Source organism: Mixophyes fleayi, chromosome 8 (assembly GCF_038048845.1).
Source record: "Mixophyes fleayi isolate aMixFle1 chromosome 8, aMixFle1.hap1, whole genome shotgun sequence".
NCBI lineage: Eukaryota > Metazoa > Chordata > Amphibia > Anura > Limnodynastidae > Mixophyes > Mixophyes fleayi.
Window position 1 is genome coordinate 53245410 of NC_134409.1, and position 72089 is coordinate 53317498.

Here is a 72089-nt window from a genome sequence, read left to right on the forward strand (position 1 = left end):
ACACACAGTATGGCAGGCCACCTCTTTCTCTCACACACACACAGTATGACAGCACCGCTTACTCTCTCACACACACACACACAAAACCACACACAGTATGGCAGCCCCCAATTCTCTCTCTCACACACACAGTGTGGCAGGCTCCCCCTTTCAGTCACAGACACACAGTATGGCAGCCACCTCTTGCTCTCTCTCACACACACACACACACAAACACACACACAGTATGGCAAGCCCTCCATACATTCTCACACACACTGTATGGCAGCCCCCCTTCTCTCACACAGATACAGTATGTCAGTGCCCCCCTTTCTCTCTCTCACACACACACACACACGGTATGGAAGGCCCCAATTCTCTCACACACACAGTATGGCAGGCTCCCCCTTTCAGTCACAGACACACAGTATGGCAGTCACCCCTTTCTCTCTCTCACAAACACACACACACACAAACACACAGTATGGCAGGTCCCCCCATCTCACACACACACAGTATAACAGTCCCCCCTTCTCTCACACACACATAGTATGGCAGGCCCCCCCCCTTTGCTCACAAACACAGTATTACAGGCCCCCTTCTCTCACACACAGACAGTGTAGCAGGCTCCCCTTTCTCTCTCACACACACACACACACACACACACACACACACACACACACACACATAGTATGGCAGCCCCCCCCCCTTCTCTCTCTCACAGTATGGCAGGCTTGCTCTTTTAGTCATACACACACAGTATGGCAACACCTCATCTCTCACACACTCACACACACAAACACACACACAGTATTGCAGGCTCCACTTCTCTCACACACAGACAGTGTAAACGCTTTTTCTTACATTTCTGTGTCTCTGACTTAAAACAATTATGCACTCGCGCATAGGCTTTAGCAGATGGTGTAGAGGGACTAGTATCATCATGACTGGTGACTGGAGCTGCTTGGTGCTACTGATCGGAGTCCATATCGATGGCACTCAACAATGTGATTGGAGACTGGAGAGTGACAAGAACACTGTCTGCTACCCCTGTTTTTGTGTGAGCAATGGTACTCAGCGATGTGATTGGAGAGTGACAAGGACATTGAAATCCCTTTTATTTTTGTGTGAACAATGGCACAATGCTATGTCATGGGAGACTGGCAAGAACGCTGCTAGCCCTTCTGTGTCTATCTGTGAAATGGTGTTGGATCTTCGTGGAGGGCTGTACTTATGGAACTCAGAACTCGCGAGATCCGACTACACACCAATGACATTTCAGTTCCGAGGGCACACAAAACTACTGAGCTGCCTTGGCTCGGTACTCGGATTGCCTAAATTTGGGGGGGGCTCGGTTTTCAAAAAACTAGTCTGAGCATCCCTAGTTAAAACTATAGAGATTATAATTGACTTTATTTTAACTAACTGTAATTTGACAATTTAACTTTTTATAACAAAAACTATTTTGGAATGTTTCATTAACATTAGGAAAATGCAGTGGAGAGTAAAGTTTATCTTTGGTACCATCCACTGAGTTACTGTGTCAGCCCAATAAAAGAACAGCAATAACAACATTGTAAAACTTCTCTAATGTAGAATGAGAAATGAAGAGGAAATAATAGAAAATGGCTGATTGATGAATGGTGCTGGACAGGTGGCAGTAGGAGGAAGAGTAGGGATATAATAAAGAGGGGCTGGGTAAAATTAAAGGAAAGAATAGAGGCTGGTAGGAGATGTTGAAAGGAAACAGCACAAAGGGGGTAATTAAAGCAATGGAATGCAGCTAAGACTGTGTGACCCAGAGAGATACTTTGCCTGAACTCATTGGTCTGCCCAGTATTCAGCACAGAAAAAGAAGACACCCAGCATCCACTGTGGGGATAGCTAAGCTTGGGACCTTCCATGCGGATCTTTTTGACTGGGTATGCAGGTGACTTAACCCCAAATGGGTAAGTGCATGCCATGAAACACACACACATGATTTCAAGTGGATTGGCTTGTGGCCTCTCTTGCCATAATTTTTATAAGCAAAAACAAATAAAGCAGGAGAGAGCAAAGTTGATCTTTTGGAACCATTCACAGTTTAACTTAGCCTGGACTGTAACAGCCCAACCTAGCCTAAACTGGAGGCAAGACAAGTGATAAACTTGGTGGTAACAGTGGAGATAAACTGGAGGTAATTCATAAACTGCAAGTAATAATGTGGTGATAAACTTAAGTTAAATCATAAGCTTTAAGTAATAGTGGATATAAACGAGGTAAAACTGGTGATAAATTGGAGTTAAAATATACAATGGTAGTAAAGCTGGAGATAAACTATACATAGTAGTGCTGATAAACGAGATTGTTAAAGTGGTGTAAACTAGTAAAATTGGCACTAATCTTGAGGTTAAAGAGGAGATAACCTTTTACCTCCAGTTTACCACCACTATGATCACCAATATCTTAACACATTTACCTTCCGATTATTAATAAAGTATCATGATCTAGTAGTTAAATCTACAGGGATTTTATTGTACTTTATGTTAACTTACTGTAATTTGACAATTTAACGTTTAATGCCAAAAACTATTTTAGATGGTTTAATTAACATTAGCAAAATGCAGTGGAGAGTAAAGTTAATCTTTGGTATCATCCACAGAGTTACTGTGTCAGCCCAATAAAAGAACTTCAGTAACAAAACTTCTCAAATGTAGTATGAGAAATGAAGGGGGAGTAATAGAAGCAGGCAGATTGACGAATTGGGGATGGGAGGGGTAAAGAACATAAAGTACTGTGTACCATCCACGCACCATTATATTACACTAATAGTGTATAAGGAATGATGTGCATCACACCCCAATTCTTTTTTTTTTTTTAAAACCTATTGCCAGATTTGACAGTTGAAACATACTGCTACTATAGACAGAGGTGGAGCTTGTGAATTATTTGATCTGATTTTTGTTTTTCAAACTATTTTTAATCGATTTATTTTTTAACTGGTTTGGGGTTGCAGTGGCCCAAGGCCCCGGTCTGGTCTTGCAGCAGGCCCCTGCTCTTGTGGGCTATGCTCATTGTCTGCCAACTGAGGGAATTGTGCCTAAGCTCACTTCAAGGGACTGATCAGGTCAGATCCACTTAGCTTGCTTGATGTCCATGTGGCTCCTAATACATTCCCTCATTTTCCTTTACTCCTACAATTCATCTGCTCCTCTCATTTCATCTGTCTCTCACTCTAGCCTCTCCTCCCCTTCAGTTCCTTCTCTTCCCTCCTTTTCACTCTCCCTCTTTCCCCTGATTTCTCCCTCTCTGTTCCTCCACCTCCCTTACCTTTACATAGTCTAGCCCCCATCACTCCTCAGCACATGCTCTGCCCTCCCCCCACCCCAGGTGTGCAGAGACCAATGGGAAGCAGACAGAGGAGTCTGCCACAGACATCATAGAAACCCTACTAAACAACTGAGCAAGTAAGTGTGGTGCTTATGTATTAATGTGATTTGGATGGGAGTATTAATGTAATTTCTTATGGGTATAAGAACACTCTTGTATGTTTTATTAGTAATGCAGTATCTTTGTTTTACCAGAGGTACTGCTCTTGTGAACTTTTTGACATTTACACCTCACCTGCCCTTGATTGATCACCTGTTTACTAACTTAAATTCCCAACCCAAACTCTGTACCTTGTTGGTCATTGATTATTGATGAACTTTGGCTTGGTATGCACCAGCTATTTTTATCCTATGGGTGTGCTGTGGACATCCTGCTAACCAATGTTCTGCAGGTATTCTTTTCCAATGTTCCAGTGTTTTGACAACCAGTGTTCTGTCCTTGTGTGTCCTTGGTCCTGTCTGATTACCATTACTTCAACTCAAAGTTTGTCTACATATAGCCCTTTGTTTCTTCAGTTCCCTGTTGTTCAGTGTATTTTTTAAATTGTGTTTTTGTATCCTGCTATCCTGAGCTAGAATTTGTGTCTCTGTTTTGCCGTGCTCCAATCTCCTATCACACAGAAACCATAATAACTGGGTATTAATGTAATGTATAGATTTTATAAATGTAATATGGGAGCTAGTGGTCCAACTGGATGGCTGGACACCACCCCAAGCTGAACATATCCAAAACTGAGCTTATAATCTTTCCACCACCTAATGTCCCATTCTCTCCTCCCATCTCTGTTAAGGTTGTTGGTGTTCCCCTGTCCCCTGCGTGTGCTGCCTGTGTCTTATCCTTTACTCCACCATTAGCTTCATTTCCTGCATCCAGTCCCTCACCCAATCCTATTGCCTCCAACTTTGCAACATTGCCAAGATTCACCCTTTCATCTCACTGGATGCCATCAATACCATCATCCATGCTCTTGTCATCTCATGCTTTGATTATTGCAATTTTCTCCTCTTTGGCCTGCCTATAAAAAATATCTTTCTCCACTGAAATTTGCCCTGAACGTGGTGTTGAGATTAATCTTCTCTACTGCTGTACCTCTCTGCAAAGCCCTTCTTTGGCTCCCCATTCCCTCCAGAATATAATTAAATTTGCTAAACCTCACTTATAAAACCCCATACTAGATATCTGACCTTGTTAAGAATATACATTCCTACTCACCCACTTCTGTCAATGATCTTTGCCTCGCCTCCTCCCCTGTCCCTACTTCACACTCCCACCTTCAGGACTTTGCCCATGCTGCATCCCACATTTGAAACTATGTGCCCCACCCAACCAGACTCTCTCTCAACCTCAAATATTTCAAGTGCTCCCTCAAAACTCACCTTTTCACACTTGACAACCTCGCCCCATCTAAAACATTTTCCTTCCCATGCTCCACCTGCCCCTTCCACTCCTTTCCATCCGCCCCTATCATCTCCATTTGCTATCAACATCATGCTAAACAGCACCCTTCTCTTGCTACATATACCTCCTCCTCTCGCTTCTCTCCACCCCTATAATCTCCATTTACTTTCCTAATGCTCTTGAATATTAACATCCACAAGTCTGACTCTCTCTACTGCCTATCTCCTAATCCTCATTGTAATGTTTCTTTTGTTGAAGTTGTGTCTTCCTATGTAGTTGCTCTCTGTATTTTCTCTTGTATTGATCTACTGATTCTATTGTTTCTCTTGCGCATTACTTATCTATATTTTGTCTATTTATTTTTTTGTTGATTGTGCGGCGCTGTGGATTCTGTGATTTCATATAAATGATATAAGATATGATGATGATGATGGAGGCTGTTGAAGTTATGTGGAGTCTATTCATTTAATATGCAGTCTTTTTACTTATTGTGGGACTATTAATGTATTGTAGGGGCTATTATATCAATGCAAAGTAAATATTAAATGTTGTGGATAATTTAACTGTGGGGCTCATTGATGGAAATAGGCCTTTTTATTACACTCGAATGCTATTAATTTGATATTGGGGTTGGGTAGGTGGTTCTAATTATTAATCAAGGGTGCTATTGAGTAATTGTCAGACTGGTTAAAGGGTAAATAGGCTTATCTATTACATGTAGGTAGTATTGATTTAATGCAAGATCTGGTTGTGGGAAAGGAAGTCTATATATTAAATGTGAGTTTTATTTATCAATTATTGATCTAATGACAGACTAGTTGGAGGGGAGGGAAGGAGGCTTATTTATGAAATGCAGTTGTTATTGGTTTAATGTCCAAGCTTGTTGGAGGGAAGCAGAAATATACTTTTTAATAGTTTCTTGTTTTTTTCAGATGGTGAATACCACTTATACCTTTCCTAAACAGACAGGGCCCTTGTGTTCCAAGCTGAGCTTAAGATACCAGCTCTATGAGTTATTCAAAGATGCAAGAACAGGCAAGAAAAATCAGCACATTCTGCAAACTGTCCTGATTATGATGGGTCAGTCCCAATTTTGTCACATATACTACCACACTATTCTCCGATTTTCACATATGACCTCCACTGTAACATATGACCCCCACCATACCTCCCATTCTCACATATGACTCCTACTCTCTCTCCTATTGTTACCTATGACCCCCAGTCTTCTTCCTATTGTCATATATATTATATCACAATGGGAGGGAGGTTGGTGATCATATGAGCAAGGTCGTAGCGGGGTAGAGGGTCATGTGTGGACAGGGGATGTAGGGCTGGGGCAAATGTAGGAAGTAGATGGAGGTTGGTGGAAAATGTGACAGAGGACATAATGTTTGACTAAGAGAAGTGTGTGGGGCATAATCTGACCCAGGACCAAAATAATATGTCAAAAGAATATTATGAGGTGCATGGTGTACCACATAATGTATGTTTAACATGTAGTGAAAATGTAATCTGGGGCCCATGGCATACTTAAAGGCCAGAGCCCAAAATCATTTTAATCCAATACAACACAGTACACAGGGAGTTGGAAATACACCCACATGATGGAGATGGTTTTAGCAAAAGCAAAAACGTTGTAGATGGGTTTGTAAAAATAACTATATGGAAGGGGCTGTAATGAGAACTATAGGGAAGGGGCTGCGATGAGAACCGTAGGGAGGGGCTGCAATGAGAGCTATATGGAGCTGGCTGTAATGAGAACTATAGGGAATGGGCAGCAATGAGAATTATATGGGGAGGGCAGCAATGAGAACTATAAGGAGGGGCCTACAATAAGAATTATAGGGAAGGGGCTGCAATGAGAACTATAGAGAGGAAGCTGCAATGAAAAATATAGAGAACAACTGAAGAAAGAATAATAGGAAAGGGGCTGCAAAAGCAACTATAGGAAATGGGCTGCAATGAGAACTATAGAAAAGGGGCTACATTGAGAACTTTAGGATGGGTGCTGCAATGATAGCTATGGGAAAGGGACTGCAATGAAAACTAAAGAGAGGTGACTGCAAAAAGAGCTAGAAGGTAGCTATGAAAGTTACATGGTGGGGGTAACAATGAGAGATGGAAGGGAAATAGGGAGAGATATGGAGGGGTTAATGGGATAGATATGGAAGGAACAATGAGTGAGATACGGAGGGGGCAATACGTGAGATTTTGAAGGGGCAATAAGAGAGATATGAAAGTAATAATAAAACAGTTTTTCCCTATCTTTTTTGTGAATGATGACACTGTGCCCTTAATTTAAGATCACAGGGACCCGTGTCTTAAGGACCCTGGGTCCCCCAAAGCCTTAATCCAGTCCTCTCAGTGCCCTTGCACAACTTCTCTATTATTCACTAACTGAAAATAAATAAATGTTTTAATTTTTAATAGAGTGTTTCCACTCTGAGTCTTTAAAAAAGAAAACTTTTTGGGGATTTTTTAAAATGATCAGAAGCAGTTATGTCTTCTTAGACTAGCTTGTCCACCACAATTATTCAGTCTGCTGTTACAGACTGATTTAAATGATGAACGAGAAGTATGATAACTATGTTCATCAAACCTGCATAATCGGGCTAAATCTTGTAAATAAATTCAAAACTGCTTGAACAGATTCAAGACTGCTTGAACCATGGTTGAATGTTTTAAGCTTGCACAAACTTTGAAACTGGTTTGACCATCACTAGTTGAAACACATTTCTCTTTTCACATGAAGTTTGAATTGTTTTAATCTCTGTGGGATAGACAAATGCATTCAGACTGGGGGACAGGCAGGGTCGGATTAACCATAGGGCTAACTGGGCTACAGCCTAGGGGCCTCGGGCTTCCAGGGGGCCCTTGAAAGTGCTCAGCAGCAGTATTGATCGGGCGGGGGCGCTCCCAGCGTGATCAATTCTGCTGAGCACTTTCACTGCGGTCCTTCCCCAGCGTGCTGTAGTCTCCTTACTGAGGAGATCTCGTGAGTCTCACTCTCACAAGATCTCCTCAGTAAAGAGCATACAGCGCGCCAGGGAAGGACTGCAATGCCAGGAGAAGGGGGTAAGTGCCTTGGGGGGGGGCGGCTCGGATCACCAGGGGGAGGGGGGGCGGCTCGGATCACCAAGGGGGGGTGCGGCTCAGATCACAGGGGGGGCCCTCACGGGGGAGTGGAGGCCCCTTAGCCCAGGGGCCTCCATTCCCTTTATCCGGCCCTGGGGACAGGCAGGGACAATGGGAAACTTATAGATATGCACACCTCTACTTACCACTCCTTCTCCAGCATATCATAGTCATATAACTGTGACTACTTCTTTGTATCCGTACTTGTGTGCATGTAGGAGCTAGGTTGCTGACTTGCTCATGCAGAAAGGAACTGAAAGCCCAGATTTCGGCTTTCAAAAAGACACACACACATTAAAACTTTATATATAATATAACTCATATATATCATTTTTTAAATAAATTAATATATATTATTTTAGTTAAAACAGTGGTGTCTTAAAAAATGCTTAATTCTAAGAATATAGCATTTTTAATGTTTTTGTTCTGTTTATTACTGCCTGAGATAGCATTACAGCTGGGGCTCTCGCACCCCCTGTCTAACTAACAGGGGCTTGTCCCCTTTATCAACAGTAATATGGCCTACTGGCCCACTAATTAGTAGGGGCCTAGTGCCCAAGTCCCTGGGCCTTGTGCCCCTAATTCACTATGCCAACGGGCCTTGTGCCAGACCGTGGCCCCGGGCCTAGTGCCCGAATTTAACGCTGAATCAACTTACCTGCTCTGCGCAGGAATCTCAGCTTGCCACGCCGTCTTCTTCCTTCTCCGGGTCTTCCAGACCCTCCAGCCGGCGGCGCCTCTTCTCCTCTTCGGCGCTGGATCTCCTGTTGCTGCTGGGGCGGGGGCGCTCTCAGCCCTTACAAGGGCTCCCCGCCGGCGATCACTGCTTGATTGTAGTCTTCGGGCGGCAGGGTAGCTCACGGCCCTTACAAGGGCCCCCTGCCGCTGATCCTGTTGCTGGACGTCTTGAAGAGACGTCCTCCCTCTTCTCCGCCGACGGACTTCTGACAAAATGGCGCCACCCGGCGACATCATCAGCCGGCGCGAGCGCTGATTGGCTCGCGTCGGCGCCAATCTTTTAAATGGCCGGGCGCGAGCCGCGATTGGCTCGCGCATCCGGCCGCTGATTGGCCAGCGGGGAAAGATGAGCCCTGATTGGCTCATCCTTCCCCCGCGCACAGGACCTGCAGGAAAGAACTCATACTTACTGCCGCTGGATCGATGGACGGGTGAGTAACCTTATTTCTTCACCCGCTTGCAGGGCTCAGCTACCAGGGGACTCTTCACCCCCTTCACGGGCACCAGGCACATCTTCAGCCCCTCCAGGGGAATAGCGATGACGGGCATCTTCGCCCACTTCTCGGGCACCATCTCCACATTAGTCCTACTGCTGTTCCTCAAATAGTGAGAGAGTACACTGCTGAAAGACCGACTGAAAGCTGCCACCAATAATAGTGTAAGTTTCCACCCTCCCAGTAGTGACAGTACAGTACATACTGTCACAGATCAATATTGTAGCCTATGCCTAGGGACCGAGAGACTGGAATGGATATCAGAATCTATGATACATATCAGGAGCATTTACATATCCAAATTAGTCTTTGAAGTGGAAATTTAGACCGCTGTATACAACTATAATTTTTTGACTGATGTCTAGTAATCTATCAACCCATCTGAAAATAGCTAAGTAGCTAAAAAAAACAATGAGCAGGATACTATCACTTCTAGGCAAGATCTGATACAAATAATTTAGAAAACATATTTATTACAGCTATAAGATGTCTTAACAGAAATGTATTTCATTAAAATTATATTGTTTTATATATAAAACTGAATGTTAATGAAAATATAATTGATAACAGCCCACATGTGTTACCCTTATAAATGAATGTTAAAGATTCATGTTGGTGAAAAGGATAACACTGTAATAGCACTCCTAATTAAATTCTGGTGGCAAATGAGTTAAACACTGTTGGAATACAAGTATGGAATTGAATATGAGACATGGACTCTGCAAACATAAGGAAAGAGTCAGCTCTGACAGGCAGAATAAATTACTCCATCTCTCCCACACATTCAGAGTTTCGCCATAGGCAGAAAGTGACATAAAACTCCAACTACTAAATAAAGAAATAAAACACTTCTAAAAAAACTTCATGGAAATTTATACTCAGAAAGTAGAATTGCTCAGACACTGATATATATACTCAGAGGTAAGCATTCGAAGACACTTTAATGGCTGGTGAACTATAACTCCCAATAATATTTTTGCATGCTACAATATGTATGTTTGTTGTATAGACAATTTACTCTGTACAGATGGAGTCGTGTTTATTGCAGTAAATGATGCTACTCAGCACAGAAAACTTTATGCAATAACCTTGAACATACTGAAATGAACATCGCTAAAAAGAACCTCAGATTAGTCACAAGATAACACAGATTCTTCAATTAGGGCTCTATTTGTTAAATGTGGCCAAAGTCTTGGTTTTCTAGCGCCACTTATCCCAGTCATAAAGAAAAAACACTAAGCGGGGGAATTCAATTCGGCCAGGAATAACACTAATAATATTACCATTAACACAGTAATTTTAACCCGGCGCGCAAGCAAAAATCCGCGTTAAAGATTACCGTACTAACTGTGCACTGAAAAAGCAGAATAGCCAAACACACTACAAAAATTCAGGGACTGAAGAAGGTACAATAATCAAGGTTACAAACCAAGGTCATTATTGCAGAGAGCAGAATGATCAAAGTCGCTAACCAAGGTCAAGTGTTGTATAAAACGTGCAGCAACAGAGTAACAGATTAAGGAAGTTCACACAGAAAATCCTGGGAACTAATATCATGCCTGGGGAAGGAGTGCTGAGAGCAGGTGCCTTACACAGGAGAAATGCATGTACAGGAATGAAGAGTAATGTCCCATTCCTGCAACAAATCATGTTACATGCCCCTGAAACAAGACGCTGAGAGTTAGAATATGGCCAAAGAGAAGGGGTCAGCGCATGCTGGGGACCCAGGTAAAATAAGTTCTATTTTATTACTGGATGACAGAAAAGTTTTGGCAACATCTTTGAAGAGCATGATGAGATGTGGTCAAAGTACTTGATCACTTCACAAAAGAAGAGTTGAAGCTTTCTATTGACAAGTTTGCTCGCACTTGTGAGGCACATTATATCTGTTGAGTAGCCACTGATCTGGCTAAAGTAGAGACTGACATGAACTGTCCTCATCCATTTCTGAGTTGAAATCTGTAATGGAGGTTTATTTGGGGGTTTGTTGAAATCTACTTTAGAATGTCATGACCTATCAATGACTTGCTAAAAGAGATCAATGGAGCAGATAGAGGACATTAAAAATACTTATTACACAGAGAGAGGCATTCTTTCCTGCAGTTCATGAAAATCCTTACAGAATGACCTGTGCTGACCTATGCAGATCCTCTGAAGTCGTATATCCTGCTTGTGAATGCCAGATATGATGGACTATAAACATAATTATTAAGCTACTTGGCCTGACCATCCAGATCTTTGCCATATTTGGCCATATACATTGTCAGGTTAGCTCACGAATGATTGAGTGAGATCCTGCTGTCTCAATGGGTATTGACTCAACTTTCCTGGAGGCGCGGAGTCTAACAAGATGGAAGGTGTTCACCAGGGATTCCCGCAAGGGAATTTGGGCTTCTGCGGTTTCCACCCTGCAGGTCACGGCCCTCCAGGGAAGCTCCCAGTGAGACAGATAGAGAACAGGTACACAGCAGAAGAATGATCCATATCGGACATCAAATGGTGATAATGAAGATTACCATTTATTATAAAACATAAATACAAGAGTTCAATGAAGACTAGAATAATTGTAAATGATGACCACGAAGATATGCAAGAGTAGTAGCCATCAGCAACGAACAATAGTACAGACGTCATACACAATGATCAAAGTCACAGCAAGTACCACTAAAGAGTGGAACACAATACACAGTTCAATGAAGATCAGTGAAGATGAGCAAATCTGCAGAATCTTGAAATGCAGAAGATGACCCCCAGCTCACCACCGAGATGCAACACTAGCCAGCAGTTGAGCACGATGTCATAACATAGATAGCGAGTGATAATCACAGCAATACCACAAGTAGTAGAATTGATGCACAGAGATCAGCAAAGTCCAGACATATACACAGCCACGATGAAACACAGCTTACCATGGATTGTGGATCAGGATAGCAATAGTCAGCAGTGCAGGCCGAGTAGGTAACAGGTGTGGATCATAGCGTTTACCACAGGCAGTGGAACAGGTATGAGGAGATCGATGAAGTCCAAACATACAGCAGTGATGAAGCACAGCTTACCACGGATTGTGGAACAGGAGAGCAATAGTCAGCAGTGCAGGCTGAATAGGTAACAGGTGTTGATCATAACATTTACCAGAGGCAGGGGAACAGGCATGCAGAGATCGATGGAGTCCAAACACACAGCAGTGATGAAGCACAGCTTAACACGGATTGTGGAACAGGATAGCAATAGTCAGCAGTGCAGGCCGAGTAGGTAACAGGTGTTGATCATAACGTTTACCACAGGCAGTGGAACAGGTATGCAGAGATCTATGGAGTCCAAACACACAGCAGCGATGAAGCACAGCTTACCACGGATTGTGGAACAGAAAGCAATACAGAGCAAGCATAGAATCAGGTCAGGTATGACTTGAAGAACCAGCAAGGAAAAGGTGAAAGGAGGGGCCATATAAAGGGAGGCTGACCAATGGCAGAACTGACTAACACACAGGTGAAGTAATCACAGGTGCAACCATGGCTGACAGCCTGTACAAGAAGAGAAATTTAAAGTGATAGTCAGTGTTAGAGGCTCGGGTGGAGATACCCAGGGAGCAGAATGTGACATACATACATACATGTGTGTGCATAAATCTGAACGATCTGTCTGTTTGGTGCTAAAATCCAACAGTGAACCATTGGTGTGGTTGACATACAGTCCAGTGAAGTCATTGTACAATTAAATTAACTTCCGTCCCAACTAACAATATATAACTCGAGATCAAATGTTGATCAGGATAGGTGGTCAATTTGGGTTATATTATTTTATATACAAAATATTCAAAATAGGTAAACATAAATGCATAATAAATTATATGTTTGTGTGTATGACCTACCTTGTGATGGGTCTTGTATTAAAGAAGGCAGCAGATGTTATGGCTTTCCAGTACTGTCATAAGTTTTCAGCACAGGCAGAAGAGATCTTCACCTACAGCAGCCACCTTAACCTTACAGTTAGATGCACCCACAGGTACTTGGATCCCCCAGGACTTAAGCTCAGAGTTTGTGAAAGCTTATAATCAGAAACTGGTAGCGTGGAGATAGGAGGCTGAGAGAGGCAGTTCAAAGTGCAGAATAACCAGGGCCAGGCCGGAGGTCAAGGGTCAGAGGCAAGCAGGGAGAGTAGTTGAACAGGCCAAAATTTCAGGGCTGGGAGCAGGTAAGGATAATCCAGGACTACAAGCCAGAGGTCAAGGGCAACCAGCAAACAATCGGAATCCAGGAACAGGACATGGATCAAAACGGATAATTAGGTAGTAGTTCACAGAAAAAAGAGCAGGTATAGCTATTGCAAAACAAAGATGCTGTAATCAGCTGGGAGGCTAAGCCTGGCTCCTGTCCACAGTTGTGGCAGAAGCGAACAAGGCATCCTGGTCACCTAAGAAATGCCTGGGATGTGAGAACCAGAAATGACGTCCTGTCTGCCTGAGCAACAGCCGGGACAAAGAGTCAAAGAGGTACACAAGACATTGCAGCTAGTGCAGAGGCTCGCAATAGTACTCCTACTTGAAGACAGGTTAAAAAACGCCTTTACCCTAGATTCCCCGGAAACTGTTTGAAGAACTCCTTTTTGAGCCTTTCAGCGTGCAAATGCTTCTAAAGAATCCGTGACCTCTCCTCTGGACTCCAATGGACTAAGAAGTGTATTTGACCTGTCCTTTTTTGGAGTCTAGAATTTTCTCGACTAACTACTCCTGGGGGTATATTTATTATACTGCAGATTTGAAAAAGTGGAGATGTTGCCTATAGCAACCAATTAGATTCTAGCTGTCATTTTGTAGAATGTACTAAATAAATGACAGCTAGAATCTGATTGGTTGCTATAGGCCACATCCTCACTTTTCAAACTTGCAGTGTAGTAAATATACCCCATGATGTCCATCAACCCTGACTGAAGGAGGTCTATCCAGCTGAAGGGATTTGAACCTGTTGGAAGGAGTAATGGATTTCAGAAGAGAGCAGTGGATGATATTGGGTTTTCTAAGCGACCTTGGGAGCCCCAGCCTGAAGGCAATGGGATTCACTGGTTTAGTGATTGCAAAAAGGGCCAAGGAACCTAGGTCCCACCTTCCTACATTGCTGCCAAAGCTTGATATTCCATGCAAAAAGTCAGACTTTATTTCCTACTTTGAAGGAGCATCTTCTGCAGTGATCAACAAAGTCTTTGGACCGAAAGGAGGCATGACGTAGGGCAGAGTGGATCTTCTTTCAAATAATTTAGAGGCAAGAAGTCACGTGGCCAATCTCAGGGAGATTGGTAGAAGTGATGGCAGACAAAGAATTGGCCTTGGGATGGTACCCAATGTTGTAGAAAAACAGGAACATGTTGGAACATGATCGGGGCAATCGCCCCCCCGTAGCAGGGGCTTGCTGCCAACGGCTGCACACTATGTGCAGGTCCGCTCGGCAGTGACAGTGTGCTGCCCGACTGCTGTGAAACACATTTAGAGCAGCGGGGCAGCACACTGTCACTGCCGAGCGGACCTGCACATAGTGTGCAGCCGCCGGCAGCCTCAGAAGTCAGAAAGGGGGCGGGGCCTAAATCACCCTGGGTACACCAATTATCTAGATCCGCCCCTGGTAGAGAGCCAAGATCTTGAGCCAGATTGGTAAAAACAGATGAAGGAGGGATGATGGGCAGAGGCTCATCAGCCAAATTATGTTGAGGGAGGAAGCTAAGAGTCAAAGCGTCAGCTTTGGTGTTCTTTGACCCAGGCCTCAAGGTGATAATAAATTTGAAATGCGTGAAAAATAGAGCCCATTTAGCTTGTCTGGAATTTAGTCTCTTGGCGGTTTCAATTACAGCAGGTTTTTATGATCGGTAAAACGGTAATTACATGTTCAGCAACCTCAAGATGGGGAATTTACTCTTCGATGGCCCACTTAATTGCCATAAGCTTCCAGCTTCCGACATCATAGTTGGCCTCAGCTGGTGAGAACTTACAGGAAAAGAAGGCACAGGGGTGAAACACATGAGTCTTCTAAGAAAGCATGGCACTGGCACCAACATCAGAAGCATTGGCAAGTCTGAATCAGGATGACGAAGAACAGGTGCCAGAATGAAGGCTTGCTTCGGGGGTCTGAAAGGTTTAATTGCCTTTGGTGGCCAATTGAAGGTATCAGCCTCTTTACGGGTGAGGGCAGTAGTGGGGATCACCAGAACCAAGAAGGAGTGAATGAGACTCCTGTAATAATTGTCGAAATCCACAAATCTCTGAATCGCTTTCAGGTTTGTTGGAAGAACCCAGTCCAGGATAGCCTGGAATTTGCTAAGATCCATGGAGAAGCCTTTGGAGAAGAGGATGTACCCAAGGAAAGTGACCTTATCAACCTCAAACTCGTACTTCTCGAGTTTGGTGAACAGGTGATGTTCACAGAGCTTGAGAAGGACCTATATGACATGAGTACAATGCAGTTCTAGAGATCTGGCGTAGATCAGGATGTCATCCAGGTAGACAACCACAAACTTATTCAAGAAATCCTGGAGAATTTTGTTAATCAGGTCCTGATATTCTGCTGGGGCATTACAGAGTCTTGAAAGTCTGTCCAGCTCCACACTTAATCTGCGCATGCCCAAAACAGGGGCATACACCACAGAATGCAGAAATTTCCAATTCACCTTTAAACGCAAAGGACAATTACGACAGCTTAAGATGTCACAGGCAGAAAAGGGTAGGGAAGGAGTGGATGCACATAGTCAATGTACAGTAAAGATGTTACCCTGCAGACACGTTCGATTTCAGACTTAAAATTTGCACCTGTTCGGGGTCATGGTTAACTCATGAATGATAGTGATGACCAAACTCAGCATTTACAACCTCATCATTTAATGGGAGAATGACTATTCACCTGTATCCCTGCACACTTGCACACACTCATCTTGTTAAACAACACTATATAAGAACCACAGAGGGAGAATACTATGTTGTCATTTTGTCAAACAGCTATTGTTTTATAGAAAAGAGGTAGGTGCATTATTTTATATTTTAGAAGCAATGTTTACTTGTGCAAATTTGGAAATTGCCTGTGATTTTTAAATAATCTTCATACATTTTTAACATAGCAATGTCACACATTACCAAAGCTAGTCTGTTTTGAAATGTTATGTGCATGCTGTATAGTTACTACATATTTGCATAAATTTACATTATTTGTGTGCTTTAAAAGCTTTTTAAAGTCTTGCCTATGTTGACTACTATGTATGCATAAGTAGAAGCATACATTTGTAATTTTTATTTTTATATATTATTTTTTTAATAATTTAATAAAATATTCAAGTTTCCTAAATTCATGCCATGCTTACTTTTATATATTTTTTCACTATTTTACAGATATTTGAGGATGAGCCTTAATAATCCTTGCTAGTTGTAAGTATGTATACAATGTTTCATGTAAAAGGAGACTACAAAATCTGCAAGGCTTTAGGTAATTGATTTTGTTTTTCTCAATCCATCTTTCTCACATATAGCCAGACATGGCCATGGTGGAGGACCAGAATCTGAAGGATGACATGTGTTGTCTGCTATGAAACCAGCAGCTTGTACTCTGTCACCGGCCCAGGGAGTGTGTCATTAGGTTTCTTTGGAATATCTGATCATGAGGTGGTCCATTTTTATTGGCTACCATCTCATGTCTCATGGACATAAGGTGGTAGCCTCACTATGCTGCGCATTATGCAGCGTGACCTATAGCCTTTGTGCAACATTTCACCAACAATACCGCCGCTGATCAAACTCTTGGCTATATTGCACATCTGTGCATCTGGATCTTTAAAGACCACAGTGGGTGGTGCAGCAGGAATGTCCCAAGCCACCTTCAGTCATTGCTAAAGGTTGTGCTAGGGGCTTTCATGTTGCACATCCGGCACTTCATCCATCCACTACTTGATGAGGAGTAATTTGTGCCCATAAAGCTTTTGAAACCATAGCCAGGTTTCAACACATTTTAGGGGCAGTAGATGCTACACATGTAGCCCTGGTTCCATCAGGTGAAAATACTACTATTTATTCTAAAAGAAAGCATTTCCACTCAATCAATGTCCAGTCTATATGTGATGCATCTCTCCATCTATAAAGAATATGTGATTTCATCATACTTTACATGTAACTACCTCTTAGCCTTTGCTGCAAATGTAATGCTTAAAGTAAGTTGACAAAAACAGAAGGACACATTTTTTTAACAATATTGTGTATTAGTGCAAGCAAACAACAAAAAATTAAAAACAAAACCACATGTGCAAATGCAAAAAGCCAAGTTGGCTATATTTTTTTACAGGCTCGCTTGCCCCCTTGGCCAACATTGAGTGGTGCTCAATTGACATGACTTCTGGTTATCCATGATGTGGATTGCAACACTGGGAAAGGAGCAGAGGGCAGTGGGACAACAGAGGCATGTGGGGCAACAGAGGGTGGTGGGGTAACAAAGGGCAGTTGGGCTGGAGATGCCAATGGGCAGTGGGGCAACAGAGGGCGGTGGGGCAACATAAGTCAGTGGGGCAATAGAGGTCAGTAGGGCAGCACAGGGAAGTGGGGCAAAAGAGAGCAGGGGGCCAACAGAGGGCAGTGGGGCAACAGAGGGCAGTTTGGCTACAGCGTAAACTTGGGGCATATAGTGAGGGTAATCTTGGGGAGGATAAGGAGGGCAAAGTTGGGAAGAAAAAGGAGGGTAAAGTTGGGCAGCATAATGAGAGAAAACTTGGGGCATAGGAGCCTGGGAAGGAGAAATTTGGCTTGAGTGAGGAAATGTGCCATAGTGAAAGGATGAGAAAATTGGGGCGAGGGTTGGTGGTGAAATTTTGTTCAGCAAGGTCAGTGAGACGGGTCTGGGTAGTTTCAATATGTTGGAAAGTGTGATGGATATGGGTTAAAATTGTGCTGATGTCATGGGTGGTGTTTTCTAGTAATAGATTAGACAGGAACATTTTATTTTAGAAATCTTGTTTGTTGTCAGGGTGCCCACTGCATCATCCAATTGTGTCTCTCCCAAATCACGGGTCTCCTCCACCATGTTCTCCTTCAACTGTATCTGCATCGTCAGCTAACATAGTGGATGGAAAAAAAAGAAAAATAAACCTCTATGTCTGACTCTTTAACAACCAAGTTTTTGCACCATGTTAGTAGATTTCATAACATTTTTTATATTTTATTTTTTAAAATGAAACTTGGTGTATATATGTGGGATCATCTTTTATCAAGAAATACTCAAAAGTATTTTAACAGTTAAATTTAACAACCATCATATCTGTGTCTTGAGTGGAATTTTATCTAGGTATCCTTTTAAAAACTCTAAGGTCTAGATTTACTAAACTGCGGGTTTGAAAATGTGGAGATGTTGCCTATAACAACCAATTAAATTCTAGCTGTCATTTATTTAGTGCGTTCTACAAAATGGTTGCTAGAATCTGATTGGTTGCCATAGGCAACATCTCCACTTTTTCAAACCTGCAGCTTAGTAAATATACCCCTAAGTGATCTCTGTAAATATTCAGTAATCTTGAAGACCATAGTCAAACTCTAAAATAGGCTGGCTAGGTTGCAGGATAAGTGCCAATAATTTAGTAGATTTATTTGAATTCAGATTGGCAAGTGCTAAAATGTTAATTGTCTATCTTGTTTTAAAAACAGCTATTGTTGTTGGGTGCCTTTATAGTTCTGTCATTGTGATTGGAAATTTACCTCTGGGCATATTGGTGTGGTTGGGGGGAGCAATCTTTAGTGTCAAGCTTGCCCACCCCCTGCGCCAACTAATCATTTATGCAGGTCAATACCATGACCTCCATGGAAATAAGGTCTAACACAGCTAGGGGACCACCTTCTGTCCCTCTAGAATGCCTTGGTGGTCACCAGGGCCGGTGCTTGGGTCCATGGCGACCTAGGCATTTTGAAAAAATCGGCGCCCCCCAGCAAAAATCGGCGCCCCCCCCTGCAAAAATCGGCGCCCTCCTCCCCCCTCACCCTGTCTTTCCTTACCTTGTCACACCACCGCCGCCTCTCTGCTCCGTCTTCTCCCCTCCACTCACTGACACTAGTGAGTGGAGGGGAGGAGACGGAGCAGAGAGGCGGCGGTGGTGAGCAATAGCCTCTCCCCCCTCCCCCGTGCATCTGAATGCTGTGCGGCGGTCGTGGCAGGTATGGTCAGCGGTCGCGCACAGTTTTAAAGTAATTTAGATTCTTGTGGCGCCCTCCAGGTGCCCTCCAGAGCCCGGCGCCCTAGGCAAGTGCCTAACCTTGCCTAATGGGAGCGCCGGGCCTGGTGGTCACACAGGTTAAAGTCCTGCCCCCTGTGTGAAAAGTTGAAATATACCAAAGACTTGTGCAGACATACAAATAGATAGAAATGTCTTATCCCTAGAGCTTAGAGACTAATAACAGAAAGCTAATTAGTACTTTTACTTAATTTAAAGACTTAAAAAACAGGTGGCAAAGCAGAAATGATAATATACACATTTTTAAATGTATGAAAGATGTTGGTTTGCTATTCCTTGGACAATGATTTTAAAGAACAGGTATTTGAACACCCAACCTTCAATCTAACATCTTGCCATGAAGTCTGGTCCAATAGTACCCCAGACATCATAGATCCGCAAACTCCGTGACTATGTCTTTAAATGTCTGGTAGGAGCACCTGTACTCTTCAGTTTCAATTTGTTTCACTTCATTTTGTAAACTGTTTTTATCTGGTGTAATAAAAAAAAAAATATTTTAGTATACTAAATTATATTTTCTCCTTTTTCCTATAAAAATCTGCTCATGATGTTCCTATTAGGAAACCATTATCTTCAATGAAAGTTCCATTTTAAAGGGAAAAATTTTTCGGCATTATAAAAGATATCACATTAAGACCCTACTATGCTATTGAGGATCACACCTAGGCAGTGAGCTTGCAGGGTGTGTTTTATAGTCATGTTGTCAACAGAAATAGAAATGTCAAGATGGAAGCTTCTGTTGGTGGATGGGAAAAGTATTATTTCTGCAATCCCTTTCCTACCAAACCACTGGATGTTCACTGGTGTATTACATGCGGACGTATCTTGGGCCAAAGCTGAAGTCGAAGACAAAAGGCGAAGTCGAAAGAGTGGCCGAAGGCGAAGATGAAAAAGAGGCCAACCATCCAAACTTGAAAGGGCTTCAGGGAAAAATCTCTAAACCAGACAACATCCCAAGGTCAATCACATGAATATGCATTACAGTATATACATAAATCCAAGAGCAATATAAACAACTATACTAATCATCTCAACCAAGTTGAAATGCAGTCCTGCAAGCCAGTGGACTTTACCAGCCTGTAATGCTGTGCACGGTGAAGGAGTGGAAAAAAGAAGCTATGGCAACACATATGAAGGTAAACAACATAAAAAAATTGAAGATCCTACATCTGAGGCAAAAATTAAGGAAATCCCTTCATACCCTCACTTCCAAAAGTGATGAGCGAACAAATCCTGGGTTACCCATGGGAAATGGAGGATTCACAATTTGGTGGGTCTAATATATTTCTTATGGGTGGAGGATTTCCCACCGCCCAACTTCTTGATGTTCTCTAAGGCGGAGGACCCTTCTTCTGTGGCAAACATGGCCGCACCCAACCTGAATGAATGCATTCAGTAATCAGCCTGGCTCAATCCTAGCTCTGAAACATATTTTTTAAATAAGAAATTAGATTGGCATTTGGTGAAGGGTGTACCATAAGGATGGAGTAACCATACCTGACCCACAAGAGGCCGAAGCCCTGGCCAGTGCCACTATACATGCTCCCTTCCAAACTGGTCCATTTTGGATTTATGCAGCTTGCACAGCAGGCAGGGATGCATGTTGCAGAATAGCATTGTTTACCAATAAACCAGAGTAATTTGAAAACCTAGATGCTGCAACTAGCTCTCCCACCCAGCAATCCCCAAACCATGCTGTAGAAAATGCTGTTCAAAACAGCAGGGCCATGTATTACGTAACTGCCATTTCTAGTGCTGTAGCTATCAATTTACGCTACATTGTCAGGTTGATGGGTCGTCTGGTGTCAAAGGCAGCGGGGCGGGCCCTAGCCCACCCTGGCAACTCTTTCTTGATTAAATTCACAAAGCTGAATGTCTCTCTGTTTTGTGTTGTAAAACGGAAGTGCTGGCATGCAGACAGTTTGGAATTTATAGCAGTTCGCAAGGTAGTGTTTTCGGAGGTGTTCTGTGCCTCTATTAATGTAAGTCAGCATTTCAAGCAGCTCACTTTTATGGCAATCGGATTATATATGTCTTTATACTCAGTGTCGCTATTAAAAGCATTGCAGTAATGTACCCCACCCAGATAAGTAGAGGCAAAGAAACAATAAAACCAGTTAAGGGGATGGCTAATATGCGTCGGGGTCACCTGCTGTTGTTAAGTTGGGAGAGGGAGCGGGAAAAATTTTAGTGGGCCATAGTGTAAGAGGCACATGGCCCGTGTGTCAAGGACTCACCTGTTGTTGAGGTGGGAAAGGGCATGCGGGTGTTGAGAAACCTGGCTGGCTTTAATAAGGGTTGTCCTGGGTGGTAGAATGACTCCAAATGCAGGACATATTGGGGAGAAAGGCAGCCGGGAGAATGGATAAAGTGAGGAAGATGAGAAAGGGGAGGGTTCGTAATACCACTGGTGGGAGGGCAGGAGTAGGGGCCTGAAAACCAGGATTAACTTAGGCTAGGAGGAGGCGGGAAGTATGAAGGTAGGCTGGTGAAGGAGCTCTACGGGGGCAGTGGAAGGAATTATGTCCTGGGGGTGAGTGAGGGCACGGTAGCGTAAGGGAGGCACTATGGGATGGAAATGAAGAGCGCCACAAAATGATAGTGGGGAATAGGTGAATGGAGGAGGGGGGAATGGTTGTGTGTTGTCTGTCATATAGCCAATGGTGATGTGGATTACCGGAAGTTAAACTCCTGCACATTGGCTCCCATCACTGCTAAAAACTGGTGGGCAAGAGAGCCGGATAGCACAAGGGATCTGAAATCCCTCTGTCGCCACTGCCCGAGTTTGCATGCGGCCATGCCTATCGGAGGTGGTGAGGTCAGGTAAGAGCAGGGGAATGAGCGGTGGACTGTCGTCGCGCAGCCATGCAAGAAGGGGAGCTGAGCGATGGGGCCATGGGATTCTGGGCACGTAATGTGCCCAGAAGGGAACTGAAAAAGGGGACGTGGGGAGAGAAGAGGTAGGGAAATTGTTGAGGGAGCAAGGGAAGAAAGCTGGAACAGGGGGGTAGAAAATAGAAGTGGAGGAGGGAGAGTGACAAACTATAGAAGAGCAGCGTAAGAAGGATTGTAAGGAGGTTGCAAGGAAAAGGAAACCAGAGGGTACATAAATATTTAAAAAAGGTTCTGTATTATCTGTTATAGGTTAACCAGAAGAAACAGAGAGATACTTCCTGTCTTTAACTCTTATGAAGACTTTCTTCACCCCATCCCATTTGCCTCTTCAAACATCCTGAGAAAGCTTAACTCTTAAAGATAAGTATCATGGTAAGATTACAAGCCTGGCGTTTAAATTAATTGCTCTCCATCCAAGTCCTCATGTATCCTTTTATTAGAAAATGTGAACTAAGGTACATTTGTACCATAATTAAGGGACATTTGGAACATAACTGAATATATGAAATAAATTTGTCCCTTTTGACTGTGCATTAACTACAACACATATTCTTACATAATGAAGTCTGTGAAAAGGGGACCAGTGATAAAAGTATAGTAACCCATGCCATTTTACTATGAGAAACGAGATACAGTTTGTCCTAGTGATAATCATTTCCTTTCCTCACAGCCATTATAATTACACAGTATATAGCAGCACAACTATTATACCACATTCATCATGTATGCATTTTCATACCAGGTAATATCATACATACAGTATACATACAACATCATAAAAATGGTTAATAAGCAGGTTTAGTATGAACTTATGATAATTATGATAATAATAGAACTAAAAGAAACTAAAAGAAAAAAGACCGCACTAGGTAGTCCATTTCACTTCCACTCTAATGATAGCGCTAATAAGTCTGGGATAATAATAACTATCCACATATGGGAAGGGTGCACCCGATCATAAACACTAGTGACCACAAATAGAAAGCAAAGAAAAAGGATGATCTTGAGGGGATAATAAAACTTGTGTGTAAGGAAGGAATTGCACACCTAGGGGGGCAAAGAAAATTACACAGCTACGTTCGGCAGTTTTTTACGTCACTTAAGTGACTTAGTATTCATTAAGGAACGTTTCTTTAGATCTTCTCGTTGTTGAATTCGGACCTGCATACACCCGATTTAAATGCATTTTAAAAAAACCTGCACATTAAATTTGCTTTGCACTCCCTAATGAATAAGGCCTGTAGTGTTGATTAAGGGGCTAATGCACAGTTAGCAATTGTGTCTCAAATCGCAATTGCAATTTGCATTCATTAACCAAGCCATAATTCCGACCATTTGCATAGTGGCAACAATAGTACAATCACTTGGTTTACACTAGGCAAAAGTCACACATACTTACGTCCCACATGCCCATGTTTTTAACCATTTGATTTATTTGCAACATACACATAAACGATTAGGCATAATAAAAATGTGAAACCTTTCTAGTACAGTAGACAACGCCCCATCTCATGTGCAATTTTTTTTTGGCATAAACACATACACAAAAGTATAGTATATGCCAGAGGGACAAATAAATAGTGGATCATTCACAAACAGCCAATCACAAGGGGATTGCTAGTGGTGGGGACATTATCGTCCTCTATTTGCACCTGTCATTTACCATCCAAAAAAATCTGCTTTTTCAGGCGCATATTCTTCTTTGTCCCAGGCTTCATCTGTTCGCAATTGCGTTATTATCCTCCTGCTCTACTCGGCCTACATTAGAAACTTTTATTGGACCTATCTAGGCAGAATAAGGTGTAAGTGGAGGTATCACACAAATATTTATAGCCGCATATGTGTATACCCACTTACATACAATTTCATGCAAGATACTACAAACTGGAGTAATACTTATACTGTATCAACCCCTAAATGTCTGACTGACAATTTCAGCTACTTGTTCAAGTATATGTTACATCAGTATGGAAAACCCTGTGTAAATTGGCCAGACTGTGACCAGTAAAATCTTACCCTTATAAAGTTCCACTAAATATATAAAAAAGTGCTTCTCATAGTCCCTAAAGCAGTTTGGGTTTGGATCCAGATACAATGTAAGCGCATTTTACTTAGACAAAAGGTGCAGTCAATTGGGTCATTCACACTTAACCCTGCCATGCTACCATTGAAATACAATGGGGGGGGGGATATTGCAGCATGATTCATTGATTCCACTGTACTTCGGAGGTCAACAGTTTGTGTCATATACCTTAAAGAAATATGCCCCATAAGTGCATGAGTAGCAATTTTAGATTTGGATTTATTTATGGCTGTGCTTGCAGAGCTTTTGATCCCACTTTTGCACAACCCTTTATATTTCTTACCTTCTCCACCATATGATGACTTCTGGGGACTTCCGGTAACGTAGCAATCCCTACCTATTTCTGAAATGGGAGGGCAGGTCAGAGAGAAGGATGCTGTTGCATTATGTAAGCATAAATATTTTAGTTTTTCTACACCATCTGTTCTCATGGGAGAGAGCATAAAAAAGTGCACTGTATGCAAATATCCTTACTCGGCTTCAAAGTCAGGCCTCATACAGCATTATGTTAGCACCGGGACAGCTCCCATCCTACATCACAGCTCTTTTTTCCCTTCTCACCTCTGATCGCCTGAACTCTCTTATTGTCGGCTTTTTGTGTGACTAGTAGGATGAACAGCCTATAGAGAGAGCTGTAACAGGCAAAATGCTAATCAACACTCCTGAAATTCGAGCTGGTCCTTGTTAATCAGACAGAGCATAAGAAAACCAGACAATGGAAACACTATGCACATTACTCTGCTTGTTATAGAGAGACACACTACTCTACTTGGTACAGTGAACTATTAATAGTATTAAGGAGCGCTTTGCTCCATCACCTTATTTCTTGCCATGGTTACCTGTATTCCCCAGTGGTCTAGGAGAAAGCAGGAAGTGGGGCAGGACTCCACTGTCCGATTTGCGCTAATGTGCATGCCCAGACCTCTGAAACCAGAAGTTTGGCTTTTCATGCTGCACTTACTTTCTAGATAGTAAAGGGGACAGTAGCAACTATAGGAGCTGTGTGCCACCAAATATATAAGTTCCCAAAAGCCCTCAAAGAGTGACTGGATACAATAGAGGAGTCTGCCACATCACAACATAAACTGCATGGCTGTGCAGTATTAGCAAACCTGCCTGCATCTGTATATCTACATAAGAGCAGTGTCGGACTGGGCCGGCGGGGGGCCGGGGGATCCACTGGTAGGCCCTGATGCCAGATAGCTCCACCCTCTTATGTGGTGGGGCGGAGCTAAAAAAAATATTCCTCCGTCCATGACTAATTGGTGGCGGTGGGGGCCGGGGGCCAGGTGCCGCGTGGGGGAAAGGGGAGTTAGTGTGGCAGTGGGTGGCTGATCCCTCCTCAGGGACCAGCCTCTTTAGCTAAACAGGAAACAGGAAGTAGCACGCGTTCCATAGTGGAACGCACGCTACGTCCTGTTTCGCTTTTGATTGCACAGTGAGCATGGACCAACGCCGAAAGGGAGTCTCCAGCGCTGCAGCAATAAGGCAAGTGTGAATGAAACGGGGGCCTGCTGTTTGTGAGAGTGACAGGGGAGGGGGAGCTGCTATTTATGTGAGTGACAGGGGAAGGGGCTGCTGTTTGTGTGAGTGACAGGGGAAGGGGCTGCTATTTGTGTGAGTGACAGGGGAGGGGGCTGCTATACTGTGTGAGTGACAGGGGAGGGGGGAGCACTGCTATTTGTGCTAGTGGCAGGGAAGGGGGCTGCACATAATGTGTGAGGGAGTGTTTTTTTTAATGTAATGTGTGATATGAGGGAAAGGAGTGGGGTTGTCCTAATAGTACATGGGTGGGAGGTAGGCTATTAATTTAATGGTGGAGTTTAAGTAGAGGCTAGTTTTTTAATGGGTGCTGTTTTATTTGTGGGGTGATGGTGGGACAATTTAATTTATTGGTGGGTTATTTAATTTAATAGTGGGGCCTATTAAATTAAGATGGGGTGACAGGACCTTTAATTTAACGCTGGGGTGGTTTTTTGCTATTAATTGAATGTGGGGAGTTTGGTTAGGAGAGATATTTACTAAATGTGAATATGAATTATTTAATGTCGGGGATGGTTGTGGGAAATGGTTATATTAAACGTAAATGCTGTTAATTTATTGCTGGGGTTGTTTGGAGGGAGAGCAATAAGTTTATTTATTAAATGGGAATACTATTATTTAATGTTGGGGTTGGATAGAGGCCTAATTATTAAATGTGGGTGCTGTTGATTTCATTCGAGGGATGGTTGGAGTTTTCTAAATTGTATGTACCCATTTTTTTCCAATAGGGCCCCCAACATTCCAAGGATCCAGACAAGCAGAAACTGATCTAAGACACCAGCAGCCACAGGTGGTGACAGTGACAAGGACAGGTAGGAGAGAGCAGGACAGTCTGCCAACTACCCTAAATCTGGTGGGGCAGTCCAAAATTTTTGTGACTGTCTTGCTTATTCCGGATTTGGTCCAACTACAAGGACAGTTGGGAGGTATGTCCTACATCACACTTTACAGCTTGTGAAGACAGAGCTGCCTTCACCTAACAGTAATGCACACAATGTTGCCTGTGTATTTGTCTAAAGTGATAACCTCCTGTCTTGAGTGCACCAGCACCCCCTACGCAGCACTATATGGTATTAGGTGGGCCCCAGTCATTGGTTTCCCCGGTGGGCCCTTCATGCTCCAGTCCGACACTGCATAAGAGTGCATCACCACCAGCATATCTACATACAAGTGTGTGCTGTATATAATCTGTATTGCCTGATTGCTGCAACTGTTGTTACTGCTGAATACTGCTGTACTACATGCAACTGTGAGTAACTACATTCATCTGTTGTTATCTTCTTTAAATAAACAGAAACCTGTTTAATTTGCAAAAGCGTTGTGGCTTAACATCCACATTAACACCGCTGAACAACTATATCAACATCAAAAGGCATAACCAACATGTCTCAGCAAAAGGGTTTCTGGGATCCATCCCGGGACCCTTGGGACTAGCTGCGGCTGGAGTGTAGAGGAAACTGGGAGGCTGGATGAATGTCTTGCTCTTTGAGCTTGATCTGATCCTATATACTGGATGTTAGGAGGAGAAATGCTGGACTGGACTCTGTACCGGAATAAATTACTGGATCTCATTGACTGGAACCTGGATATTGGAACAGGGGGGACCTGAAACCACAACAAGAGACTCAGTACCTCCAAGAACTCAGAGACTCAGACAAATATAGTACCACAATTGGTATTGAGAAGACTTAGAACTCAGGCAGAGACTATACAGGTGGTGGCAACATAGGATCTGAGGAAATGTAAGCATATAGCCATTTTTGTGCTTATGCAGGAGCATAATTGTTAGAATTCTAGCAAGAATATCACGGAGAGTAATGAAGAATGAAGCAAAATGGTTTATTAGGTACATAACATACAGATTGGACTAAGATGAAGAAAATGAAAACAGCAGATAAACACAGGTACTGGGCATCATATGTCAAGATTGACAGCGCTAAGGAGTACGGTATTCAGGCAGGTGGAGTGATCAACAGACAGAAAAAAACTTAATGTCCAGGTTAAGCAGAAGTAGATTGCGGGTACAGGTAACATGGAGGTCCTGACAAGCTGGAGAATCTGTAGCATAATACCAGGTGGTACAACGGTCTGTAGGTACAGGAGCTGGATAGCTGAGGATGAGTAGTCTGCATGGTAAGTTGACAGCCAGGAGACTGGATCAGCGGAGGTATAACAGTCTGCATCCAGGAGTACACGGAGGTCCAGGTATGCTAAGAAGCAAGAAGACTGGAAAAACAGATGTATAATGGCCTGTGACAGAAACACATGGTGGACCAGGTGGGCTTGGGAGCATGGAGACTGCATCAGCAGGCATGCAATGGTGTGCAGACCAAATACACACAGTTCCAGGCATGATTGGAAGCAAGATGACAGATCAGTAGAGGTGTAAAAGTCTGCAGCCAGAGGTAAACGGAGGTCCAGGTATGCAAAGAAGCAAGGGGACTGGAAAAAAGAGGTATAATGGCCTATGACAGAAGCACATGAAGAACCAGGGAATAAATGTATTATACTCCGATTTTATCAACTCGCCGAGCAGCTAGAATTTTAAGCGGCGCTGGCTTGTAAAGACAAACTTGCCTTTACAAGCCAGCTTGTAAGAACAAATACACAGAGGTCCAGGTATGATTGGAAGCAAGATAACCGGATCAGCATGGGTCTAACAGTCTGCAGTAGGAATACAGGTATGCTTGGAAACAAGGAGACTGGATGTGCAGAGGTGTATCAGTCTGCAGCAGGAATAAACGGAGGCCCAGGTATGCTAAGCAGCAAGGAGACTGGAATAGCAGAAGTGTGACAGTCTGCAGAAAAAATACAAAAGGCATCATCATCATCATCATTTATTTATTTATTTATGTAGTGCCACTAATTTTGCAGTGCTGTAAAGAGAACTCATATCAGTCTCTGCCCCAATAGAGCTTACAGTCTAATCTCCCTAACACACACACAGACAGACTAGGGTCAATTTGATAGAAGTCAATTAACCTACTAGTATGTTTTTAGCGTGTGGGAGGAAACCGGAGCACCCGGAGGAAACCCACGCAAACACTGGGAGAACATACAAACTCCACACAGATAAGGCAATGGTTGGGAATTGAACTCATGACCCCCGTGCTGTGATGAAGAGGTTCTAACCACTAAGCCACCGTGCAGCCCAGGGTCCACAATGATGCCAGGGAGAAGGCAGGAGAAAAGTAGAAAGGCAAACAGGAGTCTATACCAGGATGTCAGTCAGGATCAAAACACAGAAGTATTCAAGAGAACCAGCAGCAGCTAAAATAATAGATGAACCGGCCAAGACTACTGGGAGAGGCAGTCTTTGAAAGACCAGATAGAGGTGATAAGCATCCAGAAGTAATGACCTTAATGTTAGGTACACAATGCAATGTTTGCAGCCGATTATCTGGTCAATTGGACGATAAACGACTGATTGGCCCAATAAAAGTAATGTGTACCCTGGAACGATCAACGTTTACCGTTCCAAAGCACATGAAATTGTTGATCAAGATTTCCAAACTCATTTGTAAATCTTGTTCAGCAATGAAACAATGTCATTCCAATTCTGCAGTGTGTATGCACTCACAATCAGGACCTCAACAGAGTTTACAGAGGCATGATCTTTTCAGCCGATGGTTATGACAGAAGAAGAGCAGAGATCTGAAGGCAAATTTTGTAAATCATGCATAGAGTGAATCGTCATACAAATTGAGACTTTTCTTTATCAGTCATTGGTAAAATGGTTTTAGATAATGCATTGGGAGAACATTTCTGCAGTGTGTATCTATCCTATCTCCTGCATCTAGGAGAATAGTCTAAGTACAACAGTGGCCCCTTTTTTAGTACAGAGGTACTACAGGTGTCAGGTTCATATAATAGCAGAGTCTAATATAGTGCCTTACAGGTAGGAGCTGAAGAGGGTACAGTAGCATCCCCATGGGTATTTGTGGCAATGCAGGAATGTAACACTGTCTTTACTGCAAATATCCCATCAGCAAGGATAATTATCACAGTCCGTGCCCGGGAAAATTGTGTAGGGCTATATGAATAGTGTGCAGATGGAAAGTCAGATATCAGGAACCAGCAAATTATAGATTGCAAAGCCAGGTATCAGGAAGAGAGACAATAAGTTTCAAAGCCAAGTATCAGGAGCCAGGAGACTGCTGAATGCCAAGCCAGGAACTGCTTAATGCAAGATCTGAAGCACACAGGCAAGGCAGGATAAATAATGGGCCTGATGAGGCTGCAGCCAGAGGCCTCCATACAGAAATAGGCCCAGGCCAGGAGGAATCATTTAATATATTTTTTTTATTATACACAGTGTCACTTGCCTTACCACTAGTGGCTGCCTGGGAACAGAGAAAGACACTCTCTGGCAGGCCCCCTAGTTATGAGTTATAACTTATTACTTATAAGGCTCTTAATCTAGCCCTACATACAGGGCACAGATAAAGGAACCAGGAAGCTAGCGTGCTATGTTATCACTGGCAATGAGTGCAAGACAGGTGACAACTTATAAAATGTAGCCTTCCATTCAGCAAGCCACACCAGTCTGCTTGCCACAGAGGCATATACCACTTTACTTGGTACAAAGACACACACTAATCCACTTGTTACAGAGACATACATTATTTACTTTCCACAGAGATCCTTACATGGAAACATCAAATTTAATGGCAGAAAAGAACATACAGGTCTATCTAGTTTGCCCTTTTTGTCTGTGTTTGTTTGGGTTTTTTCATGTTTATTTATTTTCTAAGTCTTAACAATAGCAAGATGTTAGTCCTACACATTCTTAAACTCCTTTACTGTGTGAGTCCCCTCCACAACTAATGGGAAGATTATTCCATGCATCTATAACCTTTTCTGTATAAAGTATTTCCTTATGTTACCCTTCAGTCTTCTTCTCTCCAATTTCAAAGTGTGTCCTCTTATTCTACAATTTCTTTTTACTATATTTTATCTAAGTGTCGATTACTAGTGATGATGGCTGAGTATGCATGGTAGAACATGTGTTTGCATTTAGTAGAAATTGTAAAAATGTATTTATGTACACTAGACATTAATTACATTCTAGTAGCCTAATTGTATTTCATAGAGGGGAAAAACCACCTTTTTTTAATTTTTCAATGTTTTGCCATTCATTACTATATTATTAGTAAGTGACATTAATTGAAGAGTTTTTATCTTTCTTTTGTGTGTTCTTTAGTGACTCTATTGCAGCAGAGCAGACCTAGACACATATATCAACAGATGTATCTTCACGTCCGCTCCTTGATGAATGCGGACGTGCATATATCCACTGCCCGTGAGCTTTTAAAAAAATGCACATTGCGTTCATTTTGCATTTGTTATTGAATCAGGCCCATGGTCTCCAAATCTGTACACAATACTTGACGTGAGGTCTTACCAATGACCTGTAACATGGCAATATAACTTGCCACTTCCACGCAAATAATGCTATACCCACTACTTAAGTGCACTGCTTACTTACCTCCATATCACCAGCAACTCTAACTTCAAAGTGCCAATTTTATGTCTTTGACATTACATCACAGTATTTCTGTATTCTAATTCTAATAAATAAATACATTAAAGAAAAACAAAACTCGAAATTAATCCTTGCTGTACCCCAGAGATTACAAGCCCTTCGTCTGCCCCTACGTCATTGACTTAAAAATCCTAAGTACAGCCAGACACATTAATACCCTGGCCATAGGCAAAAAACACCACACACACGAAAAAGCACTTTTACATGCATAGGTTCAATTGGACGCATCTGAAGATGTATCCAGCTGTACATCACTAGCATGTTTATTAGGTTTAGTTCAAAAGTAACAAATGTATATTCTTATGCCCCATGATACAAGAGAAAGCATAAATATGCTGCTTGACAGTCTTAGTAGTAAATGCTAAAGTCACATTACCCTATTTGTGCACAATAAAATAATGTAAGGAAGTGTCATATACACAACAGAAAACACTGTCTTGACAATTATTGATAAATACAAAAGTTGCATTTGCCATATAATATGTAATTAAATGCAAACAAAAGTAATTAAAACTACAAATTCAATACAGTTAAACACAAACATCTGTTGTTTTCCTCTTTAAAAACTGAATGTGAATTTATTTTCTGCCACAGTCCAAATGAAAATATCAATTAAGTAATGCAAATAGACTGCCCTATCAATTTCCACCCTGTCAGATAGTCACATAAATGATTTCTAATTTCACTAAAGTTAATCTTTATAAATGCAAGATCTTTGTTTCAATGTGGTTCGGCTTGACTACTGCCTGTATTTTAAGTACAGTTGATACTATGTGGATAATGTTTTAAAGTTTTTTGTTTTTTATCATCTGTGCTAAAAAATCAACTGTCGCCGAACTTATCAATAAAATATCGCCAGAGCAGCTGAACGATAGCTTCTTGGCGATACTAGTCTGGAACAATAATGGTTAACTTACCGATTCACCAGACCAGTATGAAAAGTATGCAAATACATGACCCAGTTAGCCTTTATACATATGCCCCTTAGAGAAGAATGCAAGTGCACTTACACCTTGAAATTTGGCATGCCCAATAAAAAATTTGCACTACACATGCCTACAGCTTGCACCAGTATGTTCAGCTGCACATATTTCACAATTATGACCCCTTGTGCTTCGAGAAGCTTTTAGGGGCGTTCAAATGCTAGTGCAGTATAGTAAGCGCATGCAGGTACAAGTTAAGCATGTCTCTTTGAGATGTGTCTTATTTTGAGTTACACATAGCTTTGTTCATTACCAAGCCTAAATTCTTTACCTATACAATTTGAGTGTTTGTGTTCCAAGTTTGCTCCTAATGCAACTATGCACTAGATTAAGATTCTACGTATCTTAAGGTGCATGTAACTCAAAACACTAGTGTGCAGATACATATTTGCGCATATGCAAATGGACATCATTCACTTTATCAGAACTAAATATACACTATCTTGTTGGTTCCCTAACTAATTGCTTGCATTCTGCTAGCAATCTAGAATGTTACTACACCTGGCTTAATTAGCAATTGGCAGATTCCTGTCAACACAAGGCATAAGCACATTCCGTAATTATGACTTCATCTTTCATTGACATCTACATCTCAGTGATTTCCTCTATTTATAATCTATCCAATTTTTCATCTTGTTCTTGGGGTCTATAAATCGTTAGGATTTGAAAAAAAAAAAAAAAATACTCTCTGTCAGGATGAGAGCATAAATCTGATATGATGAAATAGAATATTAAATGTCAGAGCCCAAATACATTATTACATTAATACATAAAAGTGAACCTGATTTTCAACTCAGATAAATGTTTGACCAAATGTTTTAAAACATTTGATCAATTAGTCCAGTAGGAGGTAATTAGGTTGAGCAAACCTTTTTGTGATGATACCTGCTTAAGATATGCAGATCACAGACATCCATTGTTTTTGATCATGTATTCCACTTCCTAATTGACTTCCTTTCAATAGGTAGTGTAAACACAAAGAACCACTAGATGTAAAAGAGAGAGCCAAATGCCTAGGTGAGAATCTTGGAGACAAAGGCCACATTTGAATGCCTACACAGGTATACAGAAATATGGGCTTCAACGGAAAATGTCTTCATAGTTCATATTTTGGGAAATCTGGGTGGCACTCCATACTGAGGAGCAGAAATCACACCAGGGTTGTGAATGACAGGCACTGGCGGTATCTGGGAACAGCTATAATCACATATCTTTGGAAAGGTATGTCACATTGTCATAACTCCATTATGTTTGGTATTTCAATGTGCGAGATTATGACTGGTTTATTGAAGGGGGAGTTATGTATCTGGAATATATCTGTGAAGAATTACCCAAAGGTCAAAACTTTGGGAATATCTGTGAGAAAACTGTAGTAACACCAAGGACATCTCTGCCCCTTATTAGCATTAACATGTCCCTGTGAATAATGTCCCATTTAATTTTGCTTAATAAACATGTGATGAGAAGGGACAAGTTGTCAGTTTCTTGGGGATCAGTCTAATTGAAGGACTGTCCATCTTTTCTGCCTACCCCCAAGCATACAGATTATGATAAGTAAGTTATGCTCTGTACTTTCATCCCATTTTTTTTATAACTGTTTGCAATTTTTTACTTGTATGGCAAATCTTTCTCTAACTGTTTTTTTAATTCTCTGTAAGCATTGTACGTTTTGTATGTTAAATCTAACAATTTAATAGTTCTGTCCTTATTGCTCTAAAACTAATTCATTGCCTGTTCAAAGAGACAGATTGCTTGGCTGGATTAACTCTTTAGAAACTAGGGATGTGCACCGGCGACTTTTGAGGTCTCGTGTTTTGTGTTTTGGATCCGGATTTTCGTTATTTTTGAGGTTCGGATTTGTCTCGCAAAACACTTGACGAAAGGTCTCGGTTCGGATTTAAGGTATTGGATTCGGATTTTTTTTGAAAAAAACATAAAAAGTTTAAAAATCAAGTTTTTGGGCTTATTTTCACTCCTAGGCTATTATTAACCTCAATAACATTCAATAACAAGCATTTCCACTAATTTACAGTGTATTCTGAACACCTCACAATATAGTTATTAGTCCAAAACGTTGCAACAAGGTATCTTTCTGGACTGCGTAGAGGAGTGGGTCACCACAATATATATTAAAAACCCTGAACTTTTATGATTCGCACCAATAAATGTACCTGGACTGCGTAGAGGAGTGGGTCACCACAAGATATATTAAAAACCCTGAACTTTTATGAATCGCACCAATAAATGTACCTGGACTGCGTAGAGGAGTGGGTCACCACAATATATATAATAAGAAAACCATCAACTTGTTTGATTCGCACCAATAAATGTACCTGGACTGCGTAGAGGAGTGGGTCACCACAATATATTAAAAACCCTGAACTTTTATGAATCGCACCAATAAATGTACCTGGACTGCGTAGAGGAGTGGGTCACCACAACATATATTAAAAACCCTGAACTTTTATGATTCGCACCAATAAATGTACCTGGACTGCGTAGAGGAGTGGGTCACCACAATATATTAAAAACCCTGAACTTTTATGATTCGCACCAATAATTGTACCTGGACTGCGTAGAGGAGTGGGTCACCACAATATCTTAAAAACCCTGAACTTTTATGATTCGCACCAATAATTGTACCTGTACTGCGTAGAGGAGTGGGTCACCACAATATATTAAAAACCCTGAACTTTTATGAATCGCACCAATAAATGTACCTGGACTGCGTAGAGGAGTGGGTCACCACAATATATATAATAAGAAAACCATCAACTTGTTTGATTCGCACCAATAAATGTACCTGGACTGCGTAGAGGAGTGGGTCACCACAATATATTAAAAACCCTGAACTTTTATGAATCGCACCAATAAATGTACCTGGACTGCGTAGAGGAGTGGGTCACCACAATATATTAAAAACCCTGAACTTTTATGAATCGCACCAATAAATGTACCTGGACTGCGTAGAGGAGTGGGTCACCACAAGATATATTAAAAACCCTGAACTTTTATGAATCGCACCAATAAATGTACCTGGACTGCCTAGAGGAGTGGGCACTGGGCACCACAATAAAATATATAAAAAACCTTCAACAGGTCTGCATTACACCACACATACGGCTGCTCCTCCATCCTCTCCATCATATACATGTTGGAGTTTTAGCGTGTGACAACCTCTTGTTTTTGATAATGTCAGTGCATTTTGAATATTTTTCAATTTGCCCCACACCACTGAATGTACTTTATCTATGATACGCATCTATCTATCTTGACTGCGTAGTGTGGTGGCCCCGGTACACAATTTGGTACCGAGGCCACAATAAAATAAATACACCCTCCACGTGTCAGAATTCCACCAAACAAGTATCTGGACTGCGTAGTGGGGTGGCCCCGGTACCCAATTTGATACCGGGGCCACAATAAAATAAATACACCCTCCACGTGTCAGAATTCCACCAAACAAGTATCTGGACTGCGTAGTGGGGTGGCCCCGGTACCCAACTTGATACCGGGGCCACAATACCTCCTCCAAACATGCTACAGACAATTCGTCATTGACAGACCCCAGACAGACAGGGTCGTAGTGTTATTGTTTGACTTTGTAAACCCAAAAAAATGTCCCTGTTGCACTTGCACATAGTCGTGCAATGAAGACTGACTTTTTCATTTAAAGGCACGATCTTTAAAGTGTCAGAAAGAGAGAGAAGACACAGGAGAGGAGAGTTGTAGCTGGGGACCAGGGGTGGAAGCTCCCAGGCTCCCCCAGCATTGCCTGGAAGTCTGAGCGTGGTGACTGAGCCAGGGCAAGGAATGTGTGCCCTGGATGAGGGGGAGAACTCCATGCCACTATAGTGAACCCAAGAGAGAGGGGGACACTGCACATGGAAGAGGCCCTGGAGTGAGGGCTGCTACAAGAGGCATGGTAGCTGTAGTGTCAGATCCTGAGGCTGAGAGTACACAGAGTGACGTGTCAGAGCACAGGAGACATTATCCCCGCAGAGGAGGGATGAGCTGCAGTTGAGAGGTCTGTTGTTGAAATAGGACATGCACACTTTAACAAACCAATCATTTCAGCGACAGGGCCTACCAAACAACTTTGACTGAAATGATTGGTTTGTTTGGGCCCCCACACCAAAATAACAATTCATCTCTCCCTGTACAAACTAAACAGGCTCTACTGAGGAAAGATGTCGTCCTCATCCTCAACCTCTGATTCCTCTCCCCCTACAGTGTGTACTTCCTCCTCCTCACACATTATCAATTCGTCCCCGCTGGACTCCACAACCACAGGTCCCTCTGTACTATCTGGAGGGCAGTGCTGTACTTCATTGAGGAATTGATTATTCATTTTTATAAACATCATTTTTTCAACGTTGTGAGGAAGCAACCTCCTTCGCCGCTCACTGACTAGGTTCCCTGCTGCACTAAAAACTCTTTCCGAGTACACACTGGAGGGGGGACAACTCAGGTAAAATAGAGCCAGTTTGTACAGGGGCTTCCAAACTGCCTTTTGGAGTTCTACCACGTCACTACCTCTAGTTAATTTAGATTGCAAGGCTTGTAAATACTTTGAAGATAAAAAAAGCAGGCTGCACAGACTGTGGAGCTAGAAAGTGAAATTAAATGGACCACGTTACTTTGGTGGCTATCTATGCCCCCCCCCCCCCCTCCCCGCCCTACACTTGTAGTTGAATATAAAAAAAGCAGCCTGCATAGACTGTAGAACTAGAAATTCAAATATACAAAAAAATGGACAAAGGCAGTTTGCTATCTATCTGCATCAGATCCCCTCTTCACTAGGAGTAAAATAGAAAACTATTCAGCCGTTATATAATCTAGAATATAAATAGAAATTGAGAAAGGCAATTTGGTATCTGTCTGCATCATAATCATCAACATCCTCCTCAGCGCCAGCTACATCAATATCCTCCTCCCGGTGTACAACATTCACACCTTCATTAGCCAAATCTGTAACTGGACTGTGGGTGATCCTTCCAGCATATGCAGAGGGCGTGCTGCAAATGCTGGATGGAGCCACCTCTTCCCGTACAGTGATGGGAAGGTCAGGCTTGACAACCACCAACATCCTTGGACTCACCTTGTGGATTTGTGATAATTTCTCTTTAGAAGGCAGAGTTGTTTGCTGTTTTGTTGCTGACAGCATAACTCTCTTCAATTTTTTGTAGGGGGGGGGAGGAGGAGGAGGGCTAAGATCCGTGGGTGAAGCTGAACCACTAGTCATGAACACGGGCCAGGGCCTAAGCCGTTCCTTGCCACTCCGTGTCGTAAATGGCATATTGGCAACTTTACGTTTCTCCTCAGATGATTTAAAGTTTCTCTTTTTGCTACTTTTTCTTAACTTGGGCTTTTTGGATTTTACATGCCCGGTACTACGAGATTGGGCATCGGGCTTGGAAGACGACGTTGATGGCATTTCATCGTCTATGTCATGACTAGTGGCAGCAGCTTCAGCATTAGGAGGAAGTGGGTCTTGATCTTTCCCTACTTTATCCTCCAAATTTTTGGTCTCCATTAAATGTAGCACAAGATACTGCAGAATGTGTGAACTTGGTAATATTGCAGTACCAATGGACTTATACTGCTGGATAGGTTTTGCAAATTTGGTTATAATTATTATATATTTTTTTTTTTTAAATTTTTTATTTTTTTTTACTTTTTTTTTATTTTTAAAAAACTTGGGAATAGTGGGGAAATAACTATGCCCTTAGAAGCACAGAGCACAGGACACAGCACCACTGGACTGAACAGGACACGGCACAGGACCCAGCAGCACTACGGAACTCAGCAGGACAGAGCACAGGACACAGCACCACTGGACTGATACTGCAGAATGTGTGAACTTGGTAATATTGCAGTACCAATGGACTTATAATGCTGGATTGGTTTTGCAAATTTGGTTATAATTATTATATATTTTTTTTTTTTTAAATTTTTTATTATTTTTTACTTTTTTTTTATTTTTTAAAAACTTGGGAATAATGGGGAAATAACTATGCCCTTAGAAGCACAGAGCACAGGACACAGCACCACTGGACTGAACAGGACACGGCACAGGACCCAGCAGCACTACGGAACTCAGCAGGACAGAGCACAGGACACAGCACCACTGGACTGATACTGCAGAATGTGTAAACTTTGTAATATTGCAGTACCACTGGACTTTTACTGCTGAATGTGTGAACTTGGTAATATTGCAGTACCAATGGGCTTATACTGCAGGATTGGTTGTGAAAATTTTGTGGTAATTAAAAAATATTAAAGTAGTTTTTGGTATTTTTTAAAAAAACTTTTTTTTATTTTTTTAAACACAGGGGAATATTGGGGAAATAACTATGCCCTTAGAAGCACAGAGCACAGGACACAGCACCACTGGACTGAACAGGACACAGCACAGGACCCAGCAGCACCACTGACCTCAGAAGGACAGAGCACAGCACACAGCACCACTGGACTGATACTGCAGAACACAGCACAGCACAGCACAGCACAGCACAGCACAGCACTAAACAGCACAGCACAGCACAGCACTAAACAGCACAGAACTAAACAGCACAGAACTAAACAGCACAGAACTAAACAGCACAGAGGACCACCTAACACACCCTCCCTCTACCCTGATCAATGCCCGAGTGAAGATGGCGGCGACTAGCGGGGAATTTATAGGATCCGAGTATCGCGAGATCCGACAACGGGATTATGAGTCAGAGCCTCAGTTTCACTTTTGAATTTGGCGCCAATACCCGGATCTGTCTCGGATCCGACTCGGATCCGCAACGTTCGGGTGGGCTCGGATTTCAGAAATCCGAGCGCGCTCATCCCTATTAGAAACTAGTGTGTAAAGGGTTAACTGTTTAGCTACCAGAGCACCGAGTGTGCGCAATTGGGTGATTAAGTCATAGACTTGCTACAGGCCTTATTCGTAGCTTGTGGCAATTGCTCAGTGGTGTGAAGCGTGTGTCTGTGTTGGGAAGGTACTAGCAGAATCTGTAGTCTTAGAGGAAGAGGTGAGTGTGAGGTTTGGGTTGGAATCCTGTGTGTTCCATTAAAGCCTTACAGTAAGCTTCCTAGTCACAAGTGCGCAGAGGGCGGTTTGAATCGATAGAGGGTTCAGGTGCCGTTTCCTGACAAAATAGAGGTGATATACTGTATGACTGTTGGAATAAATGATAAGATATCTAATCAGGGAGTAGCTAGAGGGGCTTATCCCCTGACAATCTCAGTCCTATCATTCCCTATATTAAAATTTCTTTTAACAATAAGCACCTCCACCCCCTCTTTTTTGTACTCTGTCTTTTCTAAACATGGTATAACTAGCAATAAGTAACTATCATTTTAACATTTCATGATTGTATCTACAATATCTTAAAAATCCTTTGACATGATTGATATCTGTTCTGGTAGCTTATTTTGCTGCCAGTATACTTGTTACAGAGACACAGGCCACTTTACTTGCTATAGAAACATACATCATTCTATAAGTTATGTAGACATATACCACTTTACTGGTACTGAGAAACACCCAGGCTCGTCACTACCAGTAGGACAACTAAAGCAGTCACCTAGAGCACCAACGCTTTTTTGGGGGGTGGGGGGCTAAAACACTGAATGAGTGACATGAATGCACTCCCTTCCTCTTTGGCTGGTAATGTGGTACAGAGACTTATTTCAATCTTTTTGATATAGAGATACACACTGCTGTACATATTACAAACACACATCACTCACCATTCTGCTTGTTACAAAGATACAGAGAAACACAGTACTTTACTTGTTACTGAGGCATGCACACTAAGATACATTTTATAGACATGCACACAATTTGCTTATTACCAGGGCCAGCGCTGGCATCTCCAGCACACCCCTGCCGTAGTTTGCACATATGCGTTGAAGCCAGGGGCGGGCTGGGCCGGGAGGCAGGGGGGCATCGCCCCCCGGGCCGCTCAGATTTTGCGCTTTTAGGGCCGGGGGGTAGGCCGGCCGGCCGCCCCGATGCAATTTCTTCTGATTTTTTTCTGCGGCCGCATCTGTTGTCATCAGATGCGGCCGCGTCAGCGCACAGGCGGCCGCATCACATGACAGGTGATGCGGCCACGTCATCAGACGTGGCCGCATCCCCTGTAATGAGATGCGGCCGCCTGTGTGCCCCCCTGCCTGCAGCATCCCAGCCCGCGCCTGGTTGAAGCACCTTTGGAACTTAACTGTCCATGTGCTGACCCCCATCCCCATACTACTCCACTTATTTTGTTCCATGCTCTGTACTTAACAGGAACTCGGAATATAAATGGGCACATCACCAGCACCAAAAAAAAATTTTTTTCACTACAGATGGACTGGCAGGATAAAGTCATACTATACTTACCATGCTTACATTGCATGCATGTAAGCATTCATGAAAATCTGTTCGCAGGCACCTATTTCCTCCATGCTGGACTTATCATGATACCCGACATTCTTCAGACCCGAGAGTGATGCTGCAGTTTTACCTGACAGTCACCTGACATGCTCCTGGATCCTTCTCTAAACCTATTCCACTAACCTTTGGGTTTGGTGAGTAGTTGTATGTAACTTTTTCCTTCCTATCCACCGCTACTACTCTACTACTCCCCAGTTACCCCTCAGTGACAACCCCTTAGACCTCCCTTGGCCTGGCTATCTGCACTGTTGGAGAACCCTCACCTTAACATTTAGCAGGACACATGTTTTGTGTACGTCTCCCCCCCACCCTCTTTACCATACTGTCCTGGTGGTCTCAGACACGAGAATTGACTTTACAGTACATTGGTCACCTGCAACCAACATCTAATTGATTGCCTGACGACATATTACAATGGGCACAATTAGTTGAGCTTTAAGATTTCACAACTCTGGTTGCAAGTCCAATTCTTCATTTGACAACGGTCGTGCTGACTTACGCCAATACCCTGGTTTTCTGCTCCTTACTGACTGCTTCTCTCTGGATATCTATATAAGACATTGTTACCTGGCTCATATTTGCTCCATTCATGGCAAGATAATCTCCCTGATAATTGTAATAATTTGTATTCATATATTGCTGTTGCTTATATTTCTTCTGCTTCCTGTACTAAGTTTGTATTATCACTAGAGGCTCTCTATTCAGCCTGCAGGCTTTGTAACGGCAATATAGACAAACTCATTCTTTCGTCTGATATCACTACCGCTTACTCATTCTGCAACTTCTCACTCCACACAAAGATGTAGCGCGTTACTTTTCCACCTTCCCCCTCCCCTTTTTTTCTATATGAGAGAGTTCACCCAGATAGCACTATCGTGGCAGCTTCAGATCTTTAATTTGTTACTGGTTCCGTATCTATCATTTGCAATAAAGATTCTCTGATGCAATCTCTGTGGTTCCAAAGCACATAAGTATTATTCCCTTTAATATAACAAGATAAAGTTTGTTATGCATATGCATGCAATTGTTATCACTAACATAAGCGTCTATAAGAAGGCTCTGGTTTCCAAAGAAAGAGGTGAACAATTTATACACTGCACAGTTGTAAAAAGCAATGACATGCTGGTGCCAGAGGCAGCTTAAATAGGGGGGTGCGCCAGCAGCGCAGCATCAGTGGACAACACCGGAGATCCTAGTAGTGTCCCGTTACCTAGCAAAGGGACGCACATGTGCAGAGGACCTGTCCAGAGAGACGAAAAGATTGCGTCTGGTTGCTCTGCCGTTCTGGCACAGAAGTGGGACGGCACCCGACAGTATACCCTCCCCCCTTCTTTTGTTCAAAGGAACAACAGAATGTTGTTTGTAAAATTTTTGAGTAATTGAGGGGGATGAAGATCCTGCTTGTTTACGCAGGATCTTTCCTCAGGACCGAAGTCCTTCCAGTGGACCAAGATTTGTTTATGACCATAACAGATACAGGAATGTGTGATTGTGGCTGATTTCATACTCTTCACCAAAAGAAGACTGAATAGGAGCCGGGCGTGGAGGAAGCTGAGAGAATTCATTGAGAACCAATGTTCTTAACAGGGACATATGAAAGGTAATGTGTCTGTGAGGTAACTGTGGACTATCAAACATATACTTTTTCTAGCCCTCTGGTTTCCCAATATTTGTCAGTCATATTTAAGCTTGTGTATATTCTGTTTTGAAGTAACTGCCAGTCTGTATTCTTAGCATGCAGATTAGGCCATTGTTTCAGTGTAGGCAAAAGGGTTATTGTCCACCAGTCCTGTGTGAATGGACATCACACAAGGGGGGTTTCTGTCTTCCTTTAGCTGTGCTGTCTGTGCTAGCATAAGAAAAGGCCCAGAGACAGAGCTCTATGTTTAATGGCAGAAGACTGCATTGTGTATTTAAAAGTAACGGTGTCTGGTTACTGATCTCGGTTAAAAAAAAATTCCTGTATTGCCACATAACAATATCTGTTCCTAATTAAATCAGGAATGATTCATCTGTGATCTCCTGGGTGGTATGTTTACCTGTGAAAAGGTAAAGAAAGGAAAGGACCAATCAGGCTGGTACTGGAATTGCTGATGAGGACATTTCTGGGTTTAAAAAACGGTTAGAGAAGACAGCAAATTGGCATTTACTTAAGAGTGATAGCTGAGGTCAGGCTGGCGTTGAGCTGTAATAAGCTCTGCCCCTGACAGGAAAGGGACAATCGGTCCCTTGAGTACTGCCGTGCCCTGATTTACCTCTCCAGGTCTTGGGGAGCTGTGTGCCCGCCGAAAGCGGAGTGACAGTGACCTAAGGCCACTACGTTTGCTGGTAGTCTTAAAGGAGAGAGGCAGCAGTCCCTGAATGTAACAAGGATATGGGTGAGGTGTTTTCATTATACCCTGTATGTTGTCTGTGCCAGACTGTAGTGTAGTTATATTTGTTGCACGTTATTATTATTTACATCTGTTTTTGCTGTTTTGTGCTACCATTTTGTTAAATAAACTTATTTGTGTTATTTTCGGATATTTGTCTGGGTGATGTTGAACCTTGGATAGGTACCGGGTAGGCCAGCTGTGCGGCCCAGAAGGTTATGTTAAACCCGGTATCCTCACAGTGACTTCTAAGGGAGGGAGGCAAATTGAGTTTCTAAGTAACAGGATTCACGATATGAGTGAAAGATCCAATGAAACGAGGGGCCAATTTCATAGAGGGTGCCTTGAGCCTCAGGTTCTGAGTTGATAACCACACCTTATTCCCAACACTCAGAACTGGTGTAAGTCTCTGGCAGCGATCCGAAAAATGTTTGTAGCATTGAGAGGATTCTAGTATATTGCCTTTAGCACGAGACCAAATGCGGGATAAGTCTCGAAAAAAAAAACAGTCTGTAGTAGGAACCAGGAGACAGAAAAGGGTCTGGGAGAATAGGGTGGGTCCAAAAACAGTAAAAAAGAAAGAGAATGCGTTGGATTGATTCTCATGGTAGTTGTGTAAAAATTCATCCCAAGGAAGGAGATGATGCCAGTTGGTTTGATTTTCAAAGGAGAAACACCGAAGAACGATTTCAAGGTCTAGATTTACATGCTCTGTCTGCCCATTTGTTTCGGGGTTAACTGGAAGAAAACTTTAAATCCATCCCCAGGTCCCCAGAAACGGGAAATGAACTGAACCCCGCGATCAGAGATAAACTCCAAAGAACATCCATGGAGTCTGAAAATCTTTCTGATAAGGGTACGTTCAAGCTGGTCTGTGGAAAGTAAACACACAATGGTACAAAATGGTCCATTTTAGAAAATCTGTCAATAATGACCCAAATAGCATCAAAACCGACACTACAAGGAAGATCCGTGATGAAGTCCATTGAGATGCTCACCCATGGTGAATCAGGAATCAGCAAGGTGAGGAGACCAGCAGGTGGACTTCTTGAACTGTTATGATATCCGAGAGGATGGTGGGCCACCAGAATCAATGGCACAGCAGAGAGGTAGTTTTCTTAACACCAGCATGACCAGCGATCTGGGGTGGAATGAGACCAATGTAAAGCCTTAGGTTTTAGATAAGGTTCTAGGAAAGAACATCCGAGAGGAGGGGTCAAACCCTAGCCCTAGTTAGAAGGGTTAATGATGGGCTAAAGCTCAGAAGGCGACAGGAGGTCAGAATTATCAAAGGAGCAAGACGAGGCGTCCATCCGACTGGTCTGGGACCCAGGACAATAGGTAAGAATCAGGTAAAATCATGAGAAGAAGGATGCCCAGCAAGCCTGTGGAGGATTAAAGCAATGGGCTTCACAAACAACAAATTTGATTCCTGTGATCGATGAAGACAATTACCGGATGTAATGCACCTTTCAGAGATGACATCATTCTGCAAAGGAAGATTTGATGGCTAATAGTTCCTTGTCCCCAATTCCATTGTTACTCTTACTAGGAGAGAATTACACAGTGTATGAATGCTGGAATTCGTCATCTGAAAGAGTACAGCTCCAGCGCCTACTGAAGAGGCATAAACTTTTAGGAAAAGGGTCGTTGTTGATCTGGTTGAGCTAGCACAGAAGCAGAGGAGAAGACCTTTTTTAAAGTATGGAAGGCTGATATGGGTTTGGGGTACCTGGATTTAGGATCATCAGACCTCCGGGTAAGGGCTGTGATGGGAGCAATGATGGTTGAAAATTCTTTAATAAACTGCCGATAGTAATTGTCAAAGCAGACAAATCTTTGGATGGCCTTGAGACCTTGAGGATGGGGCCAGTCAGAGATTGCCGAAACCTTAGCTGGATCCATTTGTAACTAATCTCCAGAAAAAAGAAAACCAAGCAACGGAACCTGTGGAACTTTAAAAATAAATTATTCTGGCTTGCAATACAAGTGGTGTTTGCGCAGGCGGATCAATACCTCCTTGGCATGAATGTGATGAAAGGTAAGATTCTGAGAGAATACCAAGATATCGTCAAGGTAGACAACCAATGAGGTATATAACAAGTCTTGGAAAAACTAATTCAGAAAATATTGGAAAACCGCAGGGCGTTGCAAAGGCCAAAAGGCATCATGAGATATTCAAAATGCCCATCTTGAGTGTTTGAAGGCAGTCTTCAGCTCATCTAATTCACAAATACGAATCAGATTATATGCTCCCCATAGATCAAGCTTGGTAAAAATCCGGGATCCGCTGATCCTATTAAACAGATTGGAGATGAGAGGCAGGGGGTAATGATTTTTGATGGATATATAATTAAGGGCGCGATAGTCGATAAAAGTAAGGAGTGACCTGTCTTTCTTCTTTACGAAGAAGAAACCTGCACCGGCCAGAGTGGTAGATTTCTTGATAAAACCGCGTTATAAATTTTCTGAAATGTATTGGGACAGTCCTGAGTGTCAGATATGGAGAGAGGATAAAGGCGTCCCTTGGTAATTTTCTTGCCAGGAATGAAATCGTTGGGACAGTCACAGGGACAGTGAGGTGGCAAAATCTCAGACTCAGATTTACTGAAAACATATTGGAAAGGTAAGCACGCAGTAGGTAGAGCAGGTTCAGAGGAGATATTATGACAATATGCATGAGTAGCTGGAGGAGACACCTGGTTAAGACATCTCAAAGGATATTGAGGATACAAGAAATAAATTGGGCACAACCCCAGTCGAACTGGGTGGAAATGAGCACGGAGCAATGACAACCTCAAAATAAGGGAAGTAATAGAGTGAGGTAGCAGCAGAAAATGGATCCATTCTCGATGTAATGCCCTTACCATCCGCCGAATGTGAGAGGTAACATAGAAGGTTACCATCTACTGCGGTGAGAGAAAATGGCAGAGACAAGATACATAGTGAAAGGTGGAGCTGTGAAATGAGAGAAGCCAATATGAAACTTCTGGAGGAGCCAGAATCCACAAAAACCAGGTCAGATGGGGCCCTTTTGGAGAGTCCAGTACAACAGTCAGAAACTTATAATTACTAATGGAATAGGGAGCTGGTACAGAGTCTCATAGAGCGACCTCCCTCTTACCGAATAAGTGGGAGACATGAGCTGAATAGATGACCTAGATTTCAATAATAGAGGCATAGCCATTCTTTGAACCATTTCTCATGTTTTTCTGGACACAAACGAGAACGACTAATCTGCATAGGTTCCTCCAGAAATGTTACCGGATTCTGAAACTGAGGAGCCAGACAAGGGACAAAACATCGGGAGGAATACTTCTTCTGAGTGGGCTCTTGGAAATGCAGGTCAATCCTTATACACAAGCATAGTTAATCTTTTATACGATCTGCGAAGCCTTTACAGAAAGTTGACACTAAACTTTTGTTGTTCCATTTTAATTCTGAAGCCAGAGTGCGGAACTGCACAGCATACTGGCCAACCTTAAGTTTACAAAGGCGGAGAATTAGAAGACTATAGGCCACCAAAGAAACTCGGCTAGGTTCACCAAAGATCTTTCAAAATGTTTCAATGAAAGAAGATGAACTCCCGATGATAGGATCATTGCGCTCCCAGAGCGGCGAAGACCATGTAAGAACTTGACCCCTGAGAAGTGAAATCATGAAAGCCACCTTGGTACGTTTTGAAGAAAATGCGCTTGGAATTTACTCAAATTGAATGGTGCACTGGTTTAAAAAACCCCAGTATTTATTAAGATCTCCATCAAACTTCTCAGGAGGAGGAATTTGGAGTGAAGGAGAAGAGATGGTGGCAGAAGATACACTAGGAAGTGCAGGAGGTGTAGTTACCACCAAGGAGGTGACTGCCAGAGAGTTCTGTAGGGCGTCCAAACAAGTGATAACTCCTTAAACACACTGTAAGAGTCGTGTTTGGTAAGACTCTTGTTGTTCTAGCTGCCGGGCATGATGGAAAAGCAAATTGTGAGCAGAAGGTTCCCTTGTTATATTGGTACACAGGGCCAGAGTATACTGTCACAGATCTGAAAACTAAAATGTACCTGCTGGCATGACTCTAGTAGGAGGTTTGGAGTCTAATGCACCTTCGGTCTTCTCCAGGAACCCCTCAAGGTGGTTTGGCTTTTGCTGCGAGAGACGCGTAGGTCATGGTCCTTCTACTGAGCTAGCAGTGAGATACAGAGAACAGAGGATGGTAGTCTAGCTGGTAAGACAGTAGTGGAACACAGGGATTCCACAGGTATTGTCACAACAAGTCAAGTCAGTAACATTCGGACAATAGCAGTGTACAGGAATATCCAGAACAGTTGTCTATAAACCGGCCAGGTCAGTAACGTTTAGACAAAAGAGATATCCAAAGGAATAGTGAGGAACAGGCAGTAAGTCAATACCAAGTTAGCTGCAATCAGGGTAGCAATCAGAAGAAGAGTCAGGGAACAGCCAAGGTCATAAACTGGAAAGCAGATAGCATAAACAAAAGGAACGCTGGAGTTGGGGGACCCAATACTCTGGCACTATACTGGTACTAGAGGCAGCTTTAAATGATGGTGTGCTCCTTATGATTAGCGCTGGTGGCGGACGCCGACAGAGCTCCTAGTAGCATTTTATTGCCTAGCAACGGGACGCCATGCGTAGAGGATAGTTCAGGGAGACAGAAGTATCGTGTCTGGTTGCTTGGCAACCAGACGCAGCAAGAACGTGGACAGGCACAGAAGAGGGATGGCGCCTCTCAGATTGTGGCCTTGAACCTTCATGATGAGCTTGAAAACTCTTGAATTGACAGTGCTTATCGTAAGGGCCCTGGCAGAAAGGGTAACCCGTCCTGTTCTAGTGAGGTTTCTACACTTTGGGAATAAAGAAACATTTTTACTAGCCTTCAGATGCACAAAACACTTAGTGGTAAAAGAACTGAATATTGATCTTCCAAGATTATTTGGTCATGCTCACATAGAAACGTAAAGAATTCTCACCGGTCTGTACGTATCTGGTGAACAATAAAACCATGTTACAATGCAAGGGGTGCAAATTAGTATTCTGTTTTGCACATAAGTTAAATACTGACGGTCCCACCAGATTTAGGACAGTTGGCAGACAGTCCTGCTCTCTCCTATCTGTCTTGTCATTTTCAACACTTGTGGCTGCTAGTTTCTTTAGACCAGTTGTTGCTAGTCTGGACCCTTGGAGACCCTATTGGAAAAAAAATTGGTACATGAAATTTAGAAACCTCCAATCATCCGCAGAATTAAATATACAGCACCCACATTTAATTATTAGGCCTCTCTCCAACACCAACATTAAAGTAATAGTACTTACATTTGATAAATGTATCAATTTCCCTGCAAACAAACCCAACATTAAATTAATAGTATTCCCATTTCATTAATAGACCTATTAACCTCCCTACCAACAGCCCCAGGAATAAAGTAATATCATTTACTTTTAATATAACCATTTTCCATGACCATCCCCGGCATTAAATAATTAATATTCACATTTAATAATAGCCCTTTTCCCCAAACTCAGCCCCACATTCAATTATAGACAAAAAGCGTATCAGAATTAAATTAAAGGTCCCGTCATTCCATCTTAATTTAATAAGCCGCACCAATAAGTTAAATTGTCCCACCAGTAAATTAACTTTCCCCACTATCACCCCACAAATAAAAGAGCATCCATTCAATAATTAGCCCCTAACTAAACTCCAGCACTAAATTAATAGCCTACCTTTCACCTATGTACTAATAAGATAACCCCCACATTCCCTCACACATTATACCAGCCCTCAACTATAGTTTTCTCTGTGCAGACCCTCTCCCTATAAATTTCTCTATGCAGCCCCCCTCCCTATAGTTTTCTCTGTGCGCCCCCCATAGTTTTCCCTGTGCAGCCCCCCATCCTATAGTTTAGTATAGATAACCCACCCATTGATTAGACTAGGCAGCCACCCTTTCTCTAGTTTAGTATAAGTAGAGTTTAGTATAGGCAGCCTATAGTTTAGTATAGGCAGCACCCTCCCTATAGATTAGTATAGGGAGGGGGCTGCCTATATAGATTAGTATAGGTAGCCCCTAACCCTTCCGATAGTTCAGTATAGGCATCCCTCCTCAATATAGTTTAGTATAGGCAGTCCTTCTCCCTATATATCCGTATAGGCAGCCTCCCTCTCTATAGCTTAATATAGGCACTCCCTCCCTCTAATTTAGTATAGACAGCCCCCCTTGCTATAGTTCAGTAAAGGCAACCCCCCTCCATATAGTTTAGTGTAGGCAGCCCCCTCCCTATAGTTCAGTATAGGCAGCCCCCCCTCCCTATAGTTTAGTATAGGCAGCCCCCTTCCCTATAGTTTAACATATGCAGTCCCCTTATATTTTAGCATAGGTAGCCCCCTTCCCACCCTATAGTTTAGTATAGGCAGCCCCCCTCCCTATAGTTTAGTATAGGCAGTCCCCTCCCTATAGTTTAGTATAGGCAGGCCCCATTCTCCTCCCGATAGTTTAGTATTGGAACTCCCCTCCCTATACTTTAGTATAGGCATCCTCTCTCCCTATAAATCACTATAAATCAGTATAGGCTCCTTATAGTTTAATACAGGCAGCAGCCCCCCTTCCTATAGTTAAGTATAGGCAGCCCCCCCATCCCTATGGTTTAGTGTAGGCAGCCCCATAGTTTAGTTAGGCAACCACCCCTTCTATAGTTTAGTATAGGCAGCCCCCACCATCCCTATAGTTTAGCATCTTTTAGATGGGGGGAAGGCTGGCCGGCTCTTAGCAAATATGACAAGACTCCAGAAATGACGAGGTCATATTATTGCCCTTAAGTCAACAGATTCCTCTAGCTTTCTTACCGACTTGGAAGGGATTCTCGTACTGTTCCAGGCTTATTACACCAAATTGTAAAATGGAAACTCTCCTGACTGACTGCTAGAAGCAAAATTGCCACCTTTGACACCAGACCAACAGGAATCCTTTTCGGGTGACATTAAACATTAAGAGATAAACTACGCAATAACAACCCTAAAGCTTAACAAAGGCCCGGGCTCAGACGACTTTACCACTGAATGTTACAAGAGTTTGCGGGTGAATTGGTACCTATCTGTGTCTGGATCATTTATAAATATATTCAAATTATTAGCACAGTGCGCTAATTTATATAATTGCAAATGTACTGATTTTCATACTCTGTTATCTGTGTGTATTATAAATGCACTGATTCCTGATGCAATAGGTATGTGTGTGAAGTAAATGTGTTTTTGCAGCTGTCTGAAGAAAGGACCCCCCTCATGTGAATTAGACCTTTTCATCTCAGTAGCCAACAGGTCTTTTAAGCCTGAAAGCCCAGGAAGGGGATAGTTGCCTGTATTTTTCCTTGTTAAAAAGATAGGCAAAGTGCATGAATAATGCTAACAGCAAGTTTTAGGAAATCACAGATTTATGTGAATTTAACTCTACATCTAGAGATGTGGAGTTAAAACTTCACATCCTGATGTTCTATCATCTGTTGTGATATTAAACGTTTTGGGGCCTGGTCGGATCGGTGGGCTGGGTTATCCCCTGACAATATATGTGTCAGGATCTGTATAAAAGGGAGTTCTGTTTGACCATGTAATGTAATGTATCATATTCCATCTGTACTTCTGGAAAATCACTAGTACCTTAAACAAGTGTATGTCACTGTCCTTGTCAGGACTGTTGATAAATTCCCCATCATTGCTTGAAGATTCTGCCTGTGACTATAACCTGCTGTATCCTGTGACCAAAAGATAAGAACTTAGACTCTAATACGTTCCTTGGCTGTCCTGTGCTTAAACCAGTGTCTCTGTGTCAATGCTCTGCCCGCTACCCAGCCCTCCATTCCTCCTTCCCCCTACAGACCAGGTGGCGCAGTAAGCCCATCCGGTCACGCTATCCTTTCAGAATTGTTCTGCAAGCTTCTTAGGGAACGCTTGCTATACCCATCCTTCAATGTCGAAAACACATTTCTTCTCTCCAAACCGGGAAAGGATCATCAATTAGAAGGATCCTATCGCCTGATCACCCTCCTCAAATTAGATTACAAGGTGCTGGCCAAAATTATGGCTGACAGGCTCCAATTTATACTCCCCATCTGTTGACTGAACATCAGCTAGGATGTTTCACAGGCCGTCATTCAGTTAAAGGTATTCACTCATCCATCTCAGTGGTAGTGTACTCTACCTCTCCTCCTATGTCACACATGTTTCTAAGTTAGATGCTGAGAAGGCATTTGTTTCAGTCTCCTGGCCCTACCTTCATGAGGTTCTTTCTCACAGACCCTTTCACTCCGATTTTAGAGTTCTCATTTATTTTTTTACACATCCCCATCTACATCCTTATTGGTCAATGAAACCACAGGATTGCCCTTGATGATGTCTAGAAGTACGACTCAGGGGTGCCACTCTCCTCATTTATTTTGAATCTAGTGTTGGATCCAATGCTCAGGGTTCTGCAGAGCTTCTGAAAGGGATTAGGATTGGTGGAAGGGAACTTAAACTGACTGCCTTTGCTGATTATATATTATTATACATATTCAATACATATTCAATACGGAGAACTCTCTGTGGCCCCTTTTGGACCGAATCACAGAGTTTGGTTCTGTGTGGATTCACCGTCAACTTGACAAATCATTGGCACTATACTTACGGGTGATATATTCACCAGCTCCTTCTGGGCGACGGATATAGCTCTCAATTAGCAAGTTCAGCCATACCATACCTGGGCATACAGCTTCCGAAGGATATTCATTCATTGTATGGTCTTAATATTTCTAAGGTGAAAACAGCTGCTGAACAGGAGCTGCGGAGCTGGGGTCGTCTATGTCTCCCCTATGGAGGAAGATTAAATCTAATTAAAATGATCACATTCCCTAAAATCTTGTATCCCCTCCAAGTGCTACCCTTATTACTCACGCACTTTACTCAGCTAGAATAGACTTGGCATTCCACCACTTTATTTGGAAATCAAAGAAGCCTTATACAGACCTGGTAAAATTACAGCAAACTAGAGCATAAGGGGTCTTAATCTGCCTAATGTCACTTGTTATAATTAAGCTGCTCCATTGCACCACCTCAGGGTTTGGCTACATAATACTGATATTTACACCTTTACTGCACTTGATGCAAATTTTCAACCAGACATTGGGCTATTGGAGTTTCTCCCCCTTCATGATCAGGAAGTACCTGACAGCTATGTTCTAAGTTCTATCTAATCCCTCATGCTTCAACTCACCTCCCCTTATTTCGTATCCCAGACTTTCAGGGCTGCATGGTGGCCTATCCCTTCACAGAATGGGAAAGATTAGGTGTCAATAAGATCAAATCACTGATAGACCAAAGCAAGCCTATGAGTTATGCCCAAGCCACCTGGCCTTATTTTATAGCCAACATTATATAAGCACTAATAAATAGCAGAAAAAAACTATCAGCGCTCAATGGTCAATGAAGCTGCCGAATATCTTGGATGAAACAGGATACACCAACCTATTGAATGTGATATGCAATAATGATAAACATCCAGATGGAAAGCGCTATATTGTATCCCACGGACCAACAAAACAAAAGGCAATAATACAAATGCAAAAAAACAAATAAACAATATCAATAAAAAATGTCCAAAACCATCTGTGTTCAATTGCTTGTAACTGATTCCTTCAATGTCGGATATATAATATTGATAATATAAAATTGTAAGAAATACCAGAAGAAGTGGATTGCTGGTCATGTAGCAAGTTCTTTCGTTGCTCTCCTCTATTCACTCCTCAGTTTGATATCGTGCTGATTCTTAATCTCCCTCCGATCATGTCCCAATCAGAGATAGAAAAAATACACATCTAGCATGATATTGTTTTAAAGGAGCGATTTTAATTCTGTCCCATAGGACATATATCAGAAATGGGTATATAAAATTCAGCAATAAATAATGAATCTCTTGGCAAAAAAGTATATACAAATACTATTACCTTATAGCCAGTCTTAAAACGCACATAGTGAAATGCAGTGACACTTTATAAAATCGGCAGATAGTAGAGATTCTTAAAATCAGTCTAGGCTGATTTTAAGAATCTCTACTATCGCTCCTTTAAAACAATATCACGCTAGATGTGTATTTTTTCTATCTCTGATTGGGACATGATCGGAGGGAGATTAAGAATCAGCACGATATCGAACTGAGGAGTGAATAGAGGAGAGCAATGAAAGAACTTGCTACATGACCAGCAATCCACTTCTTCTGGTAGGAATTTATTTCTTACAATTTTATTGAGAGGAAGGACGGGTGGAAATTGTCATTACTATTTTTGTCCTATGAATGATCAATATTTTATATCCGACATTGAAGGAATCAGTTGCAAGAAATTGAACACAGATGGTTTTGGACATTTTTTATTGATATTGTTTATTTGTTTTTTTGCATTTGTATGATTGCCTTTTGTTTTGTTGGTCCGTGGGATACAATATAGCGCTGTCCATCTGGATGTTTATCATTATTATATTAGCACTGTCCTATGCAAATTTTCTCCACATGACTGGGACAACCCACTGGAACTTGTGTTATCCCAGACTGTTCCAAAACATAAATCCATATCACACCACTACTTCGACATCACTTTGATTATGACAGATCTACCACAAGAATTTCACAATCTAATGCCAACAATCCTTCTGAAAGCAGAAGACACCTCGACTATGAACATTTATCACAGGACATATTTGTCTCCTTCCCGCCGCTTCAATTTGGACTATCAGACTCACATCATTGTCCAAAGTGCAGCTTTCCTCAAGCAGATCTGACCCATTGCCTCTGGGATTGTCCTCCATTCAATCCGCTCTGGACCCAGATCTGGAGGCTCTCATTCACTCATTTGGTGAATTTTTTCCCCTATCTCCAGAATGGGTAATCTTTGGGATTTTCCCTACGGAGTACAAGATAGGAAAAAGATGCAGAAAGTTGTTACTGACAATCTTGGCTACTGCCAGAAAAAGCATACTCCAGGACTAGGCCCAAGCACCCCCCTTGTATTCTCCCTTTTTAAGGAGAAGCTCTACCATATTTTTATGTGACAGTTATCCTCCAATATCACTGACTCCTCCTCAGTAATTGGTAAAAGACACTTTTTCTCTCCACATACTCTTACTCATGTTCCATTGCCCATTTGGATATGTTTTATGATTTTTGTATTTATTTTTTATTTCTGATTGATTGAATAAGGATGTATTGCTACCATAGATGCAATAAAAATATTTTTTTTTACAAAAAAAAAAAAGAAACTAGGCATCACAGGTATCTAGAGACTGGAAGTAGTAATACATCAGGTGGTATACAAACCAGAGAGAAGCAAATGGTCAAGGGAAGGCAGTGAGCAACAATAACTGGAGACTAGCCGAAGGTCAGGGCAGGCAGAGAACACAGATGTCCAGAAACAAATTTAAAGATCTAAGGTGGGTAACAGACAAAGAATATCTAGAGGCAGGAAAAAGGTCAGGCAACATGTAATGAATAGGTAGTGTGTTGAACAAAACAGGCAGGCTACACAAAAGACAGGTCACAGATGCTATCACCAATAAGAAGGCTAAGCCCTCCGTTAAAGCACTGATGACCAATCAGAGGCCCCTGCAGAAAAATGAGCCCTGCTGCAGAAATGCAAAGAGTGAGTCACCTTACCAACAGACCAGCTGGAAGATGCATACTGGCTGCTTGGCAGTCGGCCTCGGCACAGCAGAGCAGCAGCCAATGGGAAAGCATCTCGGCTGTTACTGAAAGAATCACAGTGAACCATCACGATTAGCTCATAACAATTATGGATATGCAGACAGATGCAGCGCCGCTTGAAATTTTATCGCCGAACACGCTGAACACGCGGGTGTTGAAGAACCCGCATGTTCATACATTTACCCCCTGATGTTTTCTTTGAGACTGACTGCTCTGAGTCAATGAACACCTTGTTTTTTGCCCGCTTACTACTAAAGATGTCACTGATGATGCCCCTTACACAATTGCATTTAGCTTGAAATACTTGGGATTTTAAAAGCAAGAAATATATCTGTTTTTGGCGGTACTGCTCACAGTCAAACTGCACCCTGTTTTTCTCCACTAAATAGTCAGATGCCACACTCACTGATACTGCACTTTACAAAATTGCTTACAGCTTGAAACACTTGATTTTAAAAGCATGAAATCTATTTGGTTTTTGGTGGGTGTTTCTCACTGTCATTCAATAGCCTGTTTTTTTCACTAAATAGATCAAATGTCTATACTATATATACTATAGCAATCAGTAACCACTTATCTTCACTTTCTGACACCCAATTGATCAGCACACAATTCTAGCAGACTGATCTCTAAATAAACTGCAGTATAATCCCAGCTATTGCTATATAAATTGCCTCTTTCAGCCTGTCCAATCTTCTCAAATACATACCACTGTACATATTGCAGACACACAACTTGTTAAGTTGGAGTTACTGACCACTGTAGTTGTCTCTACAGACACAAACACTACTGTGCATATTACGTACATCCATATTACTCTACATGTTACAGATGCACATTACTCTATTTGGTACAGGGACAGATAGCAATCTGCTTGTTACTGAAACACACGCCTCTCTATATGTTGCAGAAAAGCACACTACTCTACATATTAAAAAGACACACACTTATGTACATGTTCCATAGACACAAACTTCAGTTTATAGAGATACAAATTATAATAATTATTAGATAAATATACAAGTACACTACTCTGCTTATTACAGCTAGTTACTACTTTTCATGTCACAAAGGCACACACTATCTTGCATATTATAAATGCATACACCCCTCAATATGTTACAGATGCACACTTGTCATCCTAAAAACCACAGAGATACATACTACACTGAATGTTTCAGACACATTTTGTTTTATGCAAACCCATCACCCTTTAGCTGCTGGGACATGTGCAGCAGTTCCTCACTTCAGCAGCCAAACAGGAGACAATCCTTACTGACCTTGAGAAGTACCATTTTCTGTGACGGCTGAGAATAGAAAAACTGTCACCTAATGACACAATGGGGCTAGTGCACAATTTGAATTCTAATAAAACCTGTAATAATTATGCCACCTTACATAACGAAGCAGTTGGCCTGAGCTGTAAAAACTCCTGCTGTGATTTCCCCGGGGGAGGGATGCTTCTCTCTTTCTGCTTAAACATAGCACCGGCGAGGGTTTTTATAAAGCTATCATTATAAAATACCATTATTCTAAAGCTATTTAATTAGGCATAGCTTAGCCATCCGTGACTGTGTGTGCTCTGGAAGGAGAAAGGACTTTAAACAGAGCTTGTCCCAAAGTAGAAAGTAAGTCAGGAAAAATTAAGCAAGAAAAATTGGCTGCAGTAAAGAAAGGAAGACAGGGGAGACTGAGGCAGAAAATGTGTGAATATATTAATTTATCCTTGTTCATCTGTGCAGGAATCTAACTATCTAACAAGGTACTCAGTTAACATGGTTTTATTAGATTAACAGCACTTGGGTCTCAGCTAAAGACACTGACATTAAAGGAGGCATGGGGTTGACAGTGTCTTATATAGAAATATGGTTGGTTATTGAAGTGGGGATGATATGTATGGGTCAAAAATTAACTTTTTTACTGTTCTGTCCGACTAGCTGTGGATATTGGCAAATTCAGTATCTTTATCTAAGTAGCACTTAGAGATCTATTTATCAAATGGAGAAGAGCCTGTGTTTTCACTTGTCATATGGCTTATTATCGCATTGTCAGATACGTAAAATTTTATAATAATTTGGCCAGCATTAAATATGTTTTTTTCTTGAAATAAAGTATATTTAAATTGGAGATGCTCAGACTTGGTTTTCCGAAAAATCAAACCCCCCTGAACATCGCCAACCCAAGTACCGAGCCACTTTCCACTTCCTTGGATCTGAATCAAGGCAAAACATCATAATTAAGTTGTTGGATCTCATGGGTTTTGGATTCCATAAGTACCTCCCTCCAGAGGAGATCCAGCGCCATTGCTCACACAGAAACAGAGGTAGCAGTGTTCTTGTCACTCTCCAGTCTCCAGTGCCATTGCTCATACAGAAATAGGAGGGGTGGAAGTGTTCTTGTCACTTGACAAAAATTTACTGGAAATGACTGGAAATTATATGATTTTAGCATTTTTTAGCAATTTAAAAAGAAAATAAAATTAAATACAGATCCAAAACCAAAACCAAAATACATGAAGGTGTTTTTGCCAAAACCAAAATCAAAACACGAAATTAATACACATCCAAAACTAAAACCAAAACAGTGAACATCCCTAATTTAAATGCAGTACAATATAATTTTAAAATATATAATTAAAAAAGAGTTTATTCATTTAAGCTTTAAAATAACAACACTAATAAGCAGTAATAAAAAATTACAGGGACCATGATGTATTGCCACAATGGGTGTGGTACCTGGTGGTTGTTATTCAGGTTCAACGGGTGCTGGCCTCTTTGTCTCTGGAGAGGAAGCAGACGTCCCAAAATCAGAGAGAGACACTTTGAAAGGAGAAAGAATATTTACTATGGGGATAAAGGAAAAGGGATAACAGGAGGGGAATTATTGGAAAGGGGACACAGATTACCAATGTAATTTATACGCAATATATCTACGTTTCCACAAAATATATGTAACACTCTTTTTGGCCCTTCAATGTAAAAAGGCTGGGTGACTGTAAATAGGAAGTGTTTCTCACTTTTAAGTATTGATAGTGCCTCCACCCGAACCGGAATTCCTTCTCCAGGTGTTTCTAGAATTTGAACAGTGGGGGTCGATTCAGGAGAGCCCTTGCCTCCTACCAGACCTGGGCCACTACCAAAGGATACTCAAACAATAATGTAATAAATGTCCCTTTGACATGAGATTTGTTTAATATTGACTAGTAAAACTAATAAAATATTAGCAAAAACAGACAATTATACATGCACAATGGGTTTGTATTAAAGATTAACTGTATAATACTTTAACTCGTTTAATGTCCATGTTATGTTCAATCCTAGATCCTATTATCCTGTACAAATAAATAGCACAAATATTTCCCTAATTATTATTATTACCACTCTACTTGAGAGAAGATTAGAGTACTAATTTCACTTAATGTTCCAGTGATATTAAGAGGTACTTCAATGATACTTAATATCCAATAACACTAACTTATTATTACTGACAGCTGAAATGATCCCTAATCACTCTCCTCTATGTATGCATTCACCCTCTTATTATATTAAGGGCTTAATATTAACAATTAGTTATCACTCACTGAGTGATATACAGCAAGTAAGAAAAATGTAGATAGCTATCCAGGATTGTTCAACCATAAATTAATTGTACAAAATAGTTTACTGTCTCTACTCCATCACTCTACATATTCCTCAGTGTAGCACAGAAGTATTTCTTTATGACCCACTAGGAATTATTAAACAAATATACATTTCTAGCAACTAATAGATACATTAAAAACTAAGCTTTAAGACAATATTATAACACAATCATAACTTATTAATTACTAGCTGTTTTGGAGGTGACAGACGACACTGAGCGAAAAGGTGGTGTTTACTAATCGCAAACATATTTATACATGGCCAAGTACGTTGGTGTATATCTGAAGATAATGAATTATTTATAAAACATTGGCAGTTAAACCCAGGTAGAAACCAGGGATGTTCAGGCTCGGTTTTCTAAAAAGCGAGCACTCCAAAGATCACAAATCCAAATACCGAGCCGAACAGGCTTGTTACGTTCCCGCTTCCTCGGAACTGAAATCGAGGCAAAATGTCGTCATTGCGTCATCGGATCTCGCGGGTTTTGGATTCCGTCAGTACCTCCCTCCACTGGAGATCCGGCACCACTGCTCAGACAGACACAGGAGGGATAGCCGTGTTTTTGTCACTCTCCAGTCTCCAGTGACATTGCTCAGTGCCATTGCTCACACAGAAACAGGGGTAGCAGTATTTCAATCTGCACTCCATCATATGAAGCTGATAGACCAAAAACACTTCACTGCACCCATTCCACAATCGTATTTAATCAGTTTTCTCGTTTACCTGTGCTGGCACACTGCAGCTCAGATCCGTGGTGCAGGAGACATCTTTCTGTGTGATACTGAAGTCTCCCAGGAGCCTCCACAGGCTTTGCTAAGTGACAGGAAGCCTTGTGATTCTGTCAGGCCAGTTTCAGTGCCAGTACCGCACCCCTTCATGACAAAGCAAACGCCCCCTTTACCCTACCCCCACGTCCACACCCCGTGCCGCCAGTTGAAAAAAACAAAAAAAGACAATAAACTGACAAAAATGATTAAAAGAAACAAACATTAGATGGCATCCAAGTGGTCTCATTAGGCCATCAGCCTACCTGGAAACTTCCTGGTAAGGCCTTTGACCAACCTGCCCCTGAACTTTTGTGATCCTGAGTTAAATATACTGGGCATTTTATATATCATCATCATCATCATCATCATCATTTATTTATATAGCGCCACTAATTCCGCAGCGCTGTACAGAGAACTCATTCACATCAGTCCCTGCCCCATTGGAGCTTACAGTCTAAATTCCCTAATATATACACACACTCACACAAAGACAGACAGAGAGGGAGACAGACAGAGACTAGGGTCAATTTTTTGATTGCAGCCAATTAACCTACCAGTATGTTTTTGGAGTGTGGGAGGAAACCGGAGCACCCGGAGGAAACCCACGCAAACACAGGGAGAACATACAAACTCCACACAGATAAGGCCATGGTCGGGAATCAAACTCATGACCCCAGTGCTGTGAGGCAGATGTGCTAACCACTAGGCCACTGTGCTGCCCATGTTGTAGCGTTTAATTTAAATCTGGCAACTTAACTGACTGTAAGTAGAAACATTGTTTACTTTATATCACTGATTTTATCACTGTCTTTTCTATACTTCTGTCAATATAGTTACTAAGAGCTGTTCACAACTATATTTTTCCTTAGCACAAAGCTTCTCTGTCCTCACTGTATCTTCCTCTCACATCAACTGTCAACTGACAACAGCCGAGCTCTGCATACTCAATAACTGTGCTGGCTCATGCCATCACCTTCCTTCTCTTCTCCCCTCCCAAACAGGTTAGGAGTTGTAGTTCTTCAGTAAGCAGTCCCAGTGCTGCCACCGGGTTACATATATGTTACCTACTCTGTGATATGTGTTAAAAAAAAAAAAAATCATGTTAATCTTAAACTATGCTTCTTGCCAATATTTCTTACTACTAAACAATCAAATATACTCCAATGAACAGGTATTGAACCTTTGGCCCTTTTAAGTCCTGAATGTGTCTGTGAATAATCTCAGATGTTGCCAGTAAGGGTTCTTTGTAAACTATGTTAATGTTTTTTTTTTATTTATTCAGCAACTGTATTGTAAATTTCTTTGAAATGCTGAGTCTTTTCACATAAATGTTCACCTGGCCAGGACTTAAATAGAGGTGAGTTCTGTCTGTTTTGCACTAATGGTACAATGTATCTGTTTAGTTCAGTCAGTATCTGTGGCACGCGTTGGCTGTCTTTAGGTCTGATCCGTAGAGAGGTGTCCTTATGCTTCCCTTCCATGTGGATGATAAACTAATTATTTATGACGTCCTCTTGAGTGTGATGTTCACTGGCACTGTTGCTACAGGTCCTTTCTCTATCCTACTTCTTTCCCTATACTTCTCTGTCTGCTATCCCTCCTGATTGAAACTTCTGTTTTCACCTCTGTTTTGCCTCTAATCCTAATTCTGTTTCAGTCTCTGTTTTACAGTAATTGCTTCCCTAAGGGGCATATTTAAGAAAGCACGATAGTGCTCTTATGGCAAATTAAGCTCCCTGGGTGTCCTCCGCAAATTTATGAAAGGTGCATCGCAGCAGACATCATGGATATCTGCTGCTGCTTTGCACTCCTCTTTGTTTTTGGGAGCAGTCACCATTCAACAGTATGGTGACTGCTCCCAGCTCAAATCTAACAAGTTCCGAAAAAACATTTTTTTCGGAAACTTGTCTTGATAATGTACGCCAGCTGAAGCTATCTGGATCTTATTCTTATATTCTAATTTCTCTACCTAATTCTCCTCATACTGTTCTGCTCATATTCTCTTTATCTTTCCCTCAAATCTGTACCATCTTTTTTTTCTCACTTTCTTTCTTTTTTGTTAGTGTCTGTTTCTCTACATCTTTTCTGGCTCTTTATAAGCCTCTCAAGTCACAACTAAAGGGAGCAGATCTTCTTGACAGCATGATATTCCAGGATGTTCTTTCTAGCTCCACAGATAAAATCTTACAGTTAAACAGCAGCTCTGGCCACACCCCTGCTTCACACTGTCCAGGTATTTAAAGAAACATTTTTAATTTGCAGAGAATAATAATGAGAATATTAACAAATAAATTCCTTGGCGATAACCTGAATAATCACTTTCTGAAAGAAAAGGCATTAGCTAGGTGAAAAACATCAGATGAATAGTATTACAGTGGTAGTAAAATCTAGAATGTACACATTTCTTACAATTTTTTTAAGGGGATAAGTACAATATAAGGGTTATGACACATATGAATTTTGTGCAGCAAACAAATGTGTCAATAATGGTCTCTTCTAAAGAAAAATATTTCAGTAATTAATGGATTTTCTGAATCCATGTCATATTAGTGCTAATATATCCTACAAACTCACTGAAGTGTCAGTGTTACAACACCAGAAAGCAACAGGGCTGGACTGGCCATCTGGCCCTTCTGGCATTTGCCAGAAGGGCCGATGGTCAGATGGGCCAGATCGGTCCCGGGCAGTCAGTGCACGGTGCGTACACCTTGCACTGACAGCCTGTCAGTGATAGGCTTCCTGGTGGCTGGCTCCCACCCAGGAACCAGCGACCAGATCACATGCAATGTCATATCGGGTCAGAGGAGCGGACAGCAGAAGAAGAAAGCAGAAGGCAGCAAGAAGAGAAAAGAAGATGAAAAGGTAAGTACACTAAAACGGGGAGGGGGGAAGAAAAAGAATGCCACATAGAAAACGGGAAAGGGGGGGTAAGAGAAAGGATGCAACAAGGGGGGTTGGGGGGAGAAAAGAGAGGATGCCACAAGGGGGGGGAGAAAAGAGAGGACGCCACACAGGGGGGGAGAAGAGAGAGGATGCCACACAGGGGGGGCAGAGTGATGATGCCACACAGGGAGGGCAAAGAGAGGATGCCACACAGGAGGGAGGGGAGAAGAGAGAGGATGCCACACGGGGGGCAGAGTGATGATGCCACACAGGGGGGGCAAAGAGAGGATGCCACAAAGGAGGGGGGGGGGGCAGAGAGATGATGCCACACAGGGGGGACAAAGAGAGGATGCCACACAGGAGGGGGGGAGAAGAAAGAGGATGCCATCCGGGGGGGTAATGATGCCACACAGGGGGGGTGGGGCAGAGAGAGGAGGCCACACAGGATTGGGGGAGAGAAGAAAGAGGATGCCACACAGGGGTGGGGAAGAGAAAGGATGCCACACAGGAGGGGGGAGAGAGGATGCCACACAGGGGGGGCAGAGTGATGATGCCACACAGGGGGGCAGAGATAGGATGCCACACAGGAGGGGGGGAGAGAGAGGATGCCACACGGGGAGGGGGGAAGAGACAGGATTCCACACAGCGGGGGGATGCTGTGTAGTCCATAATTATTCCTGCTGGATATTTATATAAACTCACAGTTTCTGCAAATATAATTTAGTGTTGTTAATATGTTAACTCTGTGGCATTATATGATTTGGGGGTACTTGACAAAATATGATTTGGGGCACTGCTGTATTGTATAATATTATTTTGTGGCACTACTGTATGGCATAATATGATTTAGGGCACTACTGTATGGTATAATATGATTTGGGGGCACTATTGTGGCATAATATCAACTGGGGGCAGTATTGTGGTATAATATCATTTGGGGGCACTATTGTATGAACTGGGGCACTATTATGGCATAAATGATTTAGGGGCTGTTAATTGAAAGTGGGGCTGTTTCGGAATAAAATAACGTCTATTTATTAAATGTGAATAGGAATTATTTAATGCCAGTGATGGTTGTGGGAAATAGGTATATTTCTTAAACGTAAATGCTATTTAATTTATTGCTGGAGTTGTTTGGAGGGAGGTAAATAGGTTTATTTATTAAAAGTAAATACTAGTATTTTAATGTTGAGGCTGGAGGGAGGCCTAATTATAAAACATGGGTTGCATTGATTAAACACCAGGGCTGGTTGGAGTTTTCTAAATGACATGTATCCATTTTTTTTCCCAAATAGGACCTCCAGCATTCGATGATCCAGAGAAGCTGCAACTAAAGCCACCAGCAGCCACAGGTGGTTAAAGTGACAAAAACAGGTAGAAGAGAACAGGACTGTATGCCAACTGTCCTGAATCTGGTGGGGAAGTCCCGAACTTTGGTGACTGTCTCGTTTAGTGAGATTTGGTCCAACTACAAGGACAGCTGGGAGGTATGTCCCACTTCACACTGTACTGCTTGTGAAGGCAGAGCTGCGTGCAACTAACAGTAGTACACACAGTTTTGCCTGTGCATTTGTCTAACATTTGTCTAAAATGATAACCATGTCACATAATAGGGGCACCCTGTCTTAAATACCCCGTGCCCCCCCAAACGATAATCCAGTTCTGGTTAGCAGGAGGGAGCGGATAGCTGCTCCCAGTCCCTGGATAGGACACAATCTGCAGAGCAAGCCGAGGAGCTCTAAGTCTCACAAGATTTGGTAATCTCGTGAGACTAAGAGCTTCCCTGCTCACTTTACAGAAAGTTCCCACCCTGATGGATGTCAGCAGCACCAGAAGCATAGATAAGTACAGTGGGCTGGGGGTGTCATAATTGTGCCTGGGGGGATGGCGTGATGAGGCTGGGAGGGGGTGATAAATGTAAAGTTTTATTATAATGTATGTATCAATGTCCCATGTTGGCCACACCCACAACACAATGTGGTCATGTCCTTTTTGGCACACGGTTTCTTTCCTACTAGATCTAAGGTGGGCCTGTGTACTTTAAATGCCAGGGCTGATTTTTAGTCCCAGTCCGGCCCTGGAAAGCAATATAAAAAAGTTCTAAATGTGGTGAATCTTATTTTGTTAAACAATTTAATTGTAAGACGTATTATAGCTTTCTAAAGCTACCAAACGTAGTGATTCACATATCCATTTGGTTATTTTAGAATGAATTGATCATAAGTCATTGTTTGTGTAGGTCCAAAGCAACTCTGCAATACCAATCAATGACTTAGCTGATCAATCAGATGTTACTTGTAAAGCAAAAATCTGGTCATCTGCTGGCCTAGGCTTTCTGTGCACAAACATAAGGCCTAGGTAACACATAACACAAACAGACAAATTTTCTTGATCACAGAACCATCAAATCTATCCATCGTATATATAAAAAAAGGAACATAAAAATAAACAATGTTGCTGGGTCACCTATCTGACTATATACACTCTACAGTATTTAATATAAAAAGAAAGTCCCAATTACAGGTTAATATACCACAGTTGTATAGTTACCTACTTTATGGGATCTAGAAATCCTGGTGAACATGTGATCACTGAGGTGCCTTTGATTTAGTGAGAGCTACTGTGTCTGAGAAAATCCAAATTGACTCTAAATGGTTCTCACTAGTATAAAAAAGTCACTTTTGTGTTTCACTAGATCTAATCATTGAAGTCCTGCTAGAAAAAGTAGGTGGTGTAAAATTTTAAATACATATTGCCGTGAACATAGAGAACTCACAGTTATTTATAAGGGTTAACCCATCACATAATTGTGGAGAATAAGGGATAAATCATAACCGCAGTGTAAATATGTTATATCAACTGAATCCATTGATAAGTTTAGCTACTACAGTGTAAATTGTGAAGACAATAAATCTGATGTAAATGTATTTGATGGCTTTGCACATTCCAGTGTGAGAAGATAGAAGTGTCACCTGTGGCAGCTTCAAAGAACTCCTACTGTGAGATATACCCTGGCCTAGAATTGAGTTGTGACACCGCAATAAACTTTTAGTAACCGCATGGGCCATGTGCTGACGTAGGCTATATGTGATAAAGACAAAAAGAATTCAGTTTCAAAATATGTAACTTAAAATCAATAAAAGTAGTGATCAACCATATATTCCTCAATATCATGACGAAAAACAGCTCATACATCAAGTTAAGAATTCTGCCCCACAGAGAAGTTCAGGTAATGAGTGTAATCTCTGCGAATACACTGTTTTTAGACGTGTTTGGTATCAAGAGATGGACAGATTAATAAGGGATTTATTAGTAATGAAATTGGGTCTATATGATGCTCCACAGAAAGGTTGGGTCACATAGTAGAATTGGGTAGTAAATCAGGCAACATGCAAATGGTGATTGAAAAAAGTATCACAGACACAACCCCTGGGGGCAGGGACAGGGGTGGAAGTGTCTTTAAAAAACTGAGATTAGTTACAAAAAATTGTCAGACTTTTTGGAAAATCAATTCACATCGATAAGCTGTCCATCTTTGCCCTTGGCCAGAAAAGGCAATTCATGTAAGTGCTACTCTGAATATAACCCCTTTTATTTTAAACTGCTTTGCTTGTGTATGTTATATCAATCTTGTAATTGTTGATTACTTTTTTATATATCTGTATGCCCTGTGCTTTTGCATATTAAATCTATAATTTAATATGTCACATTCTTGATACTCTAGCAAATCATTAGCCTGTTAAGAAGAATATAGCTTGACCAAATTAACCCTTTAATTGCCAGTGTGTAATTTATTGATACATTTCTTTAACAAGCTGTGTGTGCTTGTATTTACATTTGTGTAACAGTCTGGAGGTGTGAAGAGTTAACCCTTTGCTTGCTGGTGTGGGTCTTGTTAGTCTGTGAGCAGCTGGAAGCCTTGTGTGCCAGTGGGGGACAGTATATTGGGGTCCTATTGCCTGTATTCAATAGGTGGTGGCAAACCTGAAGTGTGTGAGGTATGAGCACTGTCTGTGGGCGATTCAGTAGTTCTATAACCTGTGTGATAGTTAAAGAGAGACTGCGGGCTCCAATCGTGTGTAACCTTATACAGCGAACACCCCAAAGTCACGGCAGCTGGGATACATATTTTTCCTGTTTTCAAGTCCCAGTGTACCCTGCCATAGATTTACTATCAATCTGCTGGCAGAGCATACTAGGGCTCTGCCACCATATAACCATAACTGCAAGAAAAAGCAAACTAAAACAAAACACTGTCATACTAAGACTTTGACAGACATCAAATAAATTAAACCAGAATCTCTGTGTAATGGTTGGAATGGAAACCAAATGTGGACAATTATTCAAATCTTTCCAACCATTTCTGATGTATCCCATTGGTTGTTACTGCCCACTAAGCACATTTATGAGAAATGGTGAAAACACTTTAAACCATTTAAACCCAAATATCTGTTCCATCCATTCAGACAGATATTATATTCTAGCATTAGTAAGTGAGTAAGGGGGAATTTTTCATTATATTTATTACATTTTTCTTACCAAGATAGACTACATCAGTTCAGGACATAAAAGTCAGAATGAATGTTTTATCTTATCAAATAGGAATCACAGGGGTGGCAAAAGTGCCACTGTTGGCCAATGACATGAAAGGGCAGCAGTTGAAAACTTCTGACCTGTAATGCTGCCAGCTGTTGCTCCATGTTTGTATTGGGCTGGGAGTGTGGCAATGAGCTAGTATGTCACAACCCAGTGGCACACTCCCAGTCTGACTGGAGTAGAGGGTACAGCATCCATTTATACCCGCATGTCTATAATGGTAAAAACCAAGGGAACACAGCACTCAAGTAGATGGAGACTTCTAGGGCACCCGCAGACCTTAAGTCAGCCCTACATATCTTTTCCCTTTCTGTTATACTTTCCTAACAATTTTGGTCACGACTTACTTCCTCGTCACCTTTTTGCCTTTTCTCATTTCATTTATCTTTTCAAATATTTTCTCTTTTAGCCAACCATTTTGACAGGTGTATATTCTCCTGGTGAGTATTATTAAGTAATTTTTATTTTCAAAAAGTATCATAAAACATACATATATAATTATTATAATATATGCTAGTATTATAATTATTATAATATATGTTAGTATTATAAATAATTGTGTAATATAAACCAATGATATGTCTATGGTTTCCATCCAATTACATCCAATTACCTACCATTTGGGTCCCATCCTAATACATCAAATAAACTTTGATACAGTAAATTTACTGTTATAGTAGCAGAGCAGTTACCAGGCTGTCATAGTAACTAGACTGTATCACAGACATTGGAACAGTGGCCAAGATTAGTCAGAGTCAGTATAACTGTTATCAGACTGTGGAACTGCTATTAGACTCATCTCTCTCCACAAGCAGCCACAGGTCAGATAACGTATTAGTCACTGTCACATAACTCACGCTGTCACAGCCACAAGCTTCTATATCTGTAACCAGTGTTACTGCAACCAGGTTTTTGTCTGGCTCTGCCTGGTTGGGTAGTCACTGTTAATGTGACTCTCACACAGGTGTCAGCATTTTCACAGCTGGGTATTTATTTAGTCTTGATTCACTGAGCCTGAAATGTTTCACAGACCCCCCTAGGGCAGTGCAGAATTCCTACAGCTAAAGAGACACAGACCCAGGAAACGTGTTTCAGTGAATGAGCTGGTAGGATGCCTGCAGGGATACACTTCTCTGTATCCCTTGACCCTTTACCTGCTAGAAATGAACTGCAATGTTGCGTATGGAGTGAAAGCAACTAAATGGTTAAAAATACAAAAAAAAAGTACTGACACTCAAAGCTTTATGTAACCAACACTGCCAAGGAAGTTTAGCTTACTGCTATGTAAAAAACCAAGGAAATGAATCAATCTTGCTTCCAAATTCAATTGCAACTGCATATAATATAGACAGCATTTGCAGCTGTCAGTGCCTTCGTACTGGTGGAGGCATTTTTTTGCTTTAACTAATTCTAAACCTCAGCCCATATGATCAATGGATCATGCATCACATCAACTAAAATACTGAAATATAGAAAGCAAATAAAGACTTTAAGCCAAAACATGCTATGTATGTATTACTATGTTTACTCTGAACCCGGCATTACTCCTATATTGTACCTGCCTAAATGTGTGCATATGTTTGTGAAGTTGGAATCTAAACTAAAGTAAGTGATTATACCAAGGGGCCAATTCAATTCATCTCCTTATTTTTTTGTAACGCTGCGGTCAAAGTAAAAAATATATCTGCGCGGGTATTACTGAGAAGCCAAGGCCGATTTTAGTTTCCGCGGTGTGGTATTCAATTTAACATCAGTAAACGCCACCCCTGCGCGTTGATCCTAGGTGAATGCAAATGTTATGGGAGAGGGGGGTTTAATGCGACCATCTACACACACACAAATTAGTATTTTGTAGTTTACATAGTTAAACAATTTTTTCTTTGCATATTGTAGTTGTTAACCACACGAGCGAACACATTTATTAAATTTTAAATTATAGATTATTGTTAAGAAATGTAAGCATTTTTTTACATGCTTTATAATGCTTGTCTTGTCTTCTTTTTGCAATTTTTTAAATAAATGCATTCAATTATCTGATTTTTAATAATTACATTTTGATTTCAATACATTTTTTCTGCTTTATTTTTTTTAACCCGGCCTGTAGAGGTGCAATATAATACTGCTGATGGAACAGTTTACCTCGCTGCGTTAAAATATAATTGAATTGCCCCCTAATCCTTTTGCCTCTACTTTGAAATGAGGTTCAAACCCACCACAATGTGCAGGTTTGGGAAACAAATAGGGAATGTAGCATCAGGGATTAAATTGCGGGCTATATAATCGTGCTCCAAAATGACCAAAAATAGCATTAAAATCGGGTAACACTGCATTAAACTAAGTCAGGCTGTCAATTGAATCGGCCCCCAAGAGTCTGGTTGTTTAAACTTAAGAGATAACAATTTGGGTTATCTAAACAACTGACAGTCCTGTGAAAAACAGTAAGTAGCAGTGAAGCCTGATCTCTGCCAATTTGAACCCCAATAATGTTCGACAATGTGCAGGAAAAATGTTCACAAATAGACAGTTCCTCTGGAAAGCCAGCAAAGTTGAGTCTTTTACAAAACGAAAACAGTGATGCTAAAAGTTACAAGAAAAAAGGAATTTACATAAAAATAAAACATTTGTAGTCAGCTTTGATACCTAGTTACCCACCCCCGAGGTATTTATAAAAAGGGAGAGGGTGGCATCATAGGGTGGTCCCAGGAGATTAACAAAATAACCCCTATGCCCTTAAGGAGGTTGTTCCTGGTCCCACCTGATTTGGTGTGGAGCTTGGGTAAAATTACACATCCATTGGTGCCCTTGCCAGCCTATTTCACCTTGGTGCCAGGTAGCAAGTGGGTCAGAGTCCAAACCCCTGCCTAGAGATGGGTGCATTTATCATCTTTAACCTTGGCTCTATCTGCTGTGAAACATTTGGTCTCTCAATTATTTAAGGGACAAGCATTAGACTGTGGGCCATTTATTTGCTACAACCTTCTCTGCATTCAGCTAGGACAGGTAGGGTTCCCAGGGTCGGTGCCATATTTGTCACCGTGTCCCTATTTCTCCAACAACAAAGGCTGAGAAGACATCCTTACAAGGACATGGGCATTATTTCACTATTCCGTAGCCCCAGATTATACTGGGTAGGATTATGTCTGGCCCCTGGCACTAGGCTGAGATGCATTGTATTATGGCTCTAAATATTCACCAGGCTCCTCTGCACAATAGGTGCATAACATCAGGGCCCCAAACACTGTTTAATCAAAAATCACACCTACTTACAAGGGAGAGGTTATATCTGTACTGGGGCTAGGTTATTTAGCCAGGTTGTATGACAGTGCTGTAATAACTATTGCAGTAGTTTTATCCCTCACATAAGAAGTATAGAAGCTCATGAACTTCCAGGTTTCATCCAGCAAAACTGAACTGAAGTGTCCCAGAGATAGAATTTATTGCCAGTCACTGCAGCCTATTCAATGAGGGGAAAGGGGAGAAGGTACAGGGTGTTAAACCTGCTATTAAGCAATATTATTGCATTGATGTCACATTTTAGTAAGAGGGACAGATAGTGTTTTGTGTCAGCGATCGGTATTGAATGCTTAATAAGAGGACCCCACAAAATATAAGTTATAGATATTTTCTCTATTTATGTGAAACTCTAAGATATATTAATTTATCACAAGGAAAAAAATGGGCACGCAGTTGAATCTGTCACATAAATTCAAAATGTGCATTATTATTCAATTTTTTCAATACTTAGGGCTAGATTTACTAAGCTGCGGGTTTGAAAAAGTGGGGATGTTGCCTATAGCAACCAATCAGATTCTAGCTATCATTTTGTAGAAGGTACTAAATAAATGAAAGCTAGAATCTGATTGGTTGCTATAGGCAGCATCCCCACTTTTTCAAACCCGCAGCTTAGTAAATCTAGCCCCTAATGTGGATTTCATATTTATATCCAACTTGGTTATAAGTTTGTAATGTAAGTGCTGATACAACCTGTACAAAGTTCATATGTGAAATAGTATAGTAAAAACATAATAAGTTAAATACAAATATTATGTCAAGAAATGCTTTTTTTCACACCCTTTCTCATAATAAATAGTTCTTACAGGGTAAAAATATACATACTGTATTATAGATGACACTTGATAAACATTTACATACAGATGGTGCATGTTTCCGTTAGAAATTGTGGCAATCTGCAACCCCAAAAGCAAAGAGAATGACCCTGCCCAATCCATTGTCATGACAGTGGGGTGAGGTTAGATGTAAGTGGTGTATTGGCACGTCATGTGAAAAGTTCTCAATTACACCATTTGTGATAAATAAAAGTGTTCCATCTGTTTGAAGTTGAGAATTAATATTATACTGGTCTTACTGACAATAGATAAATTAAGCATTTCAGAGAATGTTGTTTTTTGAATGAATATTGCAATTTTAAACATTTTCAACAAGTGAACATGTCACTTGGGTTGAAACCATTAGAATGCTGAGAAAATACATAGTCATTTTATATAATATAATTTGCTGATTTAGCAAAGAAAGTTTCATCAGCAGATGCAGCAGATGATTACCATTGTCTATTCCACATACACTATAAAAGGACTGTCCAACTATCAGCCTGCAGAGTGTATGCCCTCTCCCCTTCGCCTCCCAATAAGCTTGTTGTGGCCCCTAGCTTTCCATAAAGCTTCATAGACACTTGGATGACATCTTTTTTTCAAATAGTATACAGCCGGCAAATGCTTAATTGGAACAGAAATGTGGGTTTTTCATAAAAAATATTGGACAGTACTGCTACTGCAAAGAGTAACATGATAGCAAATTTTATTTTCCTGGTAAATAAATTGGAACATCCTTTACTTAGGGTTAGCCTAGTTACCAGCAAAAACTTTTTTTTTACTTACTGGTGGTTCAAAACATTGGTATGCAGAGGGTTAAAATCTGTTACAAGTAATCATATGGTGTCTGTGGTTGTTGATTATACTCTTGATAACAAGCATTAAATTGATAGGTTCTAACATTTCAAAGTAGCATTTATGGCTTTTAGTCAAGAGTAACAAAAAATGATACAACTATGAACTGCTTTGGATCAATACAGAACACTGCTTTTAGTCCATTGAAAAGAGATGGCAACAAAACAAGAGATTTTGCAAATACAATCTGCAGTAATGCCACACTATTGATTTAAGTAACAAGTATTGACAGAAAAAGGGTTTTGCTACACTACCTTTCTGTAACTTGATCATGTGTGTACCTATGTGTTACAC